This window comes from Sciurus carolinensis, chromosome 7 (assembly GCF_902686445.1).
Source record: "Sciurus carolinensis chromosome 7, mSciCar1.2, whole genome shotgun sequence".
NCBI classification, from domain to species: Eukaryota; Metazoa; Chordata; class Mammalia; order Rodentia; family Sciuridae; genus Sciurus; species Sciurus carolinensis.
In genome coordinates this window covers 126,638,233-126,710,321 of record NC_062219.1, presented here as the reverse complement: position 1 = coordinate 126,710,321, position 72,089 = coordinate 126,638,233, and the positions used below count along the sequence as shown (strand labels likewise).

The 72,089-nt window shown below is 35.8% G+C and overlaps 1 protein-coding gene and 3 pseudogenes across 1 annotated transcript; 1 reads left to right on the top strand and 3 right to left on the bottom strand.

Moving 5' to 3' along the window:
• Nucleotides 1–1,703: 1,703 nt before the first annotated feature.
• LOC124989380 (olfactory receptor 2J3-like) lies at nt 1,704–2,624 on the bottom strand (annotated as a pseudogene).
• Nucleotides 2,625–16,541: 13,917 nt separating this feature from the next.
• LOC124989084 (olfactory receptor 2B11-like) lies at nt 16,542–17,466 on the bottom strand (annotated as a pseudogene).
• A 22,948-nt stretch (nt 17,467–40,414) lies between these two features.
• On the bottom strand, nt 40,415–41,311 carry LOC124989682 (olfactory receptor 2J3-like; annotated as a pseudogene).
• A 16,830-nt stretch (nt 41,312–58,141) lies between these two features.
• On the top strand, nt 58,142–59,080 carry LOC124989134 (olfactory receptor 2B11-like). Its single transcript, XM_047559107.1, has one exon. The coding sequence runs from the start codon at nt 58,142–58,144 to the stop codon at nt 59,078–59,080; it is 939 nt and encodes a 312-aa protein (XP_047415063.1).
• The last annotated feature ends 13,009 nt before the right edge of the window (nt 59,081–72,089 follow it).

Sequence of the window (72,089 nt, the reverse complement as noted above, 5' to 3'; positions counted from 1 at the left end):
ACAAAAGCATTCTATGTTGAAGTCTTTTATCCTAAGATTAAATGCATGTAAATGATTGAATCCTTTAATGTTGACAAAACAAAAAATTTAAAAAAAAATTATTCATATTCATCCTTCAAAATTAAATCCCTTTTAAAATTTTATTTTTCTAAAATATAACTTATTTTTCCTTAGTACAAAAAATATGAAGATTATACATAATAACGGGGTAGTCTGTGATGTTTCATTATTTGTATTCATTGTATGATGTTTAAATCAGTTTAGAATGGGAAATGGAGAACGAAGTGAGTCCTTGACTTTGTTGTGTATCGTAGCACTTGCCTCCTCTTAAGATAAACCCAAGGGTAGGCTAGCCACTGTGGTCCCAGGATTCAGACTATTACCCCAAGGACACTATCCTCCAGACCAGCACATGCATACCCAAGCTCCAGACTCCAAATATATGTGTATATATCAGTATTATACACATATCAGTATATAAACACAGTATATATCAGATATATACTGATATTTGCTACAACTTGGCAAAAACTGAAGGACATTATGCTCTGTTATATAAGCCATGTAGAAAATGACAAATATTGCATGTTCACATTTATGTGTGAATCTAAAAATATTTAACTAAAAAAGCACAGATGACTAGATGCCAGTTGCTAGAGGGTCTGGAGATTCAGAAAAGTGGGAAATGGGTAATATTGATTCAAGGGTACAAAATTTCCTGCAGGAGACCTATTGATATGTATTATACAACATGTCACTAAAACTAATACTACTGTATTGTATACCTGAGAATTTCTGAGAGGGTAGATCTTAAATGTTCTCAACACACACAAAAAATGATAAGCATGTGAGGTATTGGATATGTTAATTGACTTGGATAAATAATTTCACAATATATGCATACATTAAAACATAATATTGTACATCAGAAATACATACAATTTTTCTGTTATAACTTTAAAAACTTGGAGGACAAAATTTAGATGGTAAAAGATGGGACTTCTATACAAATTTTTTTCCAAACCATAAACTTTTCACAGTGCAAGATGGTTCAAAGTAATAAGTGAAATTTTTTGTTTGTAAAAAGTTTACATTCATATGCTATTTCACTCTAGATAGTTCTCATTATTGCTAAAGATCCTTTTATATATACAATTCTGGGTTCTTCATTTCACGAGTAGTAGGTTAAGGATGAAGTAACATAACCTATGATATTGTTTATGTCAGGCTGGAGATAAAGCAAGAGTCATAGACACAGAAAAAAAAGGATAAAATGAATAGAATCAGTGCGATTGTAAGCCACAGAGGAAATTAAGGGGAAGTTCTGTGTGTAGTTTTATTCTATAATGTAGAAAATGGTGATTGAATTAGCCATCGTAAAGTCATTTCTCCATAGGAGTTATAAACTGATTTTTAATCAATATTAATAGTAAAACCTATAACTTTCTCAATTAGGATTGTGATGTGGAAACAAAATAACTATTGATGTGAGCTCTAGATTTTATAGGGCCATGTTTTCCACAAGTGAATCATGTTTAAGTAGATTATATTTAATTTATACCTGTTAGAAGGAACTCTGTGACTAAATAAAAGTATTCTCTCAGTAAGTCAGATGAAGTGAAAGGATAGCAGATGAATGAATGAACCAATAATCCACTGGTGAAGAGATAAACCACTACACTCTGAGCATCCAACTCTGCAGGCTACACTTGCCCCAGCAGTCTCCTAACTGCTCCTCTTACATCTTTATTTCTGAGGGTATAGATGACAGGGTTGAGGCAAGGTGTGACAACAGTATAAAAGAGGGCAATGAACTTCCCTTGATCTTGAGAATCTTCTGTTGGTGACTGGAGATAAATGCACATGGCTGGAATGTAGAAAAGGGAAACCACTGTGAGATGGGCTCCACATGTCCCAAAGACTTTCTGAATCCTATTAGCTGAACACATCTTCAGTGCAGTCCGAGCAATGGCACCATAAGATGCCAGAATGAGGATAAGAGGTACAAGAACAAAAATAGATGTCGTGACTATGAGGGTCAGCTCATTAGCATGAATATCAACACATGATAATTTCAAGAGTGCTGGAATTTCACAGAAGAAATGATCCACTTGGCGATTTCCACACAATGGTAACCAGAAGGCAAAGAAAGAATGAAGTGCTGAGTTAACAAAACCACTAACCACAGCTAACAATTGTCAGAATCGAGGGTGCATGAGGAGAGCGTAATGCAACGGTCTGCACACAGCTACATAACGGTCATAAGACATCACCACCAAAAGGATACACTCAGTGCTTGCCAGTGCCAAGAAAAAGTAGAGTTGAATCATGCAACCAACATAAGAAATGGTCTTCTCTGGGCCTCAAAGATTCACCAGCAACTGAGGGATGGAGCTGGTGGTGTAGGAGAGATCCAGAAAGGAGAGGTTTGAAAGAAAAAAATGCATGGGAGTGTGAAGATGGGAGTCCATGTGTGATAGGATGATGATGAAGAGGTTGCCTGTCAGTGTCATCAAGTAGAATAGCAAGATAACCACAAAGAGAGCTGCTTCCAAGTGAGGTCACTTAGAAAACCCCAGTAGAATGAAGTAGCTTTCTGAAGTACCATTGAATTTTCCCACCATTTTTGATTTTCTGTTATCTAGGGACAAAAATTATATGAACCTAAAAAGGTAAGGAAATGTTCCAAGAGACATAGGGATATGAGAAATATAAACTGAGGTTCTGACACATTTCAAAACAATTTGAGCATTAAGAAAATCTATTGCAGTAAATGACTAAAGAACAAAAGAAATATTGAACACACACGAATCTAAAAACTAAAGGAAAAAATAAATGCATGGTGAAGTTGATGTTAATCTATATAATAGACTCTTAGTTAATGAACAGAAGGATGATGGAGTTGGAAAACTATAAATGAATACAAAGCTAGTGGAAACAAATGTGATAAAGAACAGGCTATCACATGGTCTAAAATCTCTGTCAACCATTGCTTGTCTTTCTTTTTAATGGTTTTGAGAAGCAAACCCAGTTCCTCTGGCATGCTAGGCAATTTTTCTACCACTGAGCTACATTTCCAACCCTTGATCAATTACTTGTTAATTACAGAGTGAAAATAGTAAACTTTATAGTTGAGGAACCTGGTGGATACCCCCAAACCACATGACGAATGACATCACCAATGTGAAGATAAACCAATATTATATGGCCACTGATGTGATGCTCTCAAGAGGACATGATGTTGCTTCAGTGACAGTCATGCCAAAAAGTCTCATAACATAGAAACATGACATGAAGTCAAATTGAGAAAACACAGGTGCTTGTACTCTTTAGTGAAGTCAAGGACTGAGGAACTTGTCCAGGTTAAAGAATTCAATGAGGCCCAATATCTAAATGTGTGAAAGAAACAACTGTTAACAAAATTTAACTTCTTCAAGGTAATTGGAGAAATCTATATATAGAATATTGATTATATTAACATATTCCATCTTTATTGTATTTGCTGATTGCTGTTTGTATACAGACTATACAAAATATTGTCATTTTTTTCTTAGAAAATAAACAATAAAGAAAGTAAAGAACCAGTGGGAAAGAAACACAGCATCTCCAACTTACTCTCAAGTGTACCATAAAAGTGATGGATGGCAGAAAGAGAGAAGGAGAAAGAGAGAGAGGGAGAAGGAGGGGTAGATAGACAACTTTCAGAGCAAAACTTGTCAGGGAATAATATCTACTAATGTTCAATCTGGGTAAAGGGCATATGGCAGTTCTTTGTATCACTTGTAATTATTGCATAAGTTTGAAATTTTTTCATAATAATTTTATATTCCTATAGAAATTTGTCTTTTTGTAGAAAAAAATAACATTATAAATCTCATTTTTTTGTTGCTTTTTGGGTTTTTTTTTTTTTTTTTTTTCTAACAGGGATTGAACTCAGGGGCACTTAACCACTGAGCCACATCCCCAACCCTTTTGAGTAGTTTAAGGACTTGCTAAATTTCTGAAACTAGCTTTGAACTTGTGGTCCTCCTAACTCAGCCTCCCAAGCTGCTGGGCTCAATGTCAAATTTTCATTCATCCAAGAGTGAATAGTAATTGACAAAGATATGGTAATTGAAGAAATGCCTAACCTACCTAAGGTAAACAATTTCCACGAAAATGAAAACAAATCATCTTTGTTACCCAATGAGTGACTTCAGGTTGGTTTGTTTCCCAGCATTTTTAGGTTACTTCCATTAATGTGATGATAGAAACCTTCATATTTGCAGTATCAATAATCATTCCTATAAATGAAAATATAGGAGCAAGAATATCAAATTTAGCAGTGATTTCAAATTGTTTATGTAGGGTGAATGATATTTATATTTAATTATATGTGTTTATCAACTGATTTATTTATTTGAGATGAATGTTTTTTTTTCTCCTGTAAAATAAAATATAGAGATAACAAAAATACATGCAAAAACATCCCTATGACTTTATGAATATTAATGATATGAAAAGTTGCAAAATTCAAGAAAAGAGTGCTGGAATTTACTAAAGGATGTGTAAATCTAAATTTGAAAAGAAAGGGGACTGGTGGGGAAGGAGGAGGGACAGGCTAGGAAAGAACAGTGGAATGAAAAGGGAAAATTTTAGAGCAAGAAGATCAAACTGCAGTGACTCCACACAGAAAAGGGAAAGGTTTGGAGCAGGACAGTGGAGAGGACCCTGTTGAGAGCAGTTAGAGCACTTGAAGTTTGAGGTGTGGACATTGCAGGGATAAGAAATCGGAGCCGTGGGGCCTGAGGAAGCTACATGATGTCTTTTTCTCTATAATGATAACTGATAGAGTATTTAAATTCTAAGCATAAGTTCTAATTACTGCATATTTTTATTTCTAAGTTTCTAGTCTAGATAAGAACAATGAGTTCTTAATGAAAACTTTGAATTTGTTCACTTGATAAATTCCACTTAGTCATACTTACGTTTTTCTTTTAAAATATAACCTATAGAGTTATGATTCTTAGGTGACTCTTTTTCTCCCGCAAGTTTTCAAGCCTTTATCAGAAAGTTTACTACTTTCTTTCCCACTTACTGTGACAATGTTTAACCCACCATTTACATATCCTCTTTCTTCTGAATTTTTTGTCTCCTCCAACTTTTCTATACCTTTCTGCCCTGCTTCTTCTGTGGCCAAAGCAATTCCTTCATGCTACGTACCAAGTTAAATAAGGAAAAGAAAGATGTCACCGTAGAGTGTGACCTGTGGTTTTCTCTTTTGGGGATCTCTTTGCTGCTTATGTTCTGTAAATGAAACTCTTGTAAAAGATTTCAGGAGTACATGTTTGGTTGTATTTCAGTAGAAAAATTAAAATTATTTTGTCTGGCTCCACACTTTAAGATTGAGTTCAACCTTGTAACTAAATCTGAATGGTATTCATCAAGTAAATGATCCTTAACCAGTTTTTACACTGGTCCAGACTACCATCTCCAACTCAGAAGTCATTTAGGATAATCAATGAGCACATTTTTAAAACAACTTTCTTAAAATCTACAGCAGAATAGAAACATAGTAATAATCACATAGTAAACAATGAAAATTCCTTCACTATAGGTCACTGCAAGTAAATGATAATGGTAATCTTCTGAGAACATTTCTGAAACTTATTTAGACTGGAAACACTACATCATGAGAAGTATAAATCCCCAAAATTACTATTTCTTTGTCCCATAAAGATTCAGTTTTCTTCTTCGTTATACAGTTGCTTCTATGACTTAGTACATTTAATAAATCAAAGTGGCAGTTGTGAGCTATCTTTATCTGTTGTGTGAACTATATATAATAAATTTACAAAGACAGCTTACTTAGAAAGGGATTCAAGATGTGGAACAGAACAAGATATGAGGAAAATAAGAGGGAAACTTTATGATTTAATTTTCTTATTGGAAGAGAGGGAAATAAAGACCTTCTCCAAAGTTGCTTTTACATGCTGGGGATAAATTCTTCACTCTAGGTTTGGTAGTCAGTATTGCCAGCATTGCAGAGGAAAATAGGTCACTGTTCCCATCCCTCTATCACTGGCCAACATTTATTGATTCTGATCACATTACTTCCTTCATACTCTTACCTAGTACTTAGGAAGTACTCAGACAACTCCTTTTACTTCTGACCTTCCGGTGTCTTCCCACATTCCCTCTGTGTCATCTTCCCTATCTCTCCTTCGTTATGTGAGGATGACCTGATCCCTGGTGTTGGTCTCCTTAAAATCACTAGCATTAATGCCTGCCTTAGATCATAATCTACTACATCATGTTAGTAAAGCAAAGTCTCAAAGCAACTATGGTTACTACTACAAAAGACAGAGACCTGATTCTACTAAAAGTATTTACAGCCATCAAGAGAAACTCATTAATCAGTGTATCAGGGGATTAACCCTTATCTCAGAGTCTTTGGGGCCTTTGTAGAAACAAAAGAAGAATTACCTGATTTCTTGACTGGGCCATTGAGAGGGTAAATCCCAAAGTGTCAATTAATGTCCTTCAAGGGCATTGTCCTGGTTAGAAAACTTACAGGAATGCCATCGGCATGATACCAGACTATTAAGATGATAATGAATCTACAGTCTGACCATCATTGAGAAAAATGCTTGAAGCTGTGCTCGACAGAAAGAATGGGTTGTATTTTTACGTGACATTTTTTATCCTGCTTAGTGCACAAACTTGAGGGATAATTTGTCAAATAACCTAATTTGTGAATGGGAAAAGCCATGAAATAGTGAAAATTAAAGATATAAACTGTATATCTTTGACTCATTAATTGCAGTTTTTAACTGTTTCTACCTGGTATGTCTAAAATCCAAGGTTAGGCTTAACTCTGCAAATGTGTTAAAAATATTCTTTGAAGACCATTCAAACTATTACAAGGTTACTACCAAAACTCAGACGACTTTTTTTTTAAATAAAATTGAATGATAGTTATAAGATATATTATCTATAACTTTTCTGAATCTTATCAAAATTATTAACAACTGAATGGCTCAGTAATCAATAAACTACATCCCATAATTGTCTTCTTTGCATAGGAATAGATTTCAGGCATTTATAAATTAGTGAACACTTAAAAATTGTTACATTGTCAGCTAGCACATACCATTTGTACCAAAGAAAATCTTGGCAAGAAGTCATATCATGCTACAATAAGATAACATTTATAAATTAGTAATTTTAAGATGCTCTGGTATGCTTTTTTCTACTTAGTAGAAGTAACAGATTAAATGGTCTTTGAGTTCAATAATTTGAGTTGTTTTAAAAACTAAATATATGAACATTTTTGAACTTCCACTTATAAAAAGAAGATGTGGTGCTTCCCTAAATGTACACTAGTGATTAGAAGAGGTTATGGGGACAGGGCGCTCAGGTAAATGGAGGATGCATTTGATCAATACACACCATATGCATATATGCATTTGTGGAAATATCACACTGAACACCATTAATATGTACATTTAATATATGTCAATCAAAATGAAATAAAGTGAGTTTTAAAACTCAGCATGGAAATATGTAAACATTCTTCATAGTAAGGTAAAATCATTCAATGCATGTAAGCTGCTGTTACCATGATAGTGATATTAGAATCTGTGAGTGCTAGTAAAATTCAGTTACTAAAATCTAAATGATGTCTAACAACCTGGGCCATGGCAGATTATATCAAGTTCTAATATCCTTCACACTGTGTTCATTAGACTTGGGAAACAATTTTCAACCTTTGTAAATCTATCGGATGACAGCAAAGTTTAAAGTTTTATGTGCAATGTTGTGATTTATTGTTGGGGAAACATCAGTACGTAACACGCTTTAATTATGGGTGCAGTTTGCCTTTTTTCCTGCCAACATGAAAGTATGTTCAATATACAGAAATCAATAAACAATTCATCACATCAATGGACTTAAAAATAAGAATCACATGATCATCTCAATAGATGCAGGAAAAGCATTTGACAAAATTCAGTGCCTATTCACGTTCAAAACACTAGAAAAACTAGGTATAGTAGGAACATACCTCAACATTGTAAAAACGATATATGCTAAGCCCAGGCCAACATTATTCCAAATGGAGAAAAATTGAAGCAGTCCCTCTTAAAACTGGAGTAAAACAGGGATGCCCTCTTCTACCACTTTTATTCAACCTAGTAATTGAAACTAGACAGAGCAATTAGACAAAGGAAAGAAATTAAAGGGATATGAATAGGAACAGAATGACCAGTGAAACTCCTCATCATGTACAATCACAAGAATGGGATCCTAATTAAAATAAGTTATTCTTCATGTATGCGTAATATGTCAAAATACACTCTGCAGTCATGTATATCTAAAAAAAACAAATAAAAAATGAAAAAAAAAGAAAGTATGTGACTTTGAACAAATCTGATTTTTGGTAATTCTCACAGTTCATAGCCTCAATGAATTGAAATCAACACAAAACATTTAAATGTAAGATCACAAACTGTAAGACACTAGTCACATTTGAGAAATACAATGAATAATGACATAAATTGATCCCTGCAGACATCTAGTAAATGAGTGCTTGAGAAGAATGTGAGTTAGAGCAGAGCACATACTATTAAAATACTATGGATGGAGGCTCAGCTTGCGATTTGTCAGGAGTGAGTGATTTGAATTATGGTCCTTGAACTACTTCAGTGACAGAAGCAGTGCCTCTTCTGGGAACTCTTGGTGCAAAGGCGCTGACTGAGACCACCAGTTGCTATGGTGATGCCCTGTTCAAAAGGAGGTTCATGCCAGCCAAGGGCCTATCAGTTCTTGACCTGAAGTTCTGATGCCAGCAGTCTCCCGAGGGGGCGGGGGAATTATGGGCTCAAGCAGATAATTATAATTGGGCCTTTATTCTCCAACCTTGGTTCTGTGTGCTTTGAAAAAACTTTCTCACAAAAAATTCCTTTTGATGCTAAACCTATATAATAAACATGCTGAGCTGGCTCTTGGTCATTATATCTCCACCAGAGTGTAATGACCACTAGGCCCCAGCTTTTTCTCCCTTTGTCCATTTGTCTTTTCTAATCCCTACCACTCTTTGCCTGGTTTCTGAATTGACTATGCAGGTGTTGACTTCTAGAAATTGGTGTACAGTTTGCTTGATATGACTTCTTTTCCCATTCCTTTCATTCTCATACGCTTTCAGAAAAACTTTACATTCCAAGGGTAAAAACACACTCCAATGGTAGGAAATACAATGTAATCACTGAGGTTTTAGTAAGACAGGATATGTTAGTAAACTGCTAGAAGAAACTGTTCATTCTCATCTTGTAAAAATAAATGTCAGACATAACACTAAAACTAACAGTGAATTGGAAGATTTATCAAAAATAATTCCATCCTCTGCCTAGGTATTGCCTATCAGTTCATATATGAACTAGATCGAGTAGATCAGAGTATAAAAATATTTATTTAAATTCATCAGTAATGTGATCTTGGTTCTCTTTTCTACATATAAAATGCCAAGTGCTAATTATCCATAAGGAGGCATCATTTGGGTTTCATATGTATGAAAAAAATTAAAATTCCAGTCTTCCAATTACAAAAAGAAAAGATACAAAATATAAAATATTCCCCTAGTAGGTATTCAGATTTTGAAAGCACATTTTATATATCTGACAAAATGAAAGGAGGACAAGTTGTTCATAGTCAGAGCTCTCATATGAAACTCCAAGTTGAAGTTTCCCTGTCCTCATGGTCATCCCAGTTTGGATTTTTTAATTCTGTCCTTTTCACAGACATTCATCTTCTTTCCAAAAGTTAAAGCAAGACTATAGGGAATGTAAAAAAACAGGAACACAGCTTTAAAAAACTTCATTCTGGCACTTTTTCTGTATTTTCCCTGCTAGAGATGATTTTTCATTTTGTGATATTCCTCCCATCTTACTTGTTCACTCTCCAGGGAAACTTTAATATTTTATTAGATTTCCAGTTTCTCTGCCAATGTTTTTCAGGGAGTGATTGCTTTCATTTTTTGGATATGTGATTCACGACAGGTTCTCTCTCCAGTGTAGTATGATTTTATCTGGTACCCAGGGAAGTTCATATATGAGCTGTTTGCCACCAGCACTTTTCCTGGAACAGGGAAGGGTGAAGTGTATCCTCCTGGTTGTCAAGATATACGGCAATCATGTTGTACTCTGCAAAGAGCTGCCCTAGCTGGCATCATCTACCCATATATTTAGCAATGCTCACACTTTGGTACTCCAGATATAGACACTGCTGTACTGTGTGGGTACTATGTCTGTTAATGCCTTTGTCTTCATTACCCTTATTATTCCAGTAACCTCATCCTTATCTCTTACACATTCGCTGCCAGTAGTGACTTCATCTTCTATGGAATCACCTGCCAGAGGGGAAAAAAATGTTCAATATTTTTTATTTCTCTGTCATGAGTTTTTACTATGCTACCACAAGATTGATAATGGATAGCTGATAGAGATAGAAATAAAACTTTATAAATATAAATTTTCACAGATATAGATATATCTATTATAGATACAATTAAACATACATATATCTATCTGGAAAAGAAAACATTTTACCCAAATCAAAGTAAGTTACTTGCTCTCTTCTGTATAATTCTCATTCTCAGTGTTAATATTCTCATCAAGAAATACATGGATAAACAGAGAATCTAAAGGACTTTATGAAGACAAACCTGAAGTGTTAAGTGTTTATTTTAATAGCAATCTTTTGATCCAGTCACATACTATCCATTCACCATGATAAAGACATGTTTGGGATGTGACAGATGAAAGATGCCCTTAATTAAGTAATGTTTTTCCATTACAAGAAAGTGAAGCCCTACTATGTTGGTTGTCTCACATACCCATCCCCACTGATTCTACATCTCTTATTGATCAAAGGGGACGCCAGTTGAGGAGACTAGAATGACCTGCATTTGTGAACCACTTGCCTTTACTGTAGAGCCTAGATTTATGCCTCAGCTCTGGCTGAAGTCACATTTTTTTAAACTTGTGTTGAATTATACAGAAAAGTCACAGAGGAGATCAAAGAGATGTGATTATAATAAACAAGTATTTCTAGATCTACATGAAGATATCAGCTCCACTGGAATCCTCCACTTCCCACATCTTTTTACTATTTTTACCACTCGTGCCTACTGTGCTCTTTCATCAATGAGGAAATCACAAAGCAAATTATAAAACATTGATTATTAGAAAAATAAAATGAAAATGAAAAGAGTCAAAAATGTGTGAGATGCAGCTGAATTAGTACTTAGTGAGAAATGTATAGCTTTAATTATTTATGGTAAAATCAAGAACTGATTTAAGTTTTCACCATATAAGGCTAAAAATGAAGTGTGAAGTTGAACTCAAAGTTAGGATAAGAAAGAAAGAAACAAACAAAAAATAAGAGCAATAATCTGTGAAACACAAAACAAAATAATTAAAAACAATACATGAAACCAAAACTTGGTTCCTTGAAAATATCTAAAAATTAACAAACATCTCCCTGGTTTGATAAATAAAGTAGAGGTAAAAGCAAACTTCTAAAACAAAAAGTGGGGGTCAGTTTATATCATACCAGTATTTTTAATGATGAAAAAATAGATATTATGAAAAAAACGGAAAACAGGTGAAATTAATGAGTTCCTTGAAAGATATCAATAACTAAAATAGACTTAAAAAGAAATAAAAAATCCAAATGCCTCTATACCAATGAAAATAATTAAACTTTTGTTTTAAAATTTCCCATAAAGAGAATTACATATCCATGTCTATTACATATCCATATGTCTATTTTGTACATTTAAGAAGAAATAATACCAAACCTAACAGATTATCTGAAAATAGGAGAGGGGAACACTTCCCAAATCATTTAATGAAACCAGCATCAGATTAGTGCATAAACTATTTAAAGACATCACAAGAAAGACAAATACTTCTTACAAATACCTATAATTTCAGACTTAAACATTCTTAACACAACATTAGCAAATCGCATGCAACAAAAAAAAGGCTCTCTAATAAAATCAAGTTGAGTACTTTTCCATATGGGGAAGTATGGTTTAAGGTATGAAAATCAGTCCATGCAACTCATTATGTTAATAGAATAAAGGAAGAAAGTCATAAGATCCAAGAGAGGCATTAAAAGCTTTGCACAAAATTGCAAAACTTTTTTATTATTAACACTCAGCAAACCAACAACAGGAAGGATCTTACAAACCCAGAGAAGTTGCAGTGCTATAAGATGTCCTCAGATCTGCATAGCATAATACCAGCAAGCAGAAAATGGACAGTACTCTAATAGGGATGGTGAAAACAAATACACGTCTGCCTGTCTGCCTCTCTCTCTTTCTCTCTCTACCCCTCTCTTCTGCCTTATTTTGGATTAGCTTCTGCATATCAAAGAAAACATTAGGACTTTGGCTATCTGAGTATGGCTTATTTCACATTGCATGATAGTCTTCGGTTCCATATATTTACCAGCAAATGCCATAACTTCATTCTTCTTTATTGCTGAGTAATATTCGTGTGTGTGTGTGTGTATGTATGTGTATATATATATATATATATATATATATATTTGTATATCACATTTTCTTTGTTCATTCATCTGTTGAAGGGCACTTAAGTTGGTTCCATAGCTTAACCTCTGCAAATTGTACTGCTATAAACATTGTTGTGGCTGTACTCCTATACTATGTTGATTTTAGATCTTTTGAATATACACCACAGAGTGGGATACCTGAGTCATGTGTTGATTCCATTCCTAGTTCTTTGCAGAGTCTCCATACTGTTTTCCAGAGTGGTTGCATGAATTTGCAGTCCCACCAATAATGCATGAGTGTATCTTTTCCCCCATATCTTTGCCAATGCTTACTACGTGTATTCTTGATAATTACCACTCTGACTGCAGTGAGATGAAATCTCAATGCATTTTTGATTTGCATTTCCCTGATTACTAGAGATGTTGAACATTTTTCCACATACTTGTGGCCATTTGTATTTTTTCTTTTGAGAAGTGTCTATTTAGTTCTTTTGCCCATTCATTAATTGGGTTATTTGGGGTGTTTTGGTGTTAAGTTTTTCAGTTCTTTATATATTCATAATATTAATGCCCTGAATCTCACCACCATGTATATTCACAAGACACTAAACAAAACAAAACAAAGCAAAAATTTCTAAGTAGATAGCAGAAAGATCAGAATAAGTGAAGAGAATAGTGGGAGGAAGGAGCAGAGGGAAAGGGAAATACTGGAAATTGAATTAGAGCAAATTATCCCATGTTTCATAATTACTTTAGAATAAATTCTAATGTTATACATAACTATAAAGAATGAAAATAAATTTTAAAACTGTAAGAGAAAATTTTAAAAAAGGATGTGTATGTCCTTCAGGGCTGAGAACTTATAGGATTTTAATTTCTGAAATTATTTGAGACCTTTACTTTATGATTTTATTTACAATGATAAAAAGTAGTTTAGTTTATAAAAACACTGGAAACTAATGAGGCCCTTGTCTAAGATTAAGAGTGCTAAAAACGTAAAGATAGGAGAAGCATGAGAGATTCATCAGAAGGTCAATGAAATTTTGTTAAACTTGGTTCCTCTGTGAATGAGGTGAGTCAAAGATAATGATGGTGCCTTAAGTAAAGAGAAGTGAAGAAAAGGTAGGGATTTTGTTTAGGGAGTTTGTTATGATGAAAAGCATTTTTAGAAGCAGAAGTTGAAAAAGACTCTAATATGAATAGGAGATCTTACTTTAGGTATTATTTTCAATATATTTCTTTTTACTCCTAGAGACATCCTAGTCTGGTTGATAAACATGGTCATGCAGATGGTGCCCTACAATATGCAAGGCACATGAAGTATTTGTGGAAAAGAAGAATTTTATTCAAACCCTGTGGCAATCTCTAGTGGCAGAAACACAGCTCATAATAACAACCATTCTCTATCTTTTAAGTCCCATATCTTATAGAGGCTCCTACCAAATCCTTCTCCTGTTTATCATTATGAAGGGGTGAAATGATAAAACTGGCTCTACTGGAAAGATTTGAGGATTGGAGGTGTAACAACTTGGGGAGCTGACCCAGTGCTGCATAGTAACTGTGAGTGGTGTCCATCAAAGGAAGAGTCCCTGGAGAAAGATATCTGACTCACTTTAGCCTCTCACAATAAATAGTTCCTAATTGTTTTTTTTTCTCTTCAAAAAAAGATAACCTAGAGATGAATTCACTCTGTGAACTAAGATGAAACATTGGACATTTTCAAACAGTTGTAATTAAATATCCCCATCAGAGCAGGATGCACATCTTACCTCGCTGTTGTTATGCTATGCAGACCTGAGGACCACTGTAGTGTGGAGCAAACCATTGTTAAACCACCTTGAATTCTTTCTTCCATAAAGATTTTCAAAAACGAATCTTAGTGTCTTTACAATTAGGGTTAAAATAAATGGCTGTTTGCCATCTGTTCTGCAGGGAAGTCGTGCTTGAAAAAATGAAAAAAGTTTTATATCATCTTTATTAAGAAGTCAGTGTCAGGATTGCCCATGCTCTACATAGAGGCTCGGGCACATTTGCAGCTTCAAATACACTATATGCCTTTCCTTCAGCTGAGTTTTTCAAATGTTAGCTACCATATCCCTTATGCTAGAGCATGCTGAACATATGAACCCTGGAAATGTGAAGAAGTTTATTACAAATAAAATGTGTTTGCATGTTTTCCCTTCACTTTCCCAATAGCTTTCAACCTGAGATTTTATATATAGTTATTAGTAGTCTTCATTTATCACAGAGTCTGGATGCTACTCATGCTACTGAAATGAACAATTTCTATAGGACCTAAAGTTCATACACACATTGACTCTCCCAGGAAGGAGGACATTTAAAGAAATCACTCAGAACAACTGTAATTACTCTCTATGGCTATGCTTTAGGCACAGATATTACAGGGTTTAGCTCCAGATCAAAAATTCACTAAATTTCTCAATACATAATAAGTTAGAGAATACCTAATAAATGTCGTTAAAGCTATTATTTAACATCATTGAATTTTACATTTGGTGTGTGTGTGTGAAATAATATTTTCTGGAAATTAGTCAGAAATCTATGAGTTATTAAAGTTCCTTAGAAATTTTCAAACTAAATTGGTTTCAAGAACTGCATAAGAATCAGAGGCTCTGTTATTTTTCAGAGTGTATTTGGGTTGCAAATAATTCCCATATGAAATGATATGAGATTTTCTTTCCATTTCTTTTTTTTTTGCCTTGATCCTGACATGTAAGAAAGACCCAAATCATCTCAATTTTCTCACAAGAGTTTAGTTCTTTACTACACATCCTGTTGAATTCTTAACATTTTAATTCAGTGCCACATAATTGCACGAATCATTGATTAGTCTCATAATTTTTAACTAGTTTTATGATAAAGCTACTGTTTTAGCACTTTAAATTTTTAGTGACATAGACTTTGAACATCCTTACCCTCAAAATATACATTAATTAAAAGATGCTCACATTGGTTTTTGAAGTAACCAAGTTGATTTCAAATCCAGAATACAAATTCTTACTTTCTCATACTGACTCTTTCACACCATTAAAAGATATTTCTTGCTGTTCCAATTTAAGCATGGAAATATTTTCAGGTTGTAGTTTATTGCTATTATAACTTCCTTTGTTATTTTACTAATTCAAAAGACTCTGGCTTATGATTTTTCTGAAGAATGGTAAGAAATTTATCCACACTTTTTCTTCCCTTATTCTACTCATGTCAGTATTTAGTGATAAATTATTTAACCATACAAAATCATGCAAACATACTTCCTAAACAAAAATAGCAGAGCAGTTTTTAATGAATTGAAGTCAATAAACTTTTGAAAATCATGATTCTTTGACAGTATAGAGAGTCTCACACAAAATGCAGTACAGTCAGCTATACACACAGAACTTGGGCTACTTGCAGAGATGATGAAATATTTCTCAAGTGACATTGATAGGAAGCCCATTAATGAATGATTGCCAAGCTTTTCATGGTAATTTACTTCCTAAACAAAAATAGCAGAGCAGTTTTTAATGAATTGAAGTCAATAAACTTTTGAAAATCATGATTCTTTGACAGTATAGAGAGTCTCACACAAAATGCAGTACAGTCAGCTATACACACAGAACTGGGGCTACTTGCAGAGATGATGAAATATTTCTCAAGTGACATTGATAGGAAGCCCATTAATGAATGATTGCCAAGCTTTTCATGGTAATTTGACCTAATGTAATTATATTATAATTTATATTATTAATATTTGTACTACTTAACAATGATACTATTTCAGTATATATGAACCCAAACAGACTTCTTTTCAGAAATAATGTCCTTATGATACATATTAGCCAAGTATAACCCTTGTCTACCTGATTATATGGAACAAAAGGAATAAGAAATATTGTAAGAATATATACTATGGGATTTATGACATAAATGGATTATAAGAGAAAACCTTATAGACCTAACTCTACTTGCTGAATAATTTCAAATTTTTATTTGGAACTGAAAATGCTTCTCACCAGGTTGCCTAATGCCCCCTTCACATCCTTATTCCTCAGGGTGTAGATGAAGGGGTTGGCTGTTGGAGTCACCACTCTGTAGAAGAGGGCCATGAACTTGGGCTGGTCCCTTGTAATGGAAGAGGGGGGCTGAAGGTACATACTAATGGCTGGACCATAAAATAAGAAAACTACAATGAGATGAGAGGAACATGTCCCAAAGGCCTTTGTCCTTCCTTCAGAAGATTTCATCTTAAGTACAGCACGTCCAATACTAGCATAGGAGGCAAGAATTAGACACAGAGGAATAGCTAATAAAAAAATGCATACTATAGAAAGTGTGAGCTCATTAACTTCCTTTTCACCACAGGCAGTCTTTATGAGAACTGGAATCTCACACACCAAGTGATCCACACAGTGGCAATCGTAGTGTTACAGTGGCCTCTGAGACAGCATAAGTAATTCCTCCCAGCCATACAGTGGACACTAACAAGATACAGATGTGCTGATTCATGATGAGGGTGTAATGCAGAGGTCTGCAGATGGCCACATAGCAGTCAAAGGACATGATAGCCAGGAGCAGACATTCTGTGCCTCCCATTATGTGGAAGAAATAGAGCTGAACTACGCACCCCATATAGCTGATGGTCTTCTTAGAGCTTCCCAGGTTAAACAGCATCTGAGGCACAATGCTGGTGGTGTAGCACATGTCCAAGAAGGAGAGGTTGGTGAGGAAAAAGTACATGGGGCTGTGGAGACGGGGATCTAACCTGGACACCAGAATGATGGCGATGTTTCCCATCATGGCCACGGGGTATGTTATCAGAAGAACAATGAATATAGGAAGCTCTAGCCAAGGACAGTCAGCAAAGCCTAGTAGAATGAACTCTTCAGGGTGGCTTTCATTAATGAGTGCCATTCTCTTCAAAGTGCTTCACCTATAGTGGGAAAGGTGCCAAGGAAGTTAGCATGATGGGGAATGACCAGACATGAGGATCCATTGGTTGTGCATCATAAAAGACACAGTGCAGTAACTTGAAATAATAAAATTCATACCAGGTTACCTAATTTCCCTTCATGACACCAAAAATTGATGGCAGTTATTGTGAACAATTTACCCAACTGAATTTCATCTCCTGTATAATAAAATTGATAATGGTTATCTCCTTGTTTTCTGGTGAGGATTAAAAATAGAAGTGACTATGTTTTGGAAACACCAAAATAATTGTTTTCAAACTTTTACTGCCTTAAAAGTCAGCTAAACCGATTCTTTATTGGGGGGTAGGGGTGGTGAATACTGGGGATTGTACTCCAGGACATTTGACCACTGATTCATATCCACAGCCCTATTTTGTATTTTATTTAGAGACAGGGTCTCACTGAGTTGCTTAGTGCCTCATTTTGCTGAGACTGGCTTTGAACTCACAGATCCTCCTGCCTCAGCCTCCCAAGCTGCTTGGATTACAGGCATGTGCCAATGCCTAAGTAAATAAATTCTTAATAAGAAGTTCAACATTTTCTATCTTCCAGTGTCTGACAGACTAAATGACGCATGAGACTAAGTAATCGGATGGTTCCTTTTTAAGGATCACAGCTGCAAGACATTACAGAATTAAAAGACTCATAAAAGTGCTCAGTAGCAATAGTCAAAGAATGAGGAAGAGAAACCTGGAGGTATGAGTATCATCAAGACACAATAGTTCAGGGCTGGGAATGTGTGGTAGAGCACTTGCCTAGAATGTGCTTGAACCTCAGTGTCATTTGCAGCAAGAAAAGAAAGTATGGTCTTACCCAGTTTCATCTAGCTAGTTGATTAATCATGTCTTCTCTGTGAAGGCTTTGGATTTAAATAAATCTATCTTAGGTACTTGAAATTGAGCCAAAAAATAAACACTTTTAGTGGCAATTTTCTTTTGTTAGGATAGTTATCAGTGACCCAATTATTTCATAAATTTGAAAGTCTAAACTACAATGGCAGAGGTTCCTTCATGTTCTAGAATTTGATTTTGCATTTATGTGCTTTGTTGCATAGCTTTTTAGTAGTTCAGGTTTTAGCCATTTAATCTTTTATACTAAATTTGAGTTAACTTATATGTTTTGTACAAATTTTTCTTTATCAAGTGAGCTTATTATCCTCTTTTAACATAAGAATTTGGACAGATATCAGTGACCCATTTACCATATATAACTACATTTTACATATATAAATACATATTTCAACTCTAGGTAACTTTGGTCAGGGGATTGTTCAACTCAGGCCAAGGAACATTTAAATTTTCGGGGATAATTTCTTTGTTTTTCAGCTAAAAGGCACATTAAAACAAGAAAATACTGAAATAATATTTTGAGAAATAAAAATTAATCATTTATGTACATTTTTTTACCAGTGAAGGATATAAGAAAACTACACTATTTTGTAGGATAAGGAATATTCAGATTTGAGATTAAAATAACATCCCACTGACAAAATTCTGAGTTACTATTCCAGCCAATTAATAGTTCCATGGTACCAGATTATATTTTTAGGATTACAAAGTACAGTTTTACATTCTCTATTTTGTTAAATTTCAGGGTCACCTGCAGGGGTGCCACACAAAGACACTCAGAGCTAAGATGTTAATGCTGTCCTTTGACTATACATGACAATATATGTGTGCAATAACAACAATAATGACTTTATAATTTATGTAATAATTTCAAAAAATCTTAAAGAGCCCTGTGTGCCAAACACACCAATTAGCTTTTTCCATACATGAAATCATTTAGTAACCCCCCAAACACTATTGACCTGGGGCATTTTATATCCATACTTTGTGATATTATTGATTATTTATTTTCATAGTCTACTAATAACTAGAGATAATCTAGAGATCAGAAAGTTGTCAATATCTTAAATGAGGTAGTGAGATGTTGGACCATGAATTTAGAGTTTCAAAATTCCAAAGAAAGCATCCTTTCTAAGGATGTAACTTGAATGAGTTCCCCTATTCATGTTTTGAACTGGAATTTATTCAAGATGTTAAATGAGCACAGTAAATTTAGGATCATATCTTGGTCTAAATTCTTTTTTTTAGGAGAAATTCTGTGTTGTAGATGAGAATAGTGAAAGCATGGTATTAATTGATTTGATTGCAAAATAAATATTCTAAAAATTGTACTCTACCTACATTGAATAATTGCTGACAGGACATCTACTATCTACTCATTTAACACTGTTATATTAACATCTAACAATTTTCTGCTGTGGATCATACCATCAATTTTTTAAAGAGTAATTTTAGATTTGATCCTTTGTGAATTATTTCATAACTAATTTTATTAAATTCTAATAATACCATTTACTCCAATATGATTTTGGCAACTTGATTACATTTTCATTATTGGAAAATTTTTTCATATTATTCATTGTATTAAGTATAATTTTGTTTGTAACCAGTGATTACCCCAGAGCCCTTTTATTTCTCTGGTTATTTCCCTGGAGATCAATGTGATTTACTCTTACAGTATATTGAAATTTTACAATTATATGTGTAGATTTCTCATGTTTTTCAATGTTATTCTCATGATATTTCATTCCATTTACCACTTCGATTCCTCGATTCTTGGATCTTCTACTTCCAGTGATTTTTCCATTCTTATTTCACCACAGAGGACTTTGAATCTCCATGAATATTTAAAATCATATTAATAAGTTGCCAGGCTGTGTGCCCCTTGATGTCTTTGTATCTCTGCTTATATTTTCATTTTAGTGTATCATATCCACACTTCATCAGGCACATAGCATTGTATTTATAATTATAAAGCTTTTATAGATAGTGAAAGATCATTAGAAGAAATAAAAGCAATGTTATCTGAGACCTTGGTATTTAGATGAAATGTACAGACAGTAATTTCATCAAATTCTGATTATATATGTAGAAATGTCACTCAGCTGTTTGAAGACTTCATTCTTCATTCAGATACTTATTATCTGTGTTTATTGAAGTGTAAATGCTTTTAAGTTTGATCTTAGAAAGAGACTACAACAGAGATTAATTAAAAGGAGAACTTTAATTGTTCCTAGAAGTAGGTATTTCCAAAGTTTAAAAAGGTTCCCTGAAATGAAATGAGCTCCCCATCTCATGTATACAGTAGGCACTATGGCCCATCTACACACAGTCCAACCTTGCCTAAAATGTATTGCCTTCTATAAACAAGTATCTTTTCACTCACCTTATTTTGATAACTATCCTTTTCAAAAAATAGGAGTCTTCAAGGAATGCACTTGAATGTTTTTCAAGTTTTCAGGAAAAAAACTGTGTACAGATGAGTATATAACAATTAGGTTCAGAACATAGAGTGTTCTGAACATGAGATGGGGTACAAAAGAGAAAATAACCTAGGTTAGGAAGGCATCAGTAGACAATATCAACCATGAATTGTGAGAGGGTATTTATATGCTATTCCTGGGACCTCCTGGGCATTGTTAGCACACAGGCTAGCCATATATCCTTCTCCCAGGTGAATTAGGGGAGGAAGGTCCTTGGGACAGAGCTCTCTATGGAAGAGTTTCTCAAGTACAATTAATTTCCTACTGAACTAAGTTTGGTAGCAAGTTTCTTCTCTTGCTTGATGTTTTGAAATAAACATCAATTTTCCAACATACTAGACACCAATTTAAGATAGTATACAATTGGAGATGAGCTTGTTTGAATAAATAACCCCAAGGAATTTAAATTAGAATTTCTTGAATATGTGATTTAGGATATCTCATAAAATTTAATTATTTAGTCATAACAATGAAGGAACACAAAAATAAGTTAGAGATGAAAATAAATCGATAAAATATAATCTTTCCATCAAAAGGAATAGAGAATAATTAAAAACTATATATTTAATGTTTCTATAACAAAAATAAAATTATATTCTCTCTCAATATACACCCGTGAGCACATGCACACATACACACACACTATATAATATTAGATATGTAGATAATACCATACATTATCACAAGTGCAGTGTTTTGCAAAATAAGTTCAAGTTCATTGAATAACAAGTACAAATGAAAAGATTTCTATTTTGACAAGCTATTCCTATGGCCTATAATTCTTTTCCTTCTCTAAAGATAACTGGTATCATATGAATATGTATCTTTTCTCATTATACAGGTATATCATTGTAAGTCCATTCTCCTTCCTATGCCCCAGATCTACTCTCTATGCCACGATATACATTTCTACTATGTGCTATGCTTTTAGAAGCTGAATAAAGAGGAATCCTCTTCTGGGTTCTGGTTGGTTTAGTTGATGATAATAACCAACTGAGGATTAGACTGAGAGAACAGCTCATTTGAGTCATGTTCCCCCAAGCTAGAACACGTGTGGCTGCTTGTGATGCTCACAACTCCTGTGGCCATGTACATCACAGATTCTTCTGGTTTCCTACACAACTTCCCTTTGTTCTTTCAGGCCTTGGCTTGGTAAGAGTATTCTCAATGTTCCTAACTTCAGGGTTGTCCACATATAATGACACACAGAAATCCTTGTTGGCATCTTTAAATCCTTTGCTAAATTTTCCTCAGTATCCCAATTGGAGCATACCATGTATTTTCTGCTATAAGCATTGCTAACATAACTCTCCATTACAGAAGGCTTTAGTCAGCTTTTTCGCTGCAGTGACTAAAAGAGCCCAACCAGAACAACTGTAGAGGAGGAAAAGTTTATTTGAGGGCTCACATTTCAGAGGTCTCAGTCCACAGATGGCTGACTCCATTCCTCAGGACTTCAGATGAGGCAGAACAACTCGGCAGAAGAGTGTGGCAGAGGGAAGTGGTTCACATGAAGATCAGGAAGCAGAGACAGACAGAAACTCCACTCTTCAGATACAAAATATATACCCATGGCTATACCCTCAGTGAACCACTTCCTCCAGCCACACCCCACCTGCCTCCAGTTACCACTCAGTTAATCCCATCAGGGCTTCATTCACTGATTGGGTTAAGGCTTTGTAATGCAAGCACTTCTCCAAACCTTCTTACATTGTCTCACACATGAGCTTGTAGTGGACACCTCACATTCAAACCATAAGACAGACCACAGTCATTTTCTGTTTCAGGACTTTGGAATTAGTTTCTCTCCTGCCTAAAGTTCTCTTCAGATTTTCTCATGACTGGTTCCTGGTTGTCTTTCAACCTGAAAAGGTTGTCTTATCACCTGAAAAGGAATACTTAATATAGAAAGATATACTATTCAGTTTCTCATCACATTTTCGGCAAAAGAATTATAATTTTGTTAACTATTTCTTTTACTTTCCTAGACTTCTGCTGTAGAATGTAAATTTAATGTATAGTAACTTTAAAAAATGAACCATCTTGTACATATTATTATAATTCAATTTACACACACATACACACTTTCATTTCAGAGAAATGTACATCAATAATGGAAGTCTGTTGGTTTTAAACAAACATCTCTATCTAATCAACTTTTGCTGAATTCCATTAATTTTGGAATGTGTTTCTGTTTACATTCTCCTCAAATAATTTTCTAATTATCTTTAAGCTCCTATCAACTGATTTTATGCTATCTCCATAGTTTTGCCTTTTCCAGACTATCAAATAGTTAAAATCATATATAATATAGTCTTTTCAGATTGGTCTCTTTCATTTAATAGTATACACTTAAGTTTCTTCATGTCTTTACTTGACTTATTCTTATAACTGAATAACCACAGTTTGTTTGTTCATTATTTATTGAAAAACATTTTTCTTTCACTTCTAAGCTTTGATGTTTATAGTCACTATAAACATTAGTGTGAAGGTTTTTGTGTGAACATAAGTTTTAAAGAAGTTTGGTTCAATATCAAAAGCCTGCTTTCTGGATTGTGTGGTAGAAATAGGTCTAGTTTTTGGAAGAACCTGCAAAATTGGCTCTCATGGTAGCTGAACATTTTGCATTCCCACAAGCAATGAATGAGAGTTCCTATTGCTCCACATTCTTTCCAACATGTTGTCAGTGTTTCCATGTGCTGAATAATACCTCATTTTTTTTTCTTTGTATTACTCAGATTACATAATCTCAATTGACATATCTTTAAGTTTGTTGATTCTTCTCCTTGTTCAAATATGCTTGAAGTTAGTGCTCTGTGAAGTTTTATTTTTGTTACTTATTTTTGAACTTTATAATTTCAAATTTTTAATTTGAATTATTTTTATAGTAATTTATATTTCTTTATTAATATTCCCTGTTTAGTAATACATAATTCTCATACCTTCCTTCAGTTCTTTGGACATCATTTCCTTTAAATCTTAGACTCACATTTTAAAAGTAGCCAGTGAGATTTTTATCTGGTAATTTCACCCTGGACTTCCTCCGATGGATTTCTTTATTCCCTTTCCCTATATGCTCCATACTTTCTTGTTTCTTGTATCTTAAGTTTATTTTGCAAACTAAACATTTAAAATGTTTTTGGAGCTGGGCATGGTAATACGCACCTGTAATCCAAGCTACACAGGAAGCTGAAGTAGGAAGATCACTTGATCCCAGGAGTTCAAAGACAACTTGGGCAACATAGTGAAACCCAACATCTCAAAACAAAAACAAAAACAAAAAAGATATATGTATACTCACACATATGGCAACTATAGAAATAGAAATCAGATTCTCCCTCCTCATCAAGAATTGCTATTATTGCTTATTATTGTACTTATTGTTCGTTTGTTATAATGACTTGTCTGAACTAATTCTGTAGTCTGTATATTCTGTGGAGTGTAGCCACTGAAGTCTCTACTCAGATGGCGGGTGACCAGCTAATAATTAAACTGTTTTCCTTCAATGCCTGGGACTATGAAATCTTTCAGTTTTTGTCAAAGGGCATATGCACATTTTAGTAAAGGAAGCATCTAAACTGACTCTGGGACAAGATTTACAATTGGTAGCCCCCCACTCAGTAGAGGCCCTATTACGGAGTCCACCTGACAGATGGTTATCAAATGCTCACCTCACCCAGTATCAAGCCTTGCTTCTAGATCCTCCTTGGATTAAATTTCTCAAGACCAGAGCCTTGAACCCAGCTACACTCCTCCCGGATGATGACCCATCTGAACCCCTGCATAACTGCCTGGAGGTATTGGAATCCCTCCAAAACCTACAGCCAGATTTGACTGACATCCCATTGCCAAACCCGGATGAGGTGCTCTTCACAGCAGTTATATAAGCAATGGAGTCAGGTAGACTGGGGCCGCTGTGGTCACACAAGATCAGGTAGTATGGGCCCAAGCTTTAGGCCATGGAACATCAGCCCAGAAGGCAGAACTCATTGCCCTTACTCAGGCATTACGGCACGGAAAGGGGAAAACAGTTAATATCTACACTGATAGTAGGTATGCCTTTGCAACAGCACATGTACGTGGGGCCTTATACCAAGAAAAGGGACTACTCACGTCAGGAGGAAAAGAAATAAAAAATGTGACAGAAATTCTGACCCTGTTGGAAGCCCTCTGGCTACCCTGCAAGGTGGCAATCATATATTGTAAAGGACATCAGACAACAGTACTCCAGAAGCCCTAGGGAACTCCTTTGCAGATCAAACAGCACGAGAGGTTGCCCAAAAACCAGTGGGGTCTCTACAAATCTTACCTGTATTACCAACACCCTTATTGCCCAGTACCCTACATACACAAAGGACGAAAAACGTCTAGGAGGAATTTTAAAGACTGTGACTGACTCTAGGGGATGGAAAACGCTCCCAGATGGGAGAATATTCTTACCAGAAGTACTGGGACAAACTCTGGTTAAGCAGCTTCACCAGAGCACCCACCTTGGTGGCACCAAATTGACTGAACTATTACAAAAAGATTATTATGTGCCAAAATTAAGTCAACATGCCAAACAAGTCTCCTCCAGGTGTCAAATATGTGCACAAGTCAACCCAAGTAAGCAGGTGGGTCTCTCACAAGAAACTCGGTTTCGTGGACTAGCCCCCAGTGAACACTGGGAAGTGGACTTCACTGAGGTAAAACCAGGACTGCATGGGTATCGTTATCTTTTGGTTTTATAGATACTTTTTCAGGATGGGCTGAAGCATTCCCCACCAAAACTGAGACAGCTCAGGTTACAGTCAAAAAGCTAGTCTTAGAAATTATTCCCCAATTTGGCCTCCCAATAACTATAGGGTCCGACTATGGCCCAGCTTCATAGCTCAAACAACACAATTATTAGCTAAAACTTTAAATATAAAATGGAAGTTACACTGTATTTACCGGCTTCAGAGTTCAGGACAAGTAGAAAGAATGAACAGGACCCTGAAAGACTTAGAAAAGTAAAGCTTGAGACTGGTGAGAACTGGGCGAGTCTCCCTCCCTTTGCCCTTCTTCAGGCCAGATGCACTCCCTATGTGATGGGCATCACTCCCTTTGAAATCGTGTTTGGCCGACCACCTCCATTAATTCCTAAACTTGGGGAAGGAAAACTTACTGAAATAGATAACCATTATCTCTTAAATCCCTCCAGGCACTTCAACAAGCCTCTCAGCGAGTCAGCGGTTTAGTCAAAGCAGCCCATCCCACTCACTGCCCAGCCGAGGCTCTGACTCACCCCTTCCACCCCAGTGACCTAGTGTGAATTAAAAAACTTCAGCCATCTCCACTGGAACCCCACTGGACGGGACCCCTGCCAGTAATCTTAACGACTCCAACTGCCATCAAAGTAGCAGGAAAGGGTCACTGGATCCACCACTCCCAGGTCAAGAAGGCCACATCAGAAGAAGCATCAATGGCTGAAAGATCGGCTGCCCAACCCACGGACAATCCACTAAAGATAAGACTTTCTCGGGTCCCCTTTGGGCCCTTTTAATTATACTTCCCATTGTTAATTGTACACCTCACCAGCCTAAAAGTTACACATGGGAATTAAGGAAAACTGTAGAAGGGACAGTCGTTAAGACATTAGTCACCTCCACTCAACCCATTTTTTCATTAGATTTATGTGACCTCACTGGTGACATGAGTGTCAGAAAAATGGGAAGTGGTCATAGTACAAATGTACTTACCTGTGGGGACTTATCATATGAAAGAGATTTAAAACATACCCAACATTATATTTGCCCAGCGAATGGGGAACCCAGTTGTCAAGGGGAATTTCAATACCACTGTGCTTCCTGGGGATGTGAAACCATAGCCTCATTTATTGACTTCAAAAGGGGACCTTACAGACCCTTCTGTAAAAGAGGAAATTGTAACGCTGTAACAATAACTATAAAAAAAAATGGCATCCGCTAGCTAGGGGAGGATGGGAACGAGGGAAAACTTGGGGGTTACGACTCTATATATGGGGGTCAGACCCAGGCATGGAATTTACTATTCAGAGATATGACCCTCCCAAGAAGTAAATCCAATAGGTCCCAACAGACCCTTAATTCCTGGATTGCCCCCAGTACCCACAGGTCGACCCTCCCTAATTCTTACAATAGCCCCTACTTCAACCCTTCCCTCCCTAACCACCCCAAATCCTGGGCCACTTAAGCCTTTATTAGATCTACTGGACTCTGTCTTTTACTTTATTAATGCTACTGAGCCTAATATGACTCAAGATTGCTGGCTGTGTCTGAACCCAGAACTCCCATATTATATAGGGATAGGAGCTAATATTACTCTAGGCCCCTCCTCAGACCAAATTAGAAATCTTTCCCACAAGGACATAAGGACTAATCCTACTTTATGCAAGTGGGGGCAAAAGCCCAAACTAACCCTTGGAGATTTACAAGGACAGGGAACTTGTTTCTGGACCCCAATTTTAATATAAACCACTCCCTGTACTCTTGTACATCTACCATAATACCTGGGACCCTGTCAGGTACATATAACAACCATCTTGTGGCCCCTGAGGGAACATGGTTTGCTTGTACATCAGGAGTAACTCCATGCCTGACTCTTCAACTTTTTAAATTTGCCAAATGGGATGAATTTTGTATTACTGTTCACATCATTCCCCAGGTGTACTATTACGATGGGGATAGAGGGAGAGAACATATGGGACTAAGATCTAAACAGGCCCCTGTCCTAATTCCCCTCCTAGTGGGAATAGGTATAGCAAGCTCCACAGCTATAGGAACCACTGCCCTGATCACTGGAAACCAGAATTTCAAAACTTTAAGTAAACAAATAGATTTGGACTTAAGTGAGTTAGAAAACTCTGTAAGTCACTTGGAGAATTCCCTTGATTCACTTGCTGAAGTAGTTTTACAAAATAGAAGAGGATTAGATTTACTGTTTTTAAAACAAGGAGGATTATGTATGGCCTTGGGAGAAACCTGTTGCTTTTATACTAACCATTCAGGTGTCATCCGTGATAGTTTAGCTTTAATCAGAAAAAAACTCTAGGAGCGAGAGAAGAACAGAACACCTGAGGAAAATTGGTATCAAAATTTGTTTTCTTGGTCCTCCTGGTTAACTACTTTAATAACCTCACTGGCAGGACCTGTCATCCTAATTATGTTAGGGTTGTTAATAGGACCATGCATAATAAACTGTTTACCTAAATACATTGGAGATAAAATATAGTCTGTTAAACTAATGGTGTTACACACTCACTACAATCAAGCACACCGCAAATAAATCAATGATTTGATTATGCACAAAAATCCAGTGGGGAATGTGATGGGCTGACAGATCTGACTCCATGAGAATGTTATAGGCCAGACTCTAAGGGAAATGACTAAACAGACTCCATTTTGCTCTGAGATTCCATGTTATGTAAGAAATAAGTTTCTCCCATGGGAACACCCCGCCTCTGTACCTATCATCAGTTACTTAGCGTGACATGTTTAATAATGTACAATGGCAACTCCTATGTAGTAAAAATTGCTCTCCTTTGACCTTTATTGCTCTTAACCAATGTACCATGTAAACAGTAATTGTGTAGATGTTAGCAACCATTCTTTAGTTTGTACCTAGGTGAGGGTCAGTTTAACCCACTTCCCCCTCTGTGGATGATCTCATGATGTTAGTTTGTAGCAACCATTCTTTAGTTTGTACCTAGGTAAGGGTCAGTTTGACCCACTTCCCCCTCTGTGGATGATTTCATGATGTTAGTTTGTAATTTTGAATCATAGCAACAGAACTTATGATTGATGTGATTTTTGGTATAAGAACCCCTACAACCCTGTGGTCGGGTCCGTTCTCCCAATAGCCATTTTTGGGGGCATTGTGTGAGACAGTCAGCTGACCAGCTTAATAAAGACTCTCAAATTTGGACTTCTCAGTGGTGATTGGTCTGTTCTTAAGTTGCGCCCCATAACAGAAGAATTATATTTTAGAATAAATTATATTCAGTAAGAAAGTACAATATTCTCTTTATTTTAATGTTTAAAGTGCAATAACCAAGTTATCACAATGTGATAACTGCTATTGTATTTATACCATTAGAATAAAATAAAGTCTAATGAATACTGATCTTGAAATTGCAAATGTAACATTTGACAACAAAAATGACATCTTAAAGTAACAAATGCAATTAATACTTCAGATAGTTGGGAAGATATAATGACACTATTATAAACAGCTTTCTCTCAGTATCCTACAATATTTTCATAGTAGCCCATTCATACTTATAACACAAAAGTGAGATTGTCCTGCTCCCCTCAGCTCATCAATTTTCTCTCTTCAAATTCTGGGATTCTATCTCCTAGTAAACTATTTTCCAAACTTTGCAGCTATTTCCTCTAATAAGGAAGCAATAAAATAAAAAGGAAAACGTTTGTTATGTGTTGCATTAAACATATTTTAATAGTTTACTCCATAATTATAAAATAGACATTATATTAACTTTCCACATTTCCAAGAATAATATATGGTTTTTCCCAAAATTTGCTTAAACATTGTTTGCTTTTTATTTAGGTAGTACTAATAATATATACCAGAGTATTATGTGAAGATGGCTTGAAAACACTTCCTTAAAGATATCACTTCTTTTGTCAAACTAATTATTAGATACATGATGCAGTTTTGCACAAGCCTGTGATACAGGTTTTGACAGTAGGTAATGAGGACAATAGGAAATATTTTTCAGTCAACAATTTATTTTAAAAATATTTATTGAGTGTATTCTATAGCACTAATCACATGGGTTATCAAATGAGAAAAAAGGCCTCATGGTCATTTTTGGAGAGAGAAGTAGTCATGTAAAGGAATGTGAAGTTTCAAGTGTCATAAATACTAAGAAGTGGAAGTACCTGGAAAACCAGAAGACCTAGTTGTCAGTAAAAGTGGCCATATCAGGGAATAAACTTGCCTCCAAAGCAGCGATGTTTCCTTGTCTCCAACAGGAGCAAAACTGTACTATCCTTCCTTTTATGTCTACAAAGGGAAGCTTAGCACACTATATAAAGCACAAATTGAAGCATTAAATATTTTAATTAATTATTGACTAGAATCAGTGTACCCGTGTCAAAGTTTGGTGTACTGTGAGTCAATATATTTTGTTCTTATCATTTGGAAGTTGATACTGTAGACACACCAAGGGTATATAGATGTATGATGACTAAACACAAATGTACTTAGTTGTCAGAAAAAAAAAAATAATTGTTTTCCTTAAATACAAGTAAAAAAACAAAGGGTATTGTAAGTTTGGAGAGTATAAAATTGTGGGAAAATGATTTATAATGATAAGACTTGATATTATTGACAACATCAAGGGACTCTCGCCTTGCATATGCTCATCAACCTTTCTACTTCACTTCTGTGTCGACTTTGACGGTCTGATACCCAATTTAATATATTTTTTGTGCACTTTCTCCATTTTTTTCCTTGCTAACCACAGAATACTCTGATTCTTAAATGACTGAACTACTGAAAACTGTGTTTATGTATCAAAGACCTCTGATGTTCTCATTCTGGATAAATCCAGATCCCCAATGAAAGCTAAATGATTATTGATATTATGATAACACAGAATCTTCTCAGGATTTTATTCATCAAATTTTCCCTTTGGAAACATAAAATCCCTATTTCAGTCAAATACCTCAGAAGAAGGAATTCCCTTAAGAGGAAAGAAGCAGATATTCTTTTTAAATTCTCTTTTTCTTTAAAGATCAGTGCATGTGTGGTTGAAAGTGTCAGTTACAGAATATGAGATATTAACCCATTTGATCTTGCTGTTAATTCATAGAAGAGTTTGTTTGCATATGAAACGTTGATCCTGAAATCATATCCACAATAGCAAGGAAGTAAAATGCACTCTGAATTACTTATATTTTCCCAAAATAGCACAAAAAATGATAGGGGATTCATATGTCTATTGCAATCACAGAGCCATATCCCCAGTTCTATTTTGTATTTTATTTAGAGACAGAGTTCCACTGAGTTGCTTAGTACCTCACTTTTGCAGAGACTGGATTTGAACTCAAAATCCTCCTGCCTCGGACTGTGGAGAAGCTGGAATTATGGACATGCAACACTGCACCCTGTGCAAATAAGGTCTTGATGGTGTGGGTTCCTAGGTCCATAGGCAAATGATTAGAATGGGAGATAAAAATACAAAAATTTTACTAACCCATGACTTCAAATCCTTAAGGAAGAATCTGTCATTTCATCACCCTCTATAACAAACACACCATTGTCCTACTCCTAAAACAACAAGAAGCACCAGGACATGAAATATTAGGTAAAACTGGGGATGGACCACAGGCTGATATTTTTCTCACTATTAATGATCAGGTTGCATGTGAATTGTTAAATATTTGAGATTTTTCTATATTAATGTCAGCAAAATTTCATCTTAGTAATCTATTTGCAAATTGGGTAAGTTATACTACAGAGAAGTAAGATAAAATGGATTGCTGCATATACAGTGAACTGCCTCTGTCCTCCTTCACCGGTCTCCTGTGACATCTGCAACCAATCACCTTGGTGAAATGGAAGCAAATGTTAAACTGGAGCAACACCCACAGCTCACAGACATAGCTGGACAACTGCTGTATGACCTTGAATGTAAAGTTACCTTCTTCTAAGGACACCAAATATCAGACACCAAATATCATATTTCCATTTAGTATAGGAGCAAAGACTTATGGCTAAGACCATTGCTGAGGAACCAAATAGACCACAACACAATAATACTAGGTGACTTCAACACACCTCTCTCACCACTGGATGGATCTTCTAAACAAAAATTGAACAAAGAAACCATAGATCTCAATAACACAATTCATAACTTAGACTTAACAGACATATAGAATATTCCATTCATCAATGAGCAAGTACACTTTTGTCTCAGTAGCTCATGGATCCTTCTTTAAAATAGACCATATGGTTATGCCACAAAGCTATGCTTAGCAAATACAAAAAGATAGAGATACTACCTTGTATTCTATCAGATCATAATGGAAAGTAATTAAAAATCAATGACAAAATAAAAAACAGAATCTACTCCAATAATTGGAGATTAAATAACATGCTATGAATGATGCATGGACAACAGAAGAATTTGGGGAGATAAAAATGTTCTTAAGGTTAATCAAGAACAAAATGCAACATATGAAAATCTCTGGGACACTATGAAAGCTGTACTGAGAGGAAAATTCATTGCATGGAACGCATTCAATAGAAGAAGTAAAAGTCAACAAATAGTTGACCTAACATTACATCTCAAAACCCTAGAAAAAGAAGAACAGATCAACACCAAAAGTAGAAGACTGGAATAGTTAAAATCAGAGCTGAAATCGATGATATTGAAATTAAAACAAAAGTGAAAAAATTGACAAAATAAAAAGTTGGTTCTTTGAAAAAATAAACAAAATTGATAAACCCTTAACCGCATGAAGAAAGAGGAGAGAGAAAACTCAAATTTTTAAAATTCATGATGAAAAAGGAAATATCATGACAGACACTATTGAAATTCAAAACATAATTAGAAGCTATTTTGAAAATCTATACTACAACAAAATAGAAAATCTTGAAGACACCAACAGGTTTCTAGAGACATGATACACTCAAACTGAATCAGGAGGAAATACACAATTTAAATAGATAAATTTCAAGCAATGAAATAGAAGAAGTACATTTATTTGCAAAGGCCATAATATTATTCTTCTTTATGGCTGAATAAATTTCCATTGTGTACATATACCATAGTTTTGCTAATTGAAATAAGCCAGTCCCAAAAAGCCAAAGTCGGAATGTTTATCCTAATAAGTGGATGAAGTTATATAATGGGGTGGGGGGTTGGGAGTGAGAGAAGAATGGAGAAACTTTAGATTATGTAGAAGGAAATGAGAGAGACATGGTGTATGGAAAATGGTGGAATGAGACAGATATTATTACCCTATGTACATGTATGATTACACAAATAGTATGAATCTACATTATGTAAAATCATAGAAATGAAATGATGTACCCCATTTGTGAACAATGAATCAAAATGCTGTCTGTAAAAAATAAATAAATAAATAAATAAATAAATAAATAAAGAATTTAAAAAAAAATAGAAGACGTCATCAAAAGTCTACCAACAAAGTAAAGTCCAGGACCAGATGGATCTCAGTTTAGTTCTACAAGACATTCAAAAAAGAGCTCATTTCAATACTCCTCAAAGTATTCCATGAACTGAAAAAATAGGGGACCCTTCTAAACTCATTCCATGAAGCTAATAACACCTCAATATCAAAACCAGACAAAGACACATCGAGGAAAGAAAATTTCAGACCAACATCACTGATGAACATACAGGCAAAAATGCTTAACAAAATTTTAGCAAATCACATACAAAACCATATTAAAAACATAGTGCACCAAAATCAAGTGGGTTTCATCCCAGGGATGAAATGTTGGTTCAACATTTGCAAATAAATAAATGTAATTCACCACATCAACAGACTTAAATTTAAGAATCACATGATTATTTCAATAGATGCAGAAAAGCTTTTGATAAAATACAGCACCCCTTCATGCTCAAAACACTAGAAAAAATTGGGATAGTAGGAACATTCCTCAACATTGTAAAGGCTAGCTATGCTAAGCCCACAACCAACATTATTCTAAATGGAGAAAAACTGAAAGCATTCCCCCTAAAAACTGGAACAAACCAGGGATGACCTCTTTTACCTCTTCTATTCAACATTGTTCTTGAAGTTCTAGCCACAGCAATTAAACAGACATAGATATTAAAGGAATATGAATAGGAAAACAAGAAAACAAACTATTCCTATTTGCAAAGACATGATTCTATATCTAGAGAAGCCAAAAAAATTCCACCAGAAAACTTCTAGAACTCATAAATGAATTCAGGAAAGAAGCAGGATATAAAATCAATGCTCATAAATCTAATGCTTTTTTATTCATAAGTGATGAATCCTCTGAAAGAGAAATTAGGAAATCTACCCCTTCACAATAGCCTCAAAAATATAAAATACTTGGGACCCAATCTAACAAAAGAGGTGAAAGACCTCTACAAGAAAACTACAGAACACTAAAATAAAAATTAAAGAAAACCTCAGAAGATAGAAAGATTTCCCATGTTCTTGGATAGACAGAATTAATATCTTTTAATGGCCATACTAGCAAAAGTGCTATACAAATTCAATGCAATTCCAATTAAAATCCCAATGACATACCTCATACAAATAGAGCAAGCAATCATTTGGAAGAATAAGAGACCCAGAATAGCTAAAGCAATCCTTAGGAAGAGTGAAGCAGGAAGTATCATGATACTGTCAACAATACAACAGAGCAATAATAACAAAAACAGCGTGGTATTGGCACCAAAATAGACAAGTAGATCAATGGTACAGAACAGAGGACACAGACACAAACCCACAAAAATACAATTTTGCATACTAGACAAAGGTGCCAAAAATACACAATGGAGAAAAGAAAACTACTTCAACAAATGGTGCTAGGAAAACTGGAAATCCATATGCAGCAAAATGAAATTAAACCTCTATCTCTTCCCCTGCACAAAACTCAACTCAAAATGGATCAAGGACCTCAGAATCAGACCAGAGACCCTGCAACTTATAGAAGAAGGAGTGGGTTCAAATGTTTATCATGTTGGCTTAGGACTACTCTTCCTTAATATGACCCCCAAAGAACATGAAATAAGAGCAAGAATCAGTAGTTGGGATATTCAAAGTAAAAAACTTTTTTTTCAGCAAAGGAACAATATGAAGAGAGAATCAACAGAGTGGGAGAAAATCTTTGCCGCTCATACTTCAGATAGAGCACTAATCTCCAGAACCTATAAAGAACTCAAAAAATTTACAACAAGAATACAGATAACCCAATCAATAAATGGACTAAGGAAATGAGCAGACAATTGCCAGAAAAGGATCTACAAGCAATCAACAGATATATGAAAAGATGTTCAACATCTTTAGTAATAAAAGAAATGCAAATCAAAACTACCTAAGATTCCATCTCACCCCAATTAGAATGGTGATTATCAAGAATAAAAGCAACAACAGGTTTTAGTGAGGATGTATGCAAATAGGTACACTCATATATTACTGGTGGGGTTGCAAATTAGTGCAATCACTCTGGAATGTAGTGTGGAGATTTTTGGAAAACTTAGAATGGAACCACCATTTGACACAGCTATCCTACTCCTTTGCCTATACCCAAAGGACTTAAAATCATCATACTATACTGAGGCAGCCACATCAAAGTTTATAGAAGCTCAATTCACAATAGCTATATTGTGAAACTAACCTAGATGCCCTTCAACAGATGAATGGATAAACAAACTGTGGTATATATACACATTGAAGTATTATTCAGTCATAAAGAAAAATAATATTATGGCATTTGCAGATAAATTGAAGGAATTGGAGAATATCATGCTAAGTAAAATAAGCCAATCCTCAAAATCCAAAGGTTTAATGATTCCTCTGACAAGTGGATGATGATACATAATGGGGTGGAGGAGTGGAACATAAGAGAAGAATGGAGGAAAATGAGAGGGAGGAGGGGGTGGGGTATGAAAAATGGTGGAATGAGACAGTATTACCCTGTGTATGTCTGTGAATACACGAATGGTATGAATCTACATCGTGCAGAACCATAGAAACAAAAGTTGTACCCCATTTGTGTACAATGAATCAAAATGCAGCCTGTAAAATTAAAAAAGCAAATAAATTAAATTAATAGAAGAATACTGGGACCTCATAAGTGGAATTTCTGAACCTAGCACCTCGGAAGAAGAGATGAGGATGGGAATGTGCCAACTGACATGCCAGTGGTCAGGGATAGACTGGTCATAAGATCAGTCATAGTTGGTAGGAGTGGATGTTGAGAATATGCTCCCACCTGACATGAATATCTTCATGAGAAATTATACTGCCTCCAAATTGGAAGACTTGTGCAATGAGTATAGGCAAAAGGCCAAGGAAAATGTGTCAAATGTCTGCCATGACTTTGGGGCACTTGTGCTGAAGAAATACTCCTGAATGAATATGGGACTGAAATGAGTAAACTTGGACTCTGAAGCAATATTTATGTTCAGCTGTTAATGAGAACCAAGCATCTCTTTCTTGTCCTTGTTGATAGCTGCCTGATATGTTGACCTGACATGGCACTCCAAGTTGGCAATCATGTAAAAACTACAAGTCCTCCCAGGAGCTTTAGGGATGAAGCAGGTCGTTTATGCAGCAAACTATACTGTCCCTGATAATGAAATACAGCAGGAATGAAAAACCACCATTTTCACGTGGTTCCAGATAAATATCATATAGCTCTAGTTTCAATCTGAGTTCTTTTATGTATCTTCCTGTTTCTCAAGAAACACAGGCTGTAGTTGATATGGAGAATATTGAAAAGATTAGAAAGAAACGGATAGAGAGTTTGGAACAAAACATAGAAGAAAGAGAAAGAAGGAACAAACAAGATGTCCAAAAAAGAAAAACCAAGAATGTGCTTTCAAGAGGGAAAGACGATAATGAACTTACAAAGTTCTTCTCCAAGGATAATTATATAGTCCAACAATATCACATATAACTATAATGCATTAATAAGTCATCATATAAAATAAATGAGGAGAGATCTCTGGTCCATGGCAAAGAGGGGGCTCTCCTCCCACAAGGAAACTTAGACATTATACATGTGTGTGGTCTCTTACTGTGTGTGTTAATAAAGTAGTCGTGGCCAGTGCTTCATGTGAGGGGTGAATAGCTCAAGAGAGGAAACTTACATGACAGTTGCAGTTTGACTTCTTGGGAACCTGCCCCTATCAAAGGCTACAAACTTGACCGAATATGTGTGTAAACACACACACTGGACTGCTACTCATGTACTTTTGCAGAAGAATCTCAAAGAAGGCAGCCATACATGGCATTCAACTGTTTGTAACTATGTGTGGCACCCCTATAGTCTTAGACAATAGGGAGGGTTTTCTACTAGCTACAAGGTACAAAAATGGGGTGACCATTTTACATATATTGGCACACTAGGATTAATTACATGAATGGATGACTCATTAAAGCAGAAACTAAACATAAAAGATGGATCGTTGGCAACATGAACCAACCATGAATGAATATGACTGCAGTAATGCCCCAGAGCCTGCCTGCTGTTGATGCAAGAACCTGACAACACCATCTGGATTCAAATGATCATGCTTGAGAAGGACTCCTGTGCTCCATCAATGAGAACATGGGATAATTTGCTACTGGCTTTTCCACAAAACTACCACAGGGGATTCATATATCTGTTGTGATCACCGAGCCATATCCTCAGCCCTATTTTGTATTTTATTTAGAGACAGAGTCCCACTGAGTTTCTTAGCACCTCACTTTTGCTGAGGCTGGCTTTGAACCCAGGATCCTCCTGCCTCAACTTCAGAGTCGCTGGGATTACAGTCATGCACCACTGCACCCTGCACAAATAAGGTCTTGATGGTGTGGGACCCTAGGTCCATAGACAAAATGATTAAAACAAGAGATAAAAGTAATTTACTAACCCAGGACTTCCCATCACTAAAGGGAGTATCTGTCATTTCATTATGGTCTATAAAAATCCCACCTTGTCATACGTTCCCCTCCCAAAACCACAAGAACCATCAGGACATGAAATATGGTAAGGTAAACCTGGGGATGGACCACAGGCTGATATTCTTCTCAGTAGGAATGATCAGGTTGCATGTGAATTGTTAAATATTTGAGATTTTCCTATATTAATGTCAGCAAAATTTCATCTTAGTATCTACTAGCAAAGTGGGCAAGTTGTACTGCCTACTGCACAGATGTTAAGATACAATGGATTGCTGCATATACAGTGAACTGCCTCTGTCCTCCTCCACTGGTCTCCTGTGACATCTGCACCCAGTCACCTTGGTGAAATGGAAGCAAATGTAAACTGGAGCAACACCCACAGGTCACAGACATAGCTGGACAACTGCTGTATGACCTTGAATGTAAAGTTATCTTCTTCTAAGGACACCAAATATCAGACACCAAATATCATATCTTCCATTTAGTATAGGAACAAGGGTTATGGCTCAGCCCATTGCTGAGGCATGCTATGTTTAATGGATTGAGGTAGCTAAGTGCAGTACAAATAATAATTAAGGGGAAAATTTCTCCCTTGTGGAAAAAAACTGGCATCTAACCTCTGTAAGTATGGGTTGAACTCCTTTAATTAATATGATTTAAACTTTAATTCAAAATAGTGATTGCTATAATGACAAAGTCAAACACCATGGGAAAGAGCATATACTCCCCTTGGGACTGGTTATGGACATGTAGTGTCCATGGTACATGGATGGCCATACTGCTTTAAAATTGAATTGAACAAGACCTTACCCACAAGCCTGCTTTCTTCCCATTTCCTGTGCAAATCCTACTTGGGACCTTGCAAAACCTGGCATAGAATGATTCAAGCTGCCAGGCAACTTTACTCACTTGCTACAATTTCTTCTTAAACAGCAAGAATTGTCATTGAGTTTCAGGTTGAGGCTTCAGTTAAGAACACTACTGCTGCCTTAAATCATGCTCAGAAAGTCAGAGTGTTGCTTAATGAAGAAACTATTCAGATGCAGAGGTTGGTGTTAGATACACCAACTGCAGAACTAGGAGGACCTATGTCCTCATTAAAGCAGAGTCTGTTTATCTGATAGTAATATTAATGTATCTTTGGCTGTATATAAGTCACAAACCTATATTCTAGCTAAAGAAAAATTGGTATTGATCCTTTTTCTGCTTGGTTACAGTCTCTTCCTGTTTCCTGAAGATATGTTGTATTGTATTCTCCCTCTTAAATACAGCTTGTCATATTCTGCTGCTCTTGATATTGATGTTTTAGAATTTGGCTTAATGTATATTCTGTTGAGCTGCTCAAAGGACATTCTAGAATTTGGGCACTATAAGATTGTAAGGTTATTTAGGCACATGGAAGTTGGAATGTATCATCATTTAAAGAAAAGTAGGACAATAAAACACCCTCTTCCTATACACCCCCTTTCCCCTAAACCTTAACAAAATAAGAGAACTGTGACAGCAAATCTGTCACAAAACACCCAGACACATATGACCTTGAAGAACACTGGATATCTTGTGCAACATGGGAACTAGAACAAGTTAGTGTTATTTGTAGGAAGCTGCTTTCCTGCATATACACCAATATACTTACTATTTGCAGTGTTGGTGAGCCAACAAACTAAGCAAGCTAATGCTAATGATGTTACTGTGTCTGCAGTCTACCATATACAAGCCCTCTCTGACTAGAAATGGGCACAGAACTGAGGGCGCTGTGGAAAAGATATGTGTCACTCATCCAGTCAGTTGCTACTGGACAAAACTTCATAAGGGAGGAGAATCACAATATGGCAAAGCTTTGAGGGACAGAAGTGCTGTCTGTCAGTCTGTCATCACTGAACTCTTCTTTTTTTATTTAATTACGTTTTAAAATTTTTTTTCTGATTTCATTTTGATTCATTGCATACAAATGTGGAGGGGGGATATGAAAAATGGTGGATTGAGACAGACATCATCACCCTATGTACATGTACGATTACATGAATCGTATGAATCTACTGAACTCTTCTTGAAACCACGATCTCTTGTTAGGTTTCCACAGAAGTACCTCCATGCTGTCTTTGAACTTTTTTTGGCTAGTTTGACACCTAACCCCACTGGACTTTCACAGCTGACTGTGGACAAGATAGCTATAGAGGTGCTTAAGCACTTACTGCATTAATTATATGAAACCTTTGATGACTGGTACATGAAAAACTATCAGAACGTTCACATTATTTCAACCTCCTGTACTAACTACTGTGTACCACCATAAAAAGGTCAAAGTAGATGTGTATGAAATGCTTTTCTACACAACTCACAGGTGTTTTTGCTAAAATTCGACATATTTTTTTACTAGCCATAATTGTGTATGAGGGAATATGGAGCAAGATCTTCTCAATATTTACTGTTCAACAAACAATAGCAATATTGGAGAAAAATGCTTCAAGTATCTCATTATAATATCATTAATTCAATAAGAAATGTTTTCTGCATTGAAAAGACAAATTGAAAGACACATTTAGGTGATTTTTAAATTGGTAACATCCTCTTTCCAGTCAAATTATAAAATGCTCTTTTATTAATAAGTCACTCATCTCATTTTCAGAAAAATTAAGACCTTAGATTGATTAGAAATATTATATGGAAAAAGTCACTATTGGTGTAGATCTTGATTTGATGTGGCTGAGTTCTCCACCAGTAGATGTATTTAGATAGATTGTTTTATTTTTACATTTTAGAAAGAACTCTGATGCCTTCTTTAAGTATTTACTCAGTAAGTCAAATAGAGTGACTGAATGGATAGTGTGTGAATGGATGGCCCAATTAACTACTGGTAAAGACACAGATATACTATCGCAAAATTAATGTCACCAGTACACAGGTCATTCTCACCCCAGTAGTCTCCTAACTGCTCCTCTTACATCATTGTATATGAGAGTATAGATGAGAGGGTTGAGGCAAGGTGTGACAACAGTGTAAAACAGTGAAATAAACTTCCCTTGATCTTGAGAATTTTCTCTTTGTGGCTAGAGATAAATGCACAGAACTGGAATGAAAAAGAGGGAAACAACCATAAGATGGGTTCCACGATCCCAAAGACTTTCTAATGTACAGTGCTTGACTGCATCCTCATTATAGCATGAAAATGGCACCATAAGATGTCAGAATGAAGATGACAGGGATGGGAAAAAAAAACAGAGTCATGACCTTGAGGGTCAGTTCATTAGCATGAGTATCAGCACATGACAATTTCAGGAGTGCTAGAATTTTACAGAAGTGACAGGGGTACTTGGGGGGTGAAGAGGGAATGGAGTGCTGAGTTTATAAAGCCACATAACCAGGAAGCTACAGCTAAGAAGTGGCAGAGTGGAGGGTGCATGAGGACAGAGCAATGCAGGGGTCTGCACACAGCTACATAAGGGTCATAGGACATCACCACCAGGAGGACACACTCTGCTTCCTAGTGCTAGGACAAAGTAAAGTTGAACCATGCAACCTGCATAAGAAAAGGTCTTCTCTGGGCCTCAGAGACTCACCAGCAGTTGTGGGATGGAGCTGATAGTGTAGCAAAGATCCAGGAAAGAGAGGTTTGAGAGGAAGAAGTGCATGGGGGTGTGGAGATGGGAGTCCAGGTGTGACAGCATGATGATGAACAGGGTGCCTATCAGTGTCAACAAGTAGAATATCAAGATAACCACAAAGAGAGCTGCTTCCTAGTGAAGTCATTTAGAAAAACCCAGTAGAATGAAGTATCCTTCAGAAGTAGCCTGATATTTTTCCAACATCATTTGTTACCTGAAGGGGGAAGATAATCACATAATTACAAAATAATTATGTAATGGCTCCAAAAATCTTAGAGAGATTAGAAAAATTAACAAAAGCCAATTATAAGGTCCTGACACTGTTCAATCCTAGGGCAGTTTAGAATTTCTATTATAAATCTACTAGGCAATTTGGAATAACGTTTCCAGTAAGTGAAGAGCATAAAAATCCTTACCCAAATAGGGTATTAAAACTGCAAGAAAAAAATAGTGAAAACAAAGCTCTTCTATCTACCAGAGAATAAACCGAATTAAAACCAATAGTAAAGTATGTGATCAGTAACAGGTTATTACATAGCCTAAATTACCTTTTTCCCGTTACTTGTCTTTTATATTTTACTTTTTGGTATTGGGGTCAAATCCAGGGTCTCACACATGCTAGGTTAGTATTCTGCCACTGAGCTACACCCCTCGTTCTCGAGCAATTACATATCAATTACAAAGGGAAAAGAGTGAATTTTATTGTCCAATAAACTTGTGGTCATCACCATAACCACATTATGAATGACAGCAGCAGTTTGATGCAGACCAACATTATAAGGTTTGCAGATGTGATGCTTCCAACAGGATGTGATATTAATCAGGGGTGTTTCTGCCAAAAATATGCAGCCTAGCTCTGATAATAAACAATATAACACAATCTCTAATTAAGACTAAATAGCAGATTGTACTCTTCAAATTCTCAAGATCACAAAAGGCAACAAATTTGAGAAACATGTCCAGGTTAAAGGAGACCAAGTATACACAATATCTACAAGTATGATCCTCTACTTAAGGATTTTAGAGTTAAATTTTTGCAAGTAAGGGTAATTCTAAATTATTATTTGGATAATACTTTTTCACATTTGATAATACTGAATAATAAACTATTTTGAATTTGCAGAGTTTGCTGACTGGCAGAGTTTATTTAAAATACTGTCCTTTAAAAAATAAACAGTAAAAAAGACACTGGTAAAGACATATAGCATCTCTAAGATACTCTCACAAGGCCCAAAAACATGATGGTTCTTAGGAAAATATATGATAGATGATAGATAGATAGATAGATAGATAGATAGATAGATTGATAGATGATAGTAAGTTAGATGACAGAACAAAGCTTATCAGGAAAAAATATCTAGTAAAGTGCTGTATGGATAAATGTGTATGGTGTTTTTTGTACCACATTTTGTAATTGTTCAGTAAAGTATTAAATTTTAACATAATAAAATGTTAATAATTGAAAGCACAAACTTCTTTTAGGTTTTATCCAAATATTTGCCTCTTGTAGAAAAAAGTAACATCATAAATACAATGTTCTTCTTTTCCATCCTAGAGTGAACGATAATTGAAAAAAAAGGTCATTGAGTAAATGTCTAATCTAGCTAAAGAAGAAAATGTCCGTGAAACAAATAATCAACATTACAAAATTAGGGACTTTGGTTATCTTTTCAGAATTTTTAGTTTATCTTCATTTGTGTGATGATAGAAACCATCATAATTGCAATCCAAATAATTATACATTTTGATGAAAATATTGGTGGGACAATATCTAATATAGTAGAAAATTCAAAATGTTAATGTAGGTTGAAAGATATTCAAACTCAATTAGATGTGCTTTTAGAAAGAACTTTATGATATGATTTGTTCTTTCAGATCTAAGCTTCTTTCTGACTGTGAAACAAAATCTAAGTACCAGAAAGACACACAGACACATCTATATCAGTATGATATCAATGATATGAAAAACCTGGAAATCTCAGGAGAAGAGGTAGATTGAGTCCTAAAGAGTTAGATTGATTTCCTATTTGTATTCCTTTCATTTCTTTTGTCTAATTGCTCTGGCTAGTGTTTCAAGGACAATGTCAAATATAAGTGGTGAAATAGGGCATCCCTGCTTTGTTCCACTTTCAGAGCAAATGATTTCAATTTTTCTCCATTTAATATGATGATGGCTGTGGGCTAAGCATAGATAGTCTTTACAGTGTTAAGGTATCTTCCTAATATCCCCGTTTTTCTACTATTCTGAGCATGAAGGGGTGCTGTATTTTATCAAATGTTTTCTCAGCATCTATTGAAATAATCATATGATTCTTAACTTTAAGTCTATTGATGGGATGAATTATGTTTATTGATTTCCGGATATTGAACCAACCAGATATTGCAATTTCCGAATATTGCAAGTGGTTGCAAATTGGTGCAGCCACTCTGAAAAGCAGTATGGATTTCCTCAGCAAACTTGGAATGAACCCACCTGTTTACCCAGTTATACAACTCCTCAGTTTATACCCAAAAGACTTAATATTAGCATACTACAGTTACACAGTCACATGAATGTTTACAGCAGCTCAATTCACAATAGCTAGATTGTGGAACCAACCTAGATGCCCTTTGACAGATGAATGGATAAAGAAACTATGGTATAGGTACTCAATGGACTATTGTTCGGTCATAAAGAAGAATAAAATTATGCCATTTGCAAGTAAATGGATGGAATTGGAGAATATCATGCTAAGTGAAATAAACCAATCCCAAAAAAGTAAAGCCTAATGTTTTCCCTGATAAGTGGATGATGATATATATATTGGGTTGGAGGAGTGGGGGTGACAGAAGAATAGAGGAATTTTGGATTACATAGAGGGAAATGAGAGGGAGGAGAAGGCAGGTTTATAAAAGATAGTGGAATGAGACAGACATCACTATCCTATGGATATGTATGATTACATGAATGGTGTAAATTTACGTTGTATACAACCACAGAAACTGAAAATTATACCCAATTTTTGTACAGTGAATCAAAATGAAAAATAAAATAAAAAAAAACAAGTTATTTTTCTGATGTGGAAAAATTGGCATTTGGAGAATTTGATAATAGTTTCTCCATAACATGGTTAAAAGCTGAATAAATAGTGTCAATAGAAAAAAAAAAGAAAAAAATATAAATAATAAGATTGTTATAACTTCATATAGGGACTGATGCAAAAGCATCCCCCTGCCCCACACTGACACAGATTGCCAGGGCACCATCAATCCTACCAGGAAAGAGAGAGTCCACTGGTTTCAACCTCTCACTTTCCAAGATTGTGAATGATGGGAGCCATGCCCCTCCACTGTCTGGTCCATGTTGGCCACATCCAAGCTTTGACTAGCTGTAGCTGTGGATGACATCCCCGTCTACTTCCAGGACAGAGAAAGCTCTCCTACCTATCCATGCCTGGGCTTTCACTGGCATGGTATGGATTGAGTGCATCCACCCCCATCTCTGCTCTTATTCCCATGGGGGCTGTGCAGAGCACTGGATTAGGACTGCACTTCCCTGCAGTACTGATCAACTCTTGGGTCCACTCTACCCCTCTACTTATCTGTGGTGAGTCAGTGGAGTCTTCAGCAACTTTTGACTAGTTGCAATACTTCTACAAGTTCCTTCTAGATGGATTATTGAGACATCCCACTGCATGTATTCCCTGTGGCTTTATATTTGGCTATCTGAAAGTGGGGTGATACTACATTGATTTAATTTTCTTCTAGGGAGATTGGTCAGCTGTGGACTACACAAAATGTCTTTCATGTTCCACACCACTATCAATCTATAACGTGGGTAAAACTGCTGCTCCTATTGCATTTTAATTTGATCTGCTTTTATTTCCATCTTTTGTTAAGGAAATACGCTTATGTGCTTCTCTTCTCCCTACTTTTCTTTCTATTGTCCCTCCCAATTTACCCTACTCTGGTCCAGGATTGGGGTTAAGAAAATCTGTCCTTATTTTCTGCTCTAGTAACCAAAATTCACATGTCTGCAAGTCCAAATTGTCAAATATTGGGGTTTAGAGCATTGATTCAGTTACCCATTTCTCTGGTCAGCTTTTCCTTCACTGCCTTCTTACTGTGGGGTTGAAGGGTCAGGAGTCACTGCCCAACTCTGCTCTGCCATCTTCTCTGAGGCTTATAATCAGACCAAATGGGCAGCAAAACAGGCACAAGTCTTTGGATTACAAGACACATTCAAACTTACTGAGCTTACCATCCATGTTATTCCAGAGGATTCGGATGGGTCTAGGGCAGAAGATTAAAGCACATAATACCCCTGTTGGATCTTTGTTACAGTTAGGGAATGCGGAAGAATAATGTTATAGCTTTTTGGGAGGACAAGTGTGTGCCACTTATGCTGTACTTGCTGTGGAGCCATCATCAGAGAAACACCAGTCCAGGTCACAAAACAGATGAAGATAAGATGATTGAAAAAATCCTCAGAGAAGAAATTGCCATTTGATTTCATCACATATTAACTATGGATACTAAAAGACTATGTAGTTGGGGGTGGCACAAGGGACTGCCCATAAAACTGCCTGATACTTCAGAATTTGAGAACTGTCCTGCCTGTTCACAGCACTACTGAAACTGGAATTTTGAGATGAAACTGGATTCACTGCTTCTGCTGGCAGGTGGGGGTCTCTACAAGCTGTAGGCCTCTTCAACTGAGAGGTGTTGCAGTTCCTGAATGTGGGCCATTCCCTCCAATGTTGAAGGAGACCCCAGCAGCTCACTGTCAAGTTCTTCTTTCAGCATTCTTGTCTCATGAATTTGAAGAATTAAATCCATAGACCAGATTGAATGAATGAAAGAGTAGGATATATTCAAAAGTAGGAAAAGGGGCAGAACTCTTGCAGTGCAATAGGGGACCCTATAGCAGGTCTTCCCCTGCAGATTGTGCTATTCTAGCATTTTATTTAGCACTTGGGTCACTGCTATTGGTCTAAATTTATGCTAATTAACATTTGGAGAGGCTATTGGTTAGCCCTGAATGTCATTTTATTTTCTTGTGGCAGGCCAGGAAGCTCGAGGCTGAAGTTATTGTATTACGTCTACTCAGTGGGGGTTCTGGAGCTGAGAGCTGCATGGAGTGCACTGCAGCAGACTGCCAGGCAATAACCCCTTGGCTTACCACAGCTAGGTGCTGGCCTGCCACACCTAGGGCCCACGCCAACATGGCAAACTCTGCATAGCAGCCCATGCCTGTTGCCTGTGCTTTAACTGACCCAGGCCACCATTCTGCTGCTTCCCTGCTCCCCTAATGCTTCTCACAGGGCCAATGGGCTGACTGCACAGCTTGAGGGCTGGGGTGCAATGTTGCTACCCATCAATAACAGATGCAACCAGAAGGCCTATCAAACGTGGTAAGGTCCCTCTTCAACAATGAGAGACAGACTGCCATCAGACAGGCAGATTGTTTCAGTTTGTGGTCCTTATACATTCCACAGCTGTCTTATTCTTTTTATACCCTGAAGTACAAAGATAGATTGGTAAGGTACCCTTGCCCATCTAGGCCTGCTGTTTAGTAACAATCTTGTTACTCTAACAAGATTGTTCAATAGAATGCTTAATGCACTAATTTGGCATCATTAGTGTCTACTAAACATTTGTCATATTCTCCATAGGTTATCACTAAGTGATCTAATCCTGGCCTGGGAAATGGAAGTTGCATATCATGCTAACCAGACTGTTGGATCTGCTTAGAACTCCCTGTGACCACAACACAAGGACATCCTTGAGTAGTCTGACCCACTAATGAGATGGAATGAACTTGAATAATTAGAAGTGGAGTAAAACACATTATATCCTCCATTTTATCCCAAGCTCTACCCCCAAGAAGAGCTTGAATAATAAAATTTCCAAACATCTCCATTGAGTTCTCTAAATTCTTTCTTTGGAATGGGAAAATAGTATGCTCGTGGCAACTTAGTCCCAGGATTAGACAGGAATCCAGGGATTGAACCCAGAGATGCTTAACTACTGAGCTATGTCCCTATGCCTTTTTATTTTTTATTTTGAGGTAGGGTCTTGCTAAATTGCTAAGACTAGCCTTGAATTTGCAATCCTCCTGCCTCAGCCTCCGCAATCCTTACGACTGCAGGTGTATGCCAATTTGCCCAACAAAAATAATTGTCCTGTATTTCTAGAGATCAGAAGTCTATGTTAAGTTACAAGGTTACATTTCTTCTGCAACTTTCAGTAGAAGATGTTTCATTCCTTCTCAAAGTCTCTCCCTCTGTTTTTAAAAATCACCAGTATAGTATCTCCTATCTTTTATATATTTTGCCTTCTTCTCATAATAATCCCAGTGATTGCAGGACCTCAACCAGAAAATTGAGGATAGTATTCTCATCACAAGAACCTCAATTTAATCACATTTGTAAAACCCTTTGACCATGTAAGGCTGTATGTAATCCAATGTTCTAGGGATCAGGAGGCATTCTTCAGCTTACCGCAACAAATAATAAATATGGAAGGAATGATTTAATTCTGTAAGTTACCATTTGGCAACCACTACAGTAATGATTGTCCCGGAGAAGGATTATAAAGAATTCCTGAATAGACTAGTGGCTGGAAGTTTGTCCAAAAACAGAATCCCACCTCATCTCAAAATGTTTTGCCATGATACTCATGCAATTCCAAGGTAGTCAAGATAACTTTATAGCAAAGAAGTCTAGCAGACACCATGTTAATGAATTAGAGTTAGTATCACCAGTGGAATAAATGAATACCATGTACCTGTAACAGTATGCAGAGGAGGACACAGTAGTATTTCTGTGGTATTCTCACCAACGATGAGTAACATCACACTTATCATGCAAAAAAAAATCTAAATAGAAGAATATTATATAAAGTGAAAGGCCACAATTTTCAGTACTATTAAGCTAATTATAAGCAGAGCCATATGAGTAACATTACAAGTTAAAGAAGTCCTGGAATCACTTAGGAGTAGATGTGCATTATAGATTGAAATATTTCAGGAAAATTAAAATGCATTTTAATAATATTGTATAACTAAAAAAAGGGAATGGTAAAGTACTCATGTTGAAATGTTAATTGTGCAATCTGGTGAATTGGGAAAGATAATGCAGTTTTCCTAAAACTTCTGTAAGGTGTTAGTGGTTACTGAATTATAATTAGTACTTTGATTTGTTTTGAAAGTTTATTGCTCTTGAAATCACTTGATATTATAATATGTAAAGGTCAATTCCCTTTCCAAATTAATATATACAAAAGATATTTAGAAAACATGTAAACATATACAGATGGCCACAGGAGGAATGAGTCTGAGTGTACCTGAGCAGGAAGCCAGAGCTGTCTTCTGTGACTTCCTGGATGTCACATTTATACCCATATTCCTGTCCTTCAGAGTGATAAAATCTAAAGATAAGTAAGCATGCACATAAGGAATGTACTGCACAGCACTAACTGTATGCTGAAGCAGACAAAAATTGGGAGTCATGTGTCTGGATGGAAAGGAGAAATTTACAGGTTGGAGAAACTGGTGCTTCCACAAGGTGAGGTTCCATTCATATCTCAGAAAATGCTGACTTCACTATTGATGCTTTAGCAAAGTTGTTTGTGGCTCAAATTTATGTGTCATAGTGAAATCTATCTCACAAAATTTTGCTTGAGGGTTAGTGTTGACATTTAGATAATTTCAGAACATCTATTTTGCTTTGGGTGTGGTTGATTATAAGAATGAGTCAACAGACCTAAAAATCCATAATCACACCCTGATTTTGTCACTGACAAGTTGTTGAAATTTTGTCAAGTCACTTATATGATTTCTTGCAATTTTCTCATTTGGAACATGTGAAAACTTATACCTAAGCTGTAATAAATTTGTGTAAGTTTCATGGAACTGGTTTGAAATGCAAAAAAATAGAAAACCAGTATTAAGGTTAATATTTAAGAATAGTTATGAAAGCTGTTCTTCATTTTAGGTTACATATTAAAAAAATATGCAAGTGTGGCTAAGATTCAATATCACATGTGCTATAATTTGAGATACCAAAGGAAGATACATGTGTAAACATGCAAAATAACATTTATATGTTTTGCAAGCAAAAAAGGGAGACGAGAGGATGTTAATAAGTTGAAAAAAATACATATTGACAAGAAGTGATGTAACCAAGTTGACAGATAGGACATTTCACAGCAGGGGCAAGCTCCAGGGTGGTGGTGGGGTGGGGACCAATTTGAACAAGAGTTAAGGAATCCAGGTGAAAGATCAGAGTGCCTGGAGGGTCATATGAGAAGAAAAGGCACATTAGAAGAGAGCAGGAAAAACAGTTTCTCAGTGCCTGAGTCACTTTTCCTCCACACTTCTGCCTCATATCACGGAGGCACCCTGACACAGGGCATGGAGAGTAAAGCCAGAACCTGACTTTGCTAAGCCTGGCCCCTCTCCAGTGAAACCTAGCACCAGGCAGCCTCTGTGGCCCCATAGTCAGGCTTCTTGCTAAAGATCCAGACTTCAGACCAGCACAAGCATGTCTGGCTTCCAGGCTTGTGACTATGGTCCCTGTTTCCAGTGTACCAGGGACTGGACCCAGCCTGGTCACCTCACTCCTCACACTTCACCTCATGAGAATCTCCATCATGAAAAAGACAAAAGACAAATGTCTGTGAGGACATGAATAAAAGGCGTTGTGCTTTAGATATCAGGGGTTCTCTAAAACCTCCTAAGTTAATGCAGAAGGTGGAATGATTAGATTATGAAAGCCACAACTTCATTAGTGAATTTATCCATTTGGTGGATTAATAATTCAAAAGGATTACTGGGTGGTATCTCTAGGCATGCGGGGTGTGACAGGAGGGAGTTGGCCACTGAGCACATGTCTTGGGGATGATATATTTTTTACCCTTTGTCTCCCGACACACACTCTCTTTTTCCTTACTGCCAAGAGCTATAGAGTTTTTTCCCCCTGCCCTTTAGCCCTGATATTTTACTTCACCTAGGGCCTAGTGCAATGGAAATAGAACACCTGTTCAAGGCATGGGCAGAAAACCTGAAGCAGAGAGCCCAAAATAAAGTTGTACTTTTCTAAATTTTCTTTTGAGGTATTTTGGTCACAGTAATGCAAAAATTGCTCACACATTTCTAGAATGGTTGTTGGAAATGTAACATAGTAAAGTGATTTTGTGAAACATTATGGAGGTTCCTCAAAAATATAAATAGTAAGAATTACCATATGAGTGGCAAAGATTTTTCCCACTCTGTAGGCTCTCTCTTCACATTACTGATAGTTTCCTTTGCTGAGAGAAAGTTATTTAGTTTGAATCTATCCCAGTTGTTGATTCTTGCTTTTATTTCTTGTGCTATGGGAGTCCTGTTAAGGAAGTCTGATCCTAAGCCGACATGTTGACGATTTGGACCTACTTTTTCTTCTAGAAGATGCAGGGTCTCTGGTCTGATTCCGAGGTCCTTGATCCATTTTGAGTTGAGTTTTATGCAGGGTGACAGATAGGGGTTTAGTTTCATTCTGTTGCATATGGATTTCCAGTTTTCCCAGCACCATTTGTTGAAGAGGCTATCTTTTCTCCATTGCATATTTTTGGCCCCTTTGCCTAATATGAGAAAATTGTATTTATTTGGGTTTTTGCCCATGTCCGCTATTCTGTTCCATTGATCTACCTGTCTATTGCGGTTCCAATACCATGCCGTTTTTGTTACTATTGCTTTGTAGTAGAGGTGAAGATCTGGTATTGCAATACCCCCTGCTTTGCTCTTTCTGCTAAGGACTTCAGATAGAGCACTAATTTCTAGAATATATAAAGAACTCAAGAACACCAAGAATGCAAACAATCCAATCAACAAACGGGCTAAAGAAATGAACAGACACTTCACAGAAGAACATCTACAAGCAATCAACAGATAATATGAAAAAAATTTCAACATCTCTAGTAATAAGAGAAATGCAAATCAAAACTAACCTAAGATTCCATCTCACCCCAATTAGAATGGCGATTATCAAGAACACAAGCAACAATAGATGTTGGGGAGGATGTGGGGAAAAAGGTACACTCATACATTGCTGGTGGGGTTGCAAATTAGTGCAGCCACTCTGGAAAGCAGTATGGAGATTCCTCAGAAAACTTGGAATGGAACCACCATTTGACCCAGCTATCCCACTCCTTGGTCTATACCCAAAGGACTTAAAATCAGCATACAACAGAGATACAGTCACATCAATGTTCATAGCTGCTCAATTCACAATAGCCAGATTGTGGAACTGACCTAGATGTCCTTCAACTGATGAATGGATAAAGAAACTATGGTGTATATATATACAATGGAATATTACTTAGCCATAAAAATGATAAAAATATGGCATTTGCAGGCAAATGGATGAAATTGGAGAATATCTTGCTAAGTGAGATAAGCCAATCTCAAAAACCAAAGGATGAATGATCTCGCTGATAAGCGGATGATGACACATAATGGGGGATGGGAGGGGTTAGTGTTAGGCTTAGGTTTAGGGTTAGGTTTAGGGTTAGGGAGAGGGGCAAGAATGGAAGAAGGAAGAACTGTATAGAGGGAAAAGAGGGGAGGGAGAGGTGGGGGGAAGGGAAAAATAACAGAATGAATCAAACAACATTACCCTATGTAAATTTATGATTACACAAATGGTATGCCTTTACTCCATGTACAAATAGAGAAACAACATATATCCCATTTGTTTACAATAAAAAAAAGAATTACCATATGATCCAGCAACCTTATTTCTAGGTTTGTATCTTAGAAATTATGTCAATATCTGTTAGAAATGCCTAAAAATGCAGGTTTATTGTAGCATTATATATAATAGACAAGGTATCAAATCAATCTGTGTCCTTCCAATGGAAAAAGCAATTTAAAAAGTGTAATATAAATGGATATATATCCTAAGGAAATGAATTCAGAATGTGTAAAAGACATCTGCACTCTGATGTTTGATGTAGTTCTACTCATAAAAGCCTAGAAATAGCAATAGTCTAAGTACTCATCAACTAACAAGTATTAAGAATTGTCATATCTACAAAAAATATAATATTATGAAGCCACAAGATATGGAAGAAATATTTTTATTTGAAACAACATAGATAGAACTGGATGTCAACAAGTATTAAGTTGCATTTAGGTAGTATTAATGAGTTCTGGTGTTCCAATGCATAGCAGAGTGACTATCAATAATTCTTTTCTTTAAAAAATCCAGGAGAAATTATTTTATATGTTTTTATCATAAGGAAATGATAAATGTTTCAAGAGATAGACAAATTTACTCTTATTAGCATTATAATATTTACATACATCAAAATATCACACAATATCCAATAAGTATGTATAATTTTAAGTATTAATATTAAAGTGATATGAAAACAGTTAAATGTGAAGTCAAAATTTGGTTTTATACCAGTAGAAATTGAAATGGTAGTTATTAGAAAAATTGGTGTGTTGGGAAACATGGGTTAGGAATATATTGGTGAAAGATTCAAAATTTGAAGTTACCGAAAAGATAAATCAAGACATCTATTGTACAACTTGGTGTTTGTCAAAAAAAATAGGCTAGCCTCGAAAAATGCTACAAGAGCATTTGTTCGTACCAAAAACATAATTATGTTAGGTAACCATACATTGATTTACTAAACTTAGCCATTGTGCACTGTAAATATATTCAAACCATCATGTTGTATATGGTAAATACATACAGTTTATACTGTGAATTGAAAAATATAAAGAAAATACAAGAAGAACCCCACACAAAAAATAAACAAAAGTCATAAAACAGGAAATTATCTTAATCTGTGGGTAATTGGGAGTTAATGTCACTGGTGTTCCCAACAAGGTTATTCTATCCAAGATCATATATGAATTCCGTAGAACAAGCAACTGTGGGAAGCTTGGTTCCAACACAAAGGCTAAAGTAAAAAAGGCAAGAACTGATATTAGAAACCAGAAAGAGAGCATCTGAAGACACTAAGCCTCTTCCCAGAGCTGAGGCCTTTGTGAGCAACAAAGTCAGTGTAATGTGTTCTAGCTGAGTTAGAGGTAGGGGAACATATCCCAAACTAGCTATTCTCATACTACTTAACCATCAGACTCCCACAGCTAAACCCAAGCAGAAGCTTTGATCTGGCCTCCAGGGGAACATCACAGGAAAATATTAAACAAGAAGTATGGAATTCTATTGTTTAGGGCTGAGTGCCTGCACTTGATGCCAAAAGTCCCAGAAAAAGTCAAATTAAATTCACTCCTATCAGATGCTATGTAGTCAAATGGAAACTGAAAGGAAGCAGACAGATTCCCCAAATATCAAAAAGAGAAAGATAATTTCAAGGGACCTTAACCAACTTTTCTAGTGTTATTTTATTTTCCATGTTTCATGAAGGTCTCTGTTTTACCAGGGTCTAGTGGGAGGGAGTTCGCTGCTATTTTGGAATAGAATCTGCTGGAATCATGAATCATGAATGAAAGTAAAATTGGTATATAACTAAATTGGTTGTAATTGTGTATCCTAAAAAGACATATATATTGGGATAGAGAGTAGATTGGGCAAGTGGAAGGGAGTGGAGACCATCCATCACATGCAAAATACATAGTCATTTGATAGAGTAATGGGACAAATGAGGATGGTGGGAACGTGAGGTTGAGAATCATTTCTATAAAATGATCCCACTGTACTGAATCCCCCATTGCTTTCTTTACCAAAAAGCAATCTGCCTGCATCCCTGCCTGGTCTGAGGGGACAGGGAATGTCACATTCCTCAACAAAGTGAGGTAGGGAGTAGAAGCCCTGACAGTCAGTGTAGGTAATGAATGATGGGGGTCAAGAGAGGACGATGGCTGGTTATCACTGGGTTGCTATCAACTAACCTCTGAAATCACACTTTCTCACTCCAGGTGTTGCTAAAACCCCGGGAATCTCACTTTCCAACCCAATGGATTACAACCTGTGATGCTTCTTGTTGCCTTTAGGCATGGATAGGGAGAAGGAAGAAGATGGGGAGATTTTGGGGTCCAAAGGGCATCCAACATCAGTCCCTCTTATTTCCAGAGAGTTCTGCACCTACATCCCTGTTAAATTTAACTTACTTTCTACCCTTGCCTCAGTGACTCTCTGTGCTTAATCATCAACTCCAGGGGAAGGTTTGAACCCATCCCTGATCTCCAAGAGGGATATCAATAATAGTAGTGACCTGCAGAGAAAGGAGAGTGTTCAAAGGAAAACTTTCTGTTTGTCCCTGATGTTCATTTAACTTATTTTATTTTCAGAACAATATAGTTTAATTTAATATTTGTAACTTGAAAAATATTGATGTTATCTATGTGTAGAACTAATATTAACTGGAGAGACAGAAAAAGATAGGAGATAGTACAGAAATAAGTTGATCATCTTTCATATTTTCCTTATATAAGCATTCCAAAATTTGAAGATTGTTTTAGAATATCACTTAAATTTTTCTCATTGGAAAGATCATTCTTTTTTGCTTCTCTTTCGAATTCACATTTTGCTCCATTATTGATATGACTATGAATCCTTAAAATGTATGTGAGCTGTTCTAAGTATTAGTGAAGTAAGAAAATTCAAGATATTTGTACATAAATTCCCCAGAATAATTTATTCAAACTAGTTCTGTTCTAATTTTAACCATTTATTTATTTTTAATTTTTTAGTTTTAATTGCCTTCTCTTTAAAATTATTTAAGTGTGTTGGGAAATGGAATGAGTTCATTTTAAACAAATCTGAAAATACAGACTGACTTCAAACCTCAGCAATGAGGTAACTAATTGTACATAAGAAGCAATTCCATGGAGATCTTTCTTCCAAGGAACTTGCTCACCAACTCACCTGGGAGAAAGGTAAATGAATGACCTATGTAGTAACAATGCCCAAGAGTTCACAGGAACAGCATACAAATTGCACTCCCACAAGGCATGCTTCATATTTTCTACTATTGCCTTCCTAATGTGCCCTTTTTTCCTCTTTACTATTCCATGTCTCCTGAAAAACTAACTTCTAAACATAATACTTAAATACTCATTTGTATACTATGGTTCTCCATTCTTTTCTGAAAGCTTGAAAAATTCAAAAGTATTCCATCATAATTCTTTTTCATTGAATGATATTTAACAAATTAAGGTGAGTAAAAAATGCATGTATTTAGAAGCCCTGCCTTTTAGGGAAGATTCAAATGATTAGTACTTAGGTCATAGTGCCTAATATACAAACAAGAATCAGAGACCATTTCATTTCAAGGAGTGTTTTCTAAATTTAGGAAATGCCTAGTTTGCTGACTCTAGGAACAATCAGCCTTTTCTCTGTAATCTTTTTTCATCTCTCACTTAGATCATACTTAGAGATATTCAAATTACAATAAAAACATACTCGACAAATATTAAATACTTGGATGAAGTATGAAGTGTCTTATCAGCAATGTGAATTTTTTACACATATGGTCACAATTTGATGGATTGATTGCCATTTATTTTATCCAGTTGCCATGATATTGGTTGAATAAAACTGCTTTTAATTCTTCTAGTGATCTTTTACTACCTATAAAATTGATCCTTATAAAATTATAAGTAAAATACCATATGGTATGAAAATAAAGAATGTATTAGATAGACTAGAAAGAAAATGTGACTGAAAATACAAAGACTTCAACAGGAATACAGCTGGCAACTTTTAACATGAGTTGAAACATTCATGGATATAAATACTATGTAGTGAAATAATGATGGAAAAATCCCTGAAAATAGGGGATCCAAATATCATGGAATCCAAGAGTTGAAAGTAATGAAATGTAATGAGAATAATATAATGAACATGAGAAATATAAGGATAGGATTATAAAGTTTATATATAATGCAAGAGTAAATCATATTAATCTCCTGGGAAGTATAGAAATCAAAGAGCTTTGGGATGATCATTGCTCACACAGAAAACTATACTTTTTTAATATGAAAAAAATCCCCAATCACATAAATCTATTGAACTTGCTGAAGGCATTTTTGTGTTAATACTGTTATTAGAGCTAGGTAAAATTAATTATTGAAAAATTCATGCAGAATCAGATCTATTATTACTCATAAAAATCTGATATATGATCCATGGTAGAAAATTATAAAATGTGAATTTAAAAATGTTGAAGGAACAAATAAGTTATGTCTTACAATGCCTCTATTCCATAGTGTAGGTAGACTAAAATTAGTAGAATATTTATTTGGCAATAAGATGCCATGCTTTTTATTATTACATTATTATTATTATTTTATTATTATTATTATTCCCATATAATCAGAATAACTTATATTTAAAAGACAAAATTAACATCTCAGCTCTGAGTAGGTTTGTGTGGCAGGCACCCCAGCAGGCGGCCTTGAGGATTTAATGGAATACAGAATGTGAAAAGTGTGCTTTGTAACCCTAAAAATATAGTGTGGAACTACAGAACCACCAAATGGCTGGAAAAGTAACTCAGACTTTTGTCAGTGGAACATTATTCGAACTTCACATATGAATGTTCCTCAACTTACATGAGATTGTGGTTTTCAAGAAACATACTTCACTAATGAACAAATACATAAATGAAAATAATTTTTATACCTCAAAATAATTCTTTCCTTAGGTCAATTATTTTGTTTCAATGATCTTTTTAGCTGAAACCAAAGAAATATATCTAAAAATGTAAAAATAATTTCAGGATTTGAATATCTCGTCCTGAGTTTGTATATCTCCTCTAGAAGTTAGCTGGAGTTAAAAAAATGTATTTGTATTTAAATATAGTAAATGGGTGACTGCTATCTATCCAAATTCTTTTCTTAAATGAGGATACTAAGTTCAATTGATTAAGAAAATCCACTAAACGGATAAATTAGCTAAAGTTCAACATGATAAGTTAAATGCCCAGAGCTTGCATTAGTTTTGCAAAGTAGCATGTAACTGCAAAAGCAAATCCGAAAGTATGAAAAAAGCTGTCTTTTTAGCTTAAACCTTTGAATTTATAAAACCAATCATTGATAACTTTCCAAATACAAGGAAATTGATCTTAAATGTTTTTAAGTTTCCTGTTCAGTTTCAAAGACAGATAGATTTGTTTAAATTCTACCATTTCTCACTGCCCATAGTGAAGACATAATTATTTGATCAATCAGAGGGAGCTGGTAAGAGTTTTTCTTCCTTTCCTCCCCCTTTCCTTTCTCCTTCCTTCTATCCTCCCTCCCTCCCTCTTTTGCTTTCTCTCTGTCTCCCTTCCTTCCCTCCTTCCTTCTTTCTCCCTCCCTCCCTCCTTCCCACCTTTTTCTTTCTCTTTTCTTTCTTTCTTTCTTTCTTCCTTTCTTTCTTTCTTTTGTATTTATCCATTTAGTGGTGATGGGGATTTATTCTAGGGTCTACCATAAGCTCGGTAAGTGTTATAACTCAGAGCTACATCACTAACCCTGGACTACTCTATGTTGATGATACTCATACCTCCAGGGTTCCTCTTCCTTAGTCTTCTACCCTTGTACCTGAATATCTTTATGATTCTTATCATTTTTTTTGTAATGCCCTGAAACAGTAATCCTTAAAATGAACCTCCAATTACTTGGACTGAGGCCTCATCTACTCTGTCAGACACCAGAAGACAAGAAGCAGCAAACTTCATATTAAAGCACTCAATCGATTTTTATTCTGTGAAATTTGAAACCATTAATTTGAAGTTTCTAAAGTACAGTCACTTCTTTTTTTCATTCAGTCCTCACCAGAGAACAAGAAGATAGCTATTGTTAACCTTGGTACATAGGAGAGGAAGTTCAGTTTCATAATGCAAGGGTGTCTTGTTGACAAATACCTTTAATTTTTAGTATAGAGAAGATAAATTGGATTACCTGGTCTGGGTCCTTTGTGCTATGTCATTACTAAATTACTGCATTCTATCATCAATGAGTGCAAACAAATGGATTGTTATGTTTCTTCTGCTCCCATAATGCTAAATCCTTTGGCACTTCTCTACCACAGGTGAAATAAGTTGAAGAATATGGCACTCATTAATGCAAGCCACCCTGAAGAGTTCATTCTACTAGGCTTTGCTGACCGACCCTGGCTAGAGCTTTCTCTATTCATTATTCTTCTGATAACATACCCCATGGCCATAATGGGAAACATGAGTATCATTCTGGTGTCCATGTTAGATCCCTGTCTCCACAGTCCCATGTATTTCTTCCTCACCAACCTTTCCTTTTTGGATATATGTTTAACCACAAGCATTGTGCCTCAGATGCTGATTAACCTGGGAAGCACTAAGAAAGCCATCAGCTATGTGGGATGTGTAGTTCAGCTCTATTTCTTCAGCACGATGGGAAGCACAGAATGTCTTCTCCTGGCTCTCCTATCTTTTGATCGCTATGTAGCCATCTGCAGACCTCTGCACTACACCCTCATCATGAATCAGCGGGTTTGCATTCTATTAGCATCCATTGTGTGGTTGGGTGGTATCACCTATGCTGTCTCAAAGGTCACAACTACATTACAGTTGCCACTGTGTGGCAATAATAAACTGGATCACTTGGTGTGTGAGACCCCAGTTCTTTTAAAGTCTGCTTGTGGTGGAAAAGAAGTTAATGAGTTCATAATCTCTATGGTGTGTATTTTTATAGTAGCTGTTCCTCTGTGCCTGATTCTTGCCTCCTATGCTAGCATTGGACGCGCTGTACTTAACATTAAATCTTCTGAAGGAAGGAAAAAGGCCTTCGGGACATGTTCCTCTCATCTCATTGTGGTGCTCTTATTTTACGGTCCAACCATCAGCATGTACCTTCAACCCCCCTCTTCTATCACAAAGGATCAGCCCAAGTTCATGGCCCTCTTCTATGGAGTGGTGACTCCTACAGCCAACCCCTTTATCTACACCCTGAGGAATAAGGATGTAAAGGGGGCTTTAAGAAACCTAGTGAAGAGCATTTTCAGTTCCAAATAAACTTTTATAGTTACCAAATGGAATTATTGAAAAATTAGAGTAGGTTTATAAAAGTTTCTCTTATAACTCATTCATGTCCAAAATCTCATGCTATAGGTTCCTCTTACAAAATCTGTCATATTCACTGTTATTTATTATCACATTAGGCAAGAATTATACTTGGCTAATATGCACCAGAATGGGCACTGTGTTCTTGAAAATATAATAATTCCATTGGAATTTGTTTGGTTCATATTAAAATAGTGACTTTGTTAAGTAGCAAAAAGAAGCTAAACTATAAATTTTAGTGTAATTGCATTTGCTCTATCTAGCCATCGTAAAAATGGAAAGATGATCATTCATTGATAGTCTTCCAGCAATGTCACTTGAAAAACAATCACTCTGTGAATTGTCCCAACCTTATGTGAACAACAATTTATCTTATAAATTTTGTTTAAAGAACTTTGTGCTTTAAGAGAAGGTTGAATCTTAAAATTTCATCAACTAAAATATGTGAATGATTTTACTTCTTGAAAAATGCACTGCTATTTTTGTTTAACAAATATGTTTTCAGTGATTTTGTATCATTAATTAAATAATTTATAATTGCTGGAAGGGCTAAGATGGTGAAACAGAGGAAGGCAGTACTTTCCAGGTGTTCCATGGTTCTGAATTGAATCAGTGGAATTTCTCCTTCTGAAGAAGGTGTACGCTAATGGAATTTATTGTAATTCAATATTGGCCATCACTGACTCAGAGAGATCCAGAGTTTCATGTGTTTTAAATAGAGGATAAGCAAAAGTTGATAAGAGCCAACCAATTGACAGCCAACTGAAGAAATCAGATAATACAACACAGTAGACAAGTTTGTTACAGAAATACGTGTAGAGTAGAAAGGTAGTTTGAAGTTACCTGATACAGAGGGTGCACAACAAACTGGTGTTTGAAAATTGGTCCATGGTTCTCAGTTTGTAAAGTGGATACCTGAGATAGGGATCCATTTTGTGGAGGCAGATTTTCCTGCTCTAGGAGAACAATTGTTAGAATTCACCTGGAACCTAGATTCCCTGTCATGATTGACATCTTCCTTACTGCAGGAATGTGGGGTCTAATCTCTCCAGATTATATACTACCTGACAAAGTTTCCAATGTCTGAAATAGACCTGGACCTCAGTTAATGGAACTTCTCAGGTGGAAATCTGACACACCCCAGTCTGGATGCACCCTGGAAGTGCATTGATTGCCTTAAAACATCAGTAGATGATCCTTTGGATTCTATCTTATCTTTTACTGGTAAACAGTGGTTACTTACTCTGCTTTGATCCTCATTCAGAGATAGATAAAATCTCTTGCATCTCTGTGAGGAGTTTGTGTATATATTGTACGTAACTGTCTTTGTGTATGTGTGAGGTGGGGTGGGGGCAGGGGCAGTGTTGCTGTACATTTCTGACTATATAAACTATCCAAAGTGTTGGTAAACATGGCTAGCTAATAGAACATTTTTATGACCTTTGATTATTGGAATAATTTTAAATTTACAGAGAATTTGCAAAGACATTGTGAAGACTTCCCATGTAACACTCTTCTCCTATTTTTGTTAATGTTATGTTTCTGGGTGCATTTGTCAAAAAGAAGACACTAATATGAGTATACTAGTACTAATTAAACTCCAACTTACTAGTATTTAACTAGTTTTTTCTCTAATGTGCTTTTTCCACTGCCCCAGGATCCAATTCTTCATGCCTTATTGTATACACTTGTCCCTCTTAAATTCTCCTCCTCAGTTTCCTTGTCTTTTTTGGAGTTTCTACTAATGCATTATATTTGTGCATAATGCTGTGTTCATTTTGAAATAATCACACATATGTGATACATGTGCTCCTTTTTAAGTTCCTTTAGTTTTTCTTTCCCTCCTTATGTCTTTTTCCTGACTACCCATCATCTGTTCTAGTTGTCTTCATTCTATTTATTTCGTATTTTTTAAATGGATTTTTTTAATTTAACTTTTAAGTTTTTGAAGACTGCATTTTGATTCATTGTACACAAATGTGGTACATAATTTTATTTCTATGGTTGTACACCATGTAGATTCATACCATTCGTCTAATCATACATGTACATAGGGTAATTATGTCTGTATCATTCCACCATTTTTCATACCCCCTCCCTCTCATTTCCTTCTAAATATTCAAAAGCGCCCCCATTATACTCTCATTCCCCACCCCTCACCCCCATTATATATCATTCTCCACTTATCAGGAAAACATTCAGCCTTTGGTTTTTTGGGGTGGCTTATTTCACTTAGCATGATATTGTCCAATTCCATCCATTTATTTTTAAATGCCACAATATTACTCTTGATTATGGCTGAATAGTATTCCATTGTGTATATATACCAGAGTTTCTTTATCCTTTCATCTGTTGAAGGGCATCTAGGTTGGTTACACAATCTAGCTATTGTGAACGGAGTTGCAATAAACATTCATGTGGCTATTTTACTGTAGTTTGCTGATTTTAAGTCATTTGGGTATAAACCAAGGAGAGGGATGGGATACTGGGTCAAAAGGTGGGTCCATTCCAAGTTTTCTGAGGATCCTCCATACTGCTTTTCAACGTGGTTGCACCTATTTGCAACTCCACCAGCAATGTAAGTGTGCCTTTTCCCCATATCCATGCCAACATCTATTATTGATTGTGTTCTTGATAATAACCATTGTAATTGGAGTAAGATGAGATCTTAGAGTTGTTTTAATTTGTATTTCTCTGTTTACTAGAGATGTTGAACACTTTTTCATATATTTATTAATTACCTGTTTGTCTTCTTCTGTGAAGTGTCTGTCCAGTTCCTTGGTCCATTTATTGATTGGGTTCTTTGTATTTTTGGTGTAAAGTTTTGTAAGTTCTTTATAAATTTTGGAGATAAATGCTCTATCTGAAGTGTGTGGGGAAAAGATTTTCTCCCACTGTTTAGGCTCTCTCTTCACATTTTTCATTGTATCCTTTGCTGAGAAAAAACTTTTTAGTTTGAGTCCTTCCCATTGATTGATTCTTGCTTTGATTTCTTGTGCTTCGGGAGTCTTGTTGAGGAAGTCTGATCCTAAGCCAACATGACAAAGATTCGGGCCAAATTTGTCTTCTATTAGGTGCAGGGTGTCTGGTCTAATTTCTATGTCTTTGATCCATTTTGAGTTGAGTTCTGTGCAGGGAGAGAGATAGAGGTTTAGTTTCATTTTAATGAATATGGATTTCCAGTTTTCTCAGCACCATTTCTTCAATGGGCTATCTTTTTCCACTGTATGTTTTGGCTCTTTTATCTACTATGAAGTGGCTATATTTATGTGGTTTTGACTCTGTGTCTTCTATTCTGTACCATTGATTTGCCTGTCTATTTGGGTGCAAATACCAGGCTATTTTTGTTACTATTGCTCTGTAGTAGAGTTTAATGTCTGGTATTGTGATACCTCCTGTTTCACTTTTTCTACTCAGGATTGTTTTGGCTATTTGAGGTCTTTTGTTCTTCCAGATGAAGTTCATGATTGCTTTCTCTATTTCTATGAGGAATGTCATTGGGATTTTAATTGGAATTGCATTGAATCTGTATAGTGCCTTTGGTAGAATGATAATTTTGATAATGTTAATTCTGTCTATCCAACAACCTGGGCAATCTTTCCATCTTCAAAGGTTTTCTTCAATTTCTTTCTTTAATATTCTGTAGTTTTCATTGTAGGGGTCTTTAACCTCACTCTTTTGTTAGATTGATTCCCAAGTATTTTATTTATTTTATTTTTTGAGGCTACTGTAAATGGAGTGGTTTTTCTAATTTCTCTTTCATAGGATTCATCACTTATGAATAGAAATACATTAGATTTACATGTATTAATTTTATATCCTGCTACTTTTCTGAATTCATTTATTAGTTCTAGAAGTTTTCTAATGGAGTTTTTGGATCTTCTAAATATAGGATCATGTCATCAGCAAATTGTGACAGCTTTAGGTCTTCTTTTCCTATTTGTTTCTCTTTAATTTCTTGGTCTGTGTAATTGCTCTGGCAAGTGTTTCAAGGATGATGCTGAATAGAAGTGATGAAGGAGGGCATCCCCGTCTTGTTCCAGTTTTTAGAGGTAATGCAGTCAGTTTTTTTCCACTAAGAATGATGTTGTCTGTGGGCTTAGCATAGATAGCCTTTACATTGTTGAGGTGAGTTACTACTATTCCTATTTTTTTCTAGTGTTTTAAGCATGAAGGGGTGCTGTATTTTATCAAACGCTTTCTCAGCATCAATTGAAATAATCATGTGATTCTTAACTTTAAGTCTATTGATGTGGTGAGTTACATTTATTGATTTCTGGGTGTTGAACCAACCTTGCATCCCTGGGATAAACCCCACTTGATCATGCTGCTCTATCTTTTAAAAATATTTTTGTATGCGATTTGCCAGTATTTTGTTAAGGATTTTTGCATCAATGTTCATGAGGGATATTGGTCTAAAGTTTTCTTGCATTGATGTGTCTTTGGTTTTGGTATCAGAGTGATACTAGCCTCATAGAATGAATTTGGAAGTGTTCCCTCCTTTTCTATCTCCTGAAATACTTTGAGGAGTATTGGTATCAGTTCTTCTTGAAAGGTCTTGTACAATTCAGCTGAGAATCCATCTGGTCCTGGACTTTTCTTTGTTCATAGGCTTTTAATGACTTCTTCTATTTCGGTGCTTGAAATTGATCTGCTTAGATGGTGTATATCTTCCTGATTCAGTTTGGGCGGATCATATTTTTCTAAAAATTTGTCAATGTCTTCAATATTTTCATTTCGTTGGAGTACAGATTTTCAAAGTAGTTCCTAATTATACTATGTATTTCAATGGTGTCTGTCGTCATCTTTCCTTTTTCATCACGAATTCTGGTAATTTGAGTTTTTTCTCTCCTCGTCATTAGTGTGGCTAGGGGTTTATCAATTTTGTTTACTTTTTCAAAGAATCAACTTTTTGTTTTGTCAATTTTTGGAATTGTTTCTCTTGTTTCAATTTCATTGATTTCAGTTCTGATTTTAATTATTTCCTGTCTTCTACTAGTTTTGCTGTTGATCTGTTCTTCTTTTCCTAGGGCTTTGAGGTGTAATGTTAAGTCATTTGGTTGATGACTTTTTATTTTTTTAATGTATGAGCTCAATGCAATGGAACTTTCCTCTTAGTACTGCTTTCCTAGTGGGCCAGAGATTTTGATATGTTGTGTCATTGTTCTCATTTACTTCTAAGAATTTTTTTATTTCTTTCCTGATGATGTCTTCTGTTATCATTGCATCATTCAATAGCATAATATTCAGTCTGCAGGTGTCTGAGTATTTTTTGTTTCTTACTTTATCATTCATTTCTAATTGCACTCCATTTAGTCTGATAGGATACAGGGTAGTATCTCTATTTTTTTGTATTTACTAATGGCTTTTTTGTGGCATAGTATATGGTCTATTTTGGAGAAGGATCCATGAGCTGCTGAGAAGAAAGTATATTCACTCCATGAGAGATGAAATACTCTGTAAATATCCATTTGGTCTGTATCATTGATTGTATTATTTAGTTCTATAGTTTCTTTGTTCAGCTTTTGTTTGGATGATCTATCCAGTGGTGAGAGTGGTGTTAAAGTCCCCCACTATTAATGTGTTTTGGTCTATGTGATTCTTAAAAGTGAGAAGGGTTTGTTTGATATACATAAATGCTCCATTTTTGGGGACATTAATACTTAAATTATTATATCTTGCTGTTTTATGCTTCCCTTAAGCAGTATGAAATGTCCTTCATAATCCTTTCTGACTAACTTAGATTTGAAGTCCACTTTATCTGATATGAGGATGGAGACCCCTGCTTTTTAACTGGGTCCATGTGCATGGTATGTTTTTCCCTATCCTTTTACCTTTAGTCTGTGGATGTCTTTTTCTATGAGATGCATCTCTTGAAGGCAGCATATTGTTGGGGCTTTCTTTTTATTAAAATCTGCTAGTCTATGTCTTTTGATTATTGAATTTAGGCCATTGACATTCAAGGTTATTATTGAGATATGATTTGTATTTGTGGTCATTTTGGCTTATTTTTGTTTTTTTACTTGTCCTTTGATTGACTTTTCCTGTAGGGTAGTTCTTCCCTTTGCTGACTTGTATTGTTATTTTTCACTTCCTCCTCATGAAATATTTTGCTGAGAATGTTCTGTAGGGCAGGCTTTCTACTTGTAAATTCTTTTAAATTTTTTTATGGTGGAAAGATGTTATTTCATTGTCAAATCTGAAGGTTAGTTTTGCTGGGTATAGTATTCTTGGTTTGCATCCGTGTTCTTTTAGAGCTTTACATATATTGTACTGGGCCCTTCTTGCTTTAAGCGTCTGAGCTGAGAAATCTGCTGATATCCCTATTGGTTTCCCCTTATATGTAATCCTGACACTTTTCTCTTGCAGCCTTTAAAATCCTATCTTTATTTTCTATGTGAGGTATTTTCATTATAACGTGTTGGTGTGGATCTGTTGTAGTTTTGTGCTCCTGCTGTTCTGTAAGCCTCTTGTATTTGATTTTCCATTTCACTTTTCAGGTCTGGGAAATTTTCTGATATTATTTTGTTGAACAGGTTGTTCATGATTTTGGTTTGTGTCTCTGTGCCTTCCTCAATCCCAATAATTCTTAAATTTGGTCTTTTCATGATATCCCATAATTCTTGGAGGTTCCATTCATGACTTCTTAACATCTTCTCAGTTTGCTCAACTTTATTTTCAAGATTAAATATTTTGTCTTCATTGTCTGAAATTCTGTCTTCCACGAGGTCTATTCTGTTGGAGATGCTTTCTATTGAGTTTTTAATTTGGCTTATCATTTCTTTCATTTCAAGTATTACTGTTTTTTTTTTTTCAGAATCTCTATCTCTTTATTGAAGTTTTCTTTTGTTTCTTGTATTTGCTCTTTTAACTGTGTAGTAGAATGGTCATGCATTGCCTGCATTTGTTCTCTTATCTCATCTTTTGCTTCCCTGATCATTTTAATCATGCAGATTCTAAACCCTTTTTCTGTCATTTCTACTGCCATGCTGTCATTAGAGTCTATCACAATAGCATCTTGGTTTGTTAGGGACACCTTCTTCCCCTGTTTTTTCATATTGTTTCTATATATTCCCCTGTAGCACTGAAGATCGGAGATACTGAAGGTCCTCCCCTGCAGGCTTATTGTGACTCTGCAGTTTTCCACTACCTCTCCTTTGAAGGGGAGATCGATACAAATAGCCCCCAATACAAGGAAAATGTAGCCCTGAACCAGATAGCCCCTATAAGAACTTTAATATTATTTACAATTAAAAGGATCAGTTCAATTACTATTTACAGTATTTCTAGTTATAAACAAGAGTATGGGGAAAGGGTGTAGGATGTAAGTGAGTAAATAGAGGTACCTGTCAATGGCCTCCAATCTACTGTAGGTGTCTCAGGAAGGGAGCCACCCTTCCAATGATGATGGCCACGCCCTCAGGAATAATTTAAAATGCCTGCACTGTCCTCCAAAGAAGCTGGGAAACCCCAGTGAGGGTGTGCTTAGTCAGCAGAGGCAAGTGCAGCTGTCCCTCAGCAGTAGGGGGGCAGGTGGGCAGGCTCAGTACCCTCCAAGATCCATTTTCTGGGACAGGCTCAGTGATGGCCTAAATTGATTCTTGACAGATATACATAAAGATGGAATTCACCATGCCTTTTCATTTATGTGCATAGCATAATTTTATCAATTTCATTCTGCAAGTCCTCTCTTTTTTCTGTCCCTCCTTTCTCCCTCGAGTCACCTTCCTGTATTCCACTGATTTTTTCTTCTTTTCTCATGTGATAGGACCCCTCTTATTTCCCCTTACTTTGATCTTTCTTCCAATATGTGATAAAACATTTGATCTTTGACTTTCTGCATCTGACTTATTTCACTCAGCATGATATTTTCCAGATCCATCCAATAGCAGAAAATAACATAGTTTTATTCTTCTTCAATGCTATATAAAACTTTGTGCATATATACTACATTTCTAATTCCATTCATCTATTCATAGACATCTGGGCTGGTTCCAAAACTTGAATATTGTGAATCGCTCTGTTACAAACTTTTATGTGGCTGTTCTGTATAGTATGCTGATTTTAGTTCTTTTGGATAAAAACTTAAGAATGAGATAGCTGGGTTAGTTTTACAGTGGTTCTATTTCTATTCTTTTGACAAATCCCTATAGTGCTTTCCAGAGTAGTTGTATTAATTTGCAGTCCCATCAACAATATGTTAGTGTAACTTTACCCCCATATCCTTGCCAGAATTTATTATTTTTTATTTTTGATAGTAGTCATTCTAATTTCAGGGATACAGCATCCCAATGTGGACTTGATCTGCATGTTCCTGATTGACAGTGATGTTGAATTTTTTAAATGTATATTTGTAGACCATTTGTATTTGTCTGTTTAGTTGTTTTATCTGTTTATTGATTTGGGAGTCTTGGTATTAATATTTTTTCTTTATATATTTTAGATATTAATCCATTGTTAGAGGAGTAACTGGCAATAACTTTTTCCCATTCTGTAAGCTCTCTCTCTTCACACTCTTGATCATGGTGTACTGACTTCTTTTGTTCTGAAATGCAGTTTTATAATATTTATAATTTTTTGTTGAAGATTCTTGGATCTTTGTTCATTAGGGTTATTTGTCTATATCTTTCTTTCCTTAACGTGTTTGGTTTTTGTATCAGGGTGATACTGGCTTCATAGAGTGTATTTGTGAATATTCCCTTTATTTCTCTTTTGTGGAATAATTTGAGAAAGGCTGACATTATTTCTTCTTTAAATGTCTGGTAGAATGGTAGGGCTTAGCATCGACTTGTTCTGGTACTTTTCTTTCTTCTTCTTTTTAAATTTTCTGTAAGGGTGATTAAACCCAGGGTCTTGCAATTTCTAAGCAAACACTCTACCACTGAGCTATATTCCTAGACCTTTTCTTTGTCAGAAGGTTTTAAGTTGCTGCTTTGATATCACTGCTTGCTATTATTTGCTTTAGATTCTCTATTTCTTCCTGGTTCCGTTTTTGTACATATCTGGCGTCTAGAAATTTATCAGTGTCTTTTAGATTTTCCCATTTATTGGGGTATAAATTTCAAGATAGTTTCTAATAATCTTCCAGATTTCAGAAGTGTCTGTGGTAAATTCTCCTTTTCATCTTCAATTTTGTTGATTCAACTCTTTTCCTTTGAGTTACTTTGGCTAAAGGTTTTTTAAATATTTAACTTTCCAAAGGACTGAGTCTTCTTCCATTGATTCTTCATATATTTTTAATTCTCAATTTTATTAATTTTCACTCAGACTTTCTGCCTTCTCCTGATTTTGGAATTAGTTTGTCTTTCTTTACTAGTGCATTGAAATATAGAATTAGATTATTTATTTTGGATAACTGTTTTCTTTTTTCTTTTAATGTAGGTAATCAGTGCTATAGACTTTCCTCTTAGAACTGCTTTCTTACTATTGCAGAGAATTTTATATCTTCTATCTCTCTGGTCAATCATTCATGAGGATTTCTTTTCTAATTTTTTCTATGATGCAGTCCTCATTTAAAAGAGTATTTTTCACTCTACATGTGTTTATGTGGTTTCTATAATTTTTCTTGCTGTCCATTTCTAACTTTATTGCACTGTGGCCTGATAAAATGTCTGAGATTAGATCAACATTTTTGAAATTTCTAAGACTCACATTGTGACCTAGAATATGGTTTATTCTCATTGTTTTTGCTGTTGCAGCACTCTACACTTTGTCAGGGATATGTACCCCTTGGACCAAGGAGTGGGGGTTGTTAGGTCTGACTTCTTTGCTTTTACTCACCAAGTTGCCAACTATTGTGACTCAGACCAAATTGACTATAGTAGCTCACAGATTCCCATCTCACATTATAGGATAGAATAGGCCAACGAATAATGACAAATGATGTACCAGATCAGGGCTGATGCAAATTTCTGCATGGGAAATTTCAGCAATTCTTGTTTAGCTGTGGCTGTCCTTCGGAATTTTGTCAGAAGGCATTTGAGATTAGATCCACGTTCCCTGTTTCTGGGCAGATAACAATCCTTACTGCATGCCTGGGTCTCACAGACCTCCTGAAAAGTTCCAGTCTTGGAAGAGCTTGGGAATCTTGACCTCTGCAGGTTCACATATTCCACAGCTGTGGATATGAACTTACTGGAATCAGAGTTGGAGTGCCTGTCTGACCATTTTCTGGCCTCTTCCCAGCTACAGGCATGGGTTCCCAGCAACAAAGAGAAATCAAGTCTCTCCCCTTAACATCCCCAACCAGGATCATCCTGGGCCCAATCCTCTGTACCTGTTTAAGTTGTACTGACCCAGGCATACTCTGTACCCAATAAGAGGCTAGTGCTGGGTCAGGTTGACAAGGTACTTTATGAGCTCCCAAATTAATGCCTCTGAAAACTGCCATGGGACCACTTGCAGATGATTTCCTCAGCAACTCTGCATTCATCAGTCAGAGATTCTGATCAATTTGTAATTATTAACTTGCCTCACCTTCTCTGTGTCAGTTACAATCAACCTCTCACTTTATTCCTCAGATTCTGCCAAGCCAATTTTTTTCACTCTTTTTACCCTACACTCTGCTGTAGGATGGTGGTTCTGAAGATGATGTGTCTCTAATATATTATTTCATTTTTCTGTTCAAAGTTTTGAAATTGTGTGTCTCTGTGATTATTTTCCTATCTAATATTGAGTTTTAGTGAATTCCTCTGTCACTCATCTTGCTGAGAAGCAATACTCATGCTGCTTAATCTTGAGTTGAGCACCAATTGGAGAGTGAACCCTTCCTCTTGTCTGCCATTTTTATCAGTTTCACCTTGAGATGTTTAAAGAGTACTGGTCAGGTATTTTGTAAAATGGTTCTAATTTGTGGTCTGTGTGTCATTCCAAATGATTAGACTTGGGAATAAGGATGTAAGGGAGAAGGCCACAGATGGTAAGTGCCCTTCCTATCCCTTCACAGTGGGGGATGCACAGTTCCTCGGTGGCTTCCTTGATGGTGCTAAACATCAATCATTTGGTGAAGGTAGTGTTACCAGTATAGTAAACTTAAATTTACAATGTTTATGTCTCTGCACTCTATTCCTTCAAAGACAGTCACTGTGTCTAGCCTATACTTAATGCAGAATAAGAGATATTAAGTTTGACCTCTCAGAAGGGGAGTATTTATTTATCAGCCAGGAAAATTTCTAATTCCCTTCCTTCATTTATTGACTTGATCATTTATTTATAACTCAGGGATATTTGTTTTGTAATTTGGGTTATATTTCAATGCATGTCATTTATTTTGATGCCCAAAATTTCCAGCTTTGTCCTCTGAAGCTGTCTGGTAGCTGCTGTGTACATTGGCCATGTCCTCATCCTTTGGTTTTTTGGGCACCTCCTTAATTTCTGGCATATCTGCTACTACTACTATAGGCTTGTTCTGTACATTTTTTCCAGACAATATTGTATATTTCACCAAGGATCCTGGTTGCTTTCATTGGATAATACTGTCCTTTCAAAATCTAAATGCTTACTAGGGTAGTAAGTTTAATTATTTCTATCTCTTTAACTGGAAGTGATTCAATTTTTTTCTATTTGTTTTTCTTCATGTGTAACCCTGATCTTGTCTCCCTGTGGGCAAGTGGCAGTCTTCATTTATATCTAGAAAAGAGAACTAAGGTCTCCTTGATGATCTGTTCAAATAAATGATTCTTAAACCTGACGTACTGAAAATAGTTCATGTGTTTACCCAATAAGCTTATAAAGGACCAGGAAATATCTAAGCAGAAGATGTGATTATTTTTTATTTGTCCATCTAATTACCTGTATTCTCTATAGCATTATGGTTAGCACTAATCTTCACAAGATAAGAATACACAACTTATTTTAGCATATTAGTAATTACATACTGTTACAAACTCAGTGTGATTATTGTATTTCACATCATTGATGTGTAGTTTTATGACAACTTATGAAAATGAAAGGAATAGGAAAAGAAAATTACATCAAACAGCAAATAAATACCAATTTCTGGAACTCAACACAAACTAAGCCTCTATTCATATTGCTTTAATAGTATGTGATCTACTCTAATTTATATTCTCCTTCAACAAAACATTCCATTTAACAAACCCTACAGAGTTCAATAAACATATTTATCACTTTATTTCCTCCAATGTAACTTGACCTAAAAGTCTATGATCTTACACTTAAAATGTTTTGCATTGGTTTCTTATGTTTCAGGGTGACTAGGGACTGTGAAAATTTTAAAAATCACTTACTTACAATGTATTTTATCACTCTCATATATTGGCAGTAAAGTAATTCAGGACCCCAGCTTTAGAAATATCTTTCCATTGATAATTTTAGATCTTTGGGTATCAACCAGGGAGTGGGATAACTGGGACAAAAGATGGGTCCATTCCAAGTTTTCTGAGGAATCTCCACACTGCTTTCCAGAGTGGCTGCACAAATTTGCAACTACACCAGCAATGTAAAAGTGTTCCTTTTTCATCACATCCACACCAATATCTATTATTGTTTGCGTTCTTGCTAATAGCCACTGTGATTGGAGTAAGATGAAAGCTTAGAATTGTTTTAATTGGCACTTCTCTAATTACTAGAGATGTTGAACACTTTTTCATATATTTATTAATCACCTGTATGTCTTCTTCTTTAAGTGTCCATCCAGTTTCTTGGCCCATTATTGATTGGGTTCTTTGTATTACTGGTGTTTAGTTTTGTAAGTTCATTATAAATGTTGGAAATAAGAGCTCTACCTAAAGTATGTGTGGAAAAGATTTTCTCCCTCTCTGTGGGCTAATGCAGTCACTTCAATGTTTATATCAGCTCAATTCAAAGTAGTTAGATTGTGGAACCAACCTAGATGTCCTTCAACAGATGAATGGTTAAAGAAACTGTGGTATATATACAAAATGAAGTATTATCCACTCATTGAGAAGAATAATACTATGGCATTTGCAAATAAATGAAT

Bases quoted from the DNA above. Each gene is read 5' to 3' on its own strand.
- LOC124989134 (XM_047559107.1), top strand. From the start codon at position 58,142: ATGGCACTCATTAATGCAAGCCACCCTGAAGAGTTCATTCTACTAGGC.